Source organism: Carassius auratus, chromosome 16 (genome assembly GCF_003368295.1).
Source record: "Carassius auratus strain Wakin chromosome 16, ASM336829v1, whole genome shotgun sequence".
Taxonomy (NCBI): domain Eukaryota; kingdom Metazoa; phylum Chordata; class Actinopteri; order Cypriniformes; family Cyprinidae; genus Carassius; species Carassius auratus.
In genome coordinates this window covers 5,725,019-5,782,123 of record NC_039258.1, presented here as the reverse complement: position 1 = coordinate 5,782,123, position 57,105 = coordinate 5,725,019, and the positions used below count along the sequence as shown (strand labels likewise).

At 36.9% G+C, this 57,105-nt stretch overlaps 4 protein-coding genes across 10 annotated transcripts; 1 reads left to right on the top strand and 3 right to left on the bottom strand.

The window, feature by feature from the left end:
* Positions 1-8,513: 8,513 nt before the first annotated feature.
* On the bottom strand, positions 8,514-37,051 carry gramd1a (GRAM domain containing 1A). 6 transcript variants are annotated; one of them, XM_026283621.1, is made up of 22 exons: positions 36,901-37,051; positions 36,474-36,596; positions 31,818-32,806; positions 20,851-21,049; positions 19,962-19,982; positions 19,780-19,864; positions 19,555-19,658; positions 18,763-18,858; positions 18,550-18,630; positions 17,578-17,696; positions 16,728-16,989; positions 15,723-15,885; positions 15,430-15,573; positions 14,751-14,872; positions 13,316-13,458; positions 13,125-13,228; positions 12,819-13,049; positions 11,969-12,059; positions 11,492-11,503; positions 11,276-11,383; positions 11,078-11,198; positions 8,514-9,865 (listed from the first exon to the last, which is right to left on the bottom strand). In XM_026283621.1, the coding sequence occupies exons 3-22, from the start codon at positions 32,237-32,239 to the stop codon at positions 9,770-9,772; spliced, it is 2,724 nt and encodes a 907-aa protein (XP_026139406.1). In that variant the 5' UTR covers positions 32,240-32,806; positions 36,474-36,596; positions 36,901-37,051; the 3' UTR covers positions 8,514-9,769. The 6 variants fall into 6 exon arrangements, with proteins under 6 accessions (XP_026139406.1, XP_026139408.1, XP_026139407.1 ...); XM_026283623.1 differs by lacking the exon at positions 11,492-11,503 and having other exon boundaries at positions 36,901-37,049; XM_026283622.1 differs by lacking the exons at positions 36,474-36,596; positions 36,901-37,051 and adding an exon at positions 35,167-35,278.
* Positions 37,052-42,237: 5,186 nt separating this feature from the next.
* Positions 42,238-45,652, top strand: LOC113116761 (sodium channel subunit beta-1). The gene is given in 6 exon segments (XM_074559959.1): positions 42,238-42,483; positions 43,422-43,464; positions 44,877-45,043; positions 45,228-45,257; positions 45,259-45,485; positions 45,607-45,652. Coding segments are annotated over 6 exon segments (759 nt in total).
* Positions 45,653-47,118: 1,466 nt separating this feature from the next.
* pycard (PYD and CARD domain containing) lies at positions 47,119-49,491 on the bottom strand. Of its 2 annotated transcripts, none has more exons than XM_026283620.1 (3): positions 49,092-49,491; positions 47,763-47,831; positions 47,119-47,620 (listed from the first exon to the last, which is right to left on the bottom strand). In XM_026283620.1, the coding sequence occupies exons 1-3, from the start codon at positions 49,360-49,362 to the stop codon at positions 47,361-47,363; spliced, it is 600 nt and encodes a 199-aa protein (XP_026139405.1). In that variant the 5' UTR covers positions 49,363-49,491; the 3' UTR covers positions 47,119-47,360. The 2 variants fall into 2 exon arrangements, with proteins under 2 accessions (XP_026139405.1, XP_026139404.1); XM_026283619.1 differs by having other exon boundaries at positions 47,763-47,834; positions 49,092-49,482.
* Positions 49,492-50,395: 904 nt separating this feature from the next.
* Positions 50,396-52,819, bottom strand: LOC113115897 (caspase-1). Its single transcript, XM_026283617.1, has 7 exons — positions 52,462-52,819; positions 51,964-52,124; positions 51,649-51,825; positions 51,325-51,562; positions 51,074-51,190; positions 50,850-50,959; positions 50,396-50,735 (listed from the first exon to the last, which is right to left on the bottom strand). Exons 1-7 carry the CDS (start codon positions 52,730-52,732, stop codon positions 50,628-50,630), a joined length of 1,182 nt encoding a protein of 393 aa, XP_026139402.1. The 5' UTR covers positions 52,733-52,819; the 3' UTR covers positions 50,396-50,627.
* Positions 52,820-57,105: the final 4,286 nt, after the last annotated feature.

Below are 57,105 nucleotides of genomic sequence, written 5' to 3'. Positions count from 1 at the left end.
TAATATAATTTAATAAGTATGTCTTGCTGATCAATCTATAATGGAACTACTGGTCAGCTGTCAAGAAGATCAGCGCCACTGAGGATTAGCAGACAGACCTATTTGAACAGTTTAGAAAGGTGGGGGGACGGAAAGAAGATAGCTATTTATCATTTAACAGAGGTTAAAAACAGAGGCCCAGAGACAGGCAAACCAATGAGGAGCGAGTCTTTGTATTCTGACTGTCATTCAACACTGTCACGCTGGCTCAAGAAGCAGAGACGCAGGTTTTGTGCACGCATGGGTCTGGCACTGTGGAAAATTGAAATGCATGTGAGCAAAGGTGTGTCTGAATGTGCGTGTGTGGACGTTTGTTAGAGCTCAAAAAGAACAGGCTTTGTCTTTAGATCTGGTCGCCTGTAGAAATATCACTGCCATTTGCCATTTTATCCTGGACCAGTGAGGCTCCAACAGAATCACTCATTGTGGATTCATTGAACAGATTAGATTAAAGACTGGAGTGGATGGAGCTGAGAACATGTGGATTCAAGAAGACGACTGTTAGACCAAAGTGCCAAAAATACTGGCCAACTTGATATCACACATTTGGTGATGTGTCAAAGAGCCCTTGTTTCTATGAAAAGTCTCCACCCTGGAGCTCAGTGTTGGTCACAGATCTTTGCCATCTCCCATGAGGCCAGACGGTATATGTCACTGCTATACTGAGAATGCTGGGTGGCATGGAAACGTTTTCCTCTCCTGCTTGTTTTCAAGCCTGAATAAGCTCTCAAAAGGGTTTTTCTTCTCTATCTTTGTATGTCTCATTGCACCACAGTAGAGCAAACATTACCAAGGTCATAGGTTCAATTCCCAGGAAATGTTTGGACTTTCTTGAATGCAATACAAGCTGCTTTGAGTAAAACCATTCGCACATTTCCGTACAAAAATGAATGCAGTTAAAAGCGCCTAGTTCAACTCTTCAATGCATAATTCAATCCTGGGATTAAGCGGCCATTGTGAATTCTTCTCTGGAATAAAATGCATAATGTAATCTCTGTAAAAAGTGTTATATAATGACCCTGCCACTGCAGTGACATTGACATAAGTGTAGACAGGAATTTTTGTGACTTGTTGAGACTTGTTGCATCTATAAATGAAAATAGATTAATGACTCGAAAAAAGGATCACAGCTCACCGCTAACATTTTATTTCCCCTCAAAAAAACTAAACAAAAAACAAGCAAATACTGTGCTCTGCGATCACAGATAATTCTGACTATTTTAATGCACAATCAGTTTTCATGAGTGGAAATAAAACTTGCACGAAAACACTCTTTGAAAATGCCTTGAACTAAACAGCCAGTATGCATAATTCCAAAAAATGGGAACACATGCAAAAAAATAAATACAGTAGATTTTGACGCAGTAATGCCTGTCAGTTCTAAAAGAGGCATCATTATTAGAGTGCTTTATAATTTCAAGCAGTGGTGTCTGTGTTTCTGTCACTGAATGTTTTGTTCTTCCTGTAGCTTGGCTCTGCCGTGGGGTGTGTGTGGAAGTGGAATCCGACAGGGAGGCAGTGATGGGGAAAGGCTTCAAATTGGCCTGTATCTCTTGCAAGATGAGAGGGGAAGTACCAGCCTTTGCCACAGTGGACTGGTGGTTCATGGCCAAAGGCGAGAGTGAATTTGTACACGTGAGAATGTGACCAAAGACCAGGCTTTGCTGTTTGACTTCACATTACTGAAGTCAAGCTGCACATGATGCATTACCTAAATGAATGTGCAATTGCTTTTTCAAATCTTTCTTTTGTCCAAGAGTTAGAGTACCTGCAATCAATGCAGTTATTTTTTCCATGGTAAAGAAAACAAACATCTAAACCTTAAAGCAGATCTAAAACAGTATCATGCATTTGCTATGACTCTCTTTGTGGTCAGAAGTGAATTACTGTACAACATTTTCAAAACGAACATTCCCGAGCGGAATCTGCAGACATTTTACAAGGCAGGCAGATTAATCCCTTTGCCATTACAACTACCAGAAAAGTACAGTGCCAACACACAAGCATTTCCAATGACATGCCATAGTCATTTGTGAGAGGCAGCATTTTATATTACTTGAATTATATTTATGCGATAATGAATGAGAAACATTACATAGCGTGAGGTATTTATTATATATACTTTATAATATTTTGTGATATTTAATATTTATAATTCCATTAAAAATGTGAAATTACTGGCATATTAAAAGTATTACAAAGCTAATTTTATGTCCTGCAGTTCTCACAGTTTCTGCACATTTTAACCTTTTTCTATGGCCTCTACAGAATACTGGATAAGGATTTATAACATAATTTAATATATAATTAAATTTCATAAATTATAAATAAATGTACTCAATTATATGTACTAGTGTCCAACAGAAACTATATTATCACTTTTGATTGTTACACTCTTATACTCTGTAAAATTATTCATGCAGATAAAACCAATATTACTGGACAACATTTTACAAGGAAATACTATTTCAGTCTTTCTTCTTCAAAATTACATATATAATTAAATATTCCTTTCTGTTATTTTTGTAAATATTTGTGGAATTCTAAAACTGATTTTACTCATTTATAGTCCATGACATTACATTTACAGCTTCTCCATGACTATCAAAGGGATAGTTTATCCAAAATGAAAATTCTGTCATCATTTACACACCATTGTTCCAAACCTGTGTGAATTTCTTTATTCTGTTGAACACAAAAGAAGATATTTTGAAGAATGTTGGTAACCAAACAGTAGCCTTTGACTTTGATAGAATATTTGTTCCATACGGTTTGGTTACTAACATTCAAAATATCTTCAAAATATCTATCTTTCATAGAGGAAAGAAACTCATACAGGTTTGGAACAACTAAATGACGGCCCAATTTCCCATCTCTTTTGTAGACAGGGGACAGTGTAGAGCAAAATACAGACCTTGTGTCTTTACACCAGCTATTTTAAGAGACACAAAATACTGTAGAATTTAAAAATGGCTGTTTTGGGTGCTGAATAAGTGCTGTGTCCTTCACAGCACTCTCAAAAGCTAATAAGAGCTCTTCTTTCTTACAATTAGATCTACAGTTATGCAAATATGTCAGGCTACATAATGGATGACCGCTTCGATGACCGCCTGGCCTGGAACGGCAGTAAAAAAACCAATGATGTGCAGGACGGCTCAATTTTCATACTTAACGTCACCTTCAATGACACCGGCACCTATCGATGTTTCTTCGACCGCACCCTTGTCTTCCGCAAATACAAGTACCGCACCGACACTACCAAGTTTATCGACATCAATGTAGTAGACAAAGGTATGTTCATTAAAGGGATACTCCACCCCAAATTGAAAATTTTGTCATTAATCACTGGGTTGTTCCAAACACGTAAAAGCTTTGTTCGTCTTCAGAACACAATTTAAGATATTTTGGATGAAAACCAAGAGGCTTGTGACTGTCCCATAGACTGCCAAGTAAATTACACTGTCAAGGTCCAGAAAAGTATGAAAGACATCTTCAGAACATTCCATCTGCCTTCAGTGGTTCAACTGTAACATTATGAAGCGATGAGAATACTTTTTGTACGCGACGAAAACAAAATGAATGACTTTATTCAACAGTTTGTCTCCTCTCTGTCTCTCTACATCACTGTAGCACCAGTGTACACTTTTCTGTGTCAGCCGTGACACAAGGATACGTTTTCTTTGTGTGTTTACACTTTGATTTGAATGAAAACCTGGTGCTACGGTGATGTGGAGAGACACAAATGAGAGAAACTGTTGAATAAAGTCGTTCTTTTTGTTGTCTTCGCTTACAAAAAGTATTCTCATGTAATTTACTTGGCAGTCTATGGGACAGTCACATGCCTCCCGGTTTTCATCAAAAAGGTCTTAATTGTGTTCCGAAGACGAACAAAGCTTTTACGGGTTTGGAATGACATGGGAACGACATGACAACATTTTATTTTAGGGTAGAGTATCTCTTTAAAACAGACAGTGGGAATAAGGAGATTTACACGAGATGACACAAATGCGAACAGATACAATCAATGTAAGGAGGTGACAACATCATTAGCCTGACAATATCTATTATCTATTATCAATGTCTTATTAACTCATATCTTTTATCTCGTTCACAAAGTGTAAGAATTGACCAATATAATTCCACCCCCTTACTATTATCAACTGGAGTTCCACAGGGTTCAATTTTAGGTCCAATTCTTTTTAGTTTATACATTAATGAGTTACCATCTTTGTGTAAGAACTGTGACACTTTGATGTATGCAGACGACACAGTTATTTTGGCCTATGGAAAATCTGCAGAGGAAGTTGCCTCTAAACTAACTGAGGCCATGTCATCGATTTCAATCTGGCTTGAACAATCCTGTCTGCAATTGAATATATCTAAAACAGTTACTATGTTTTTTTCTAAAAACAATATAAATATAGAACCTGACATTTTTATATCTGGAGAAAGGTTACAGGTCGTCACAGAATATAAATATTTAGGATTATATATAGATTCAAATCTCAATTTCAAAACTCACATCAAAAAAGTTAGTAATAGGATTAAGTTCAGTCTAGCGAATTTCAGATTCATTAGAGATTTCATGTCAACAGAAGCTGCTAAATTATATTTCTTTTCCATGATTTTATCCCACATAACATATTGTTTAATAAGCTGGTCTAATACTCACTCTACAACAATAAAACCATTAGAAAGATTATACAAACAAGCATTAAAAATACTGGATAAAAAACCATATCACTACCACCACTGTAGTATTCTGAGTAAATATCAGTTACTTACCTGGGATAATCTAATTAAATTCAAAAACATTTGTTTAATCTATAAAATTAGATATGGCTTAGCACCTCCTCCACTATGTGATTTTATACATTTTAGATCCAGTGAGGTTAGGGTAACTAGAGGGGCAGTGAGGGAAGACTGCATCATACCCCGGAGAAAAACAGCTTTTGGTCAGGCTGTCTTCTCCGTAAGAGCAGTTCAGCAATGGAACACAGTGCCGGCAACCATTAGAGAGTCCTCGTCCTTCTTTTCATTCAAAAAGAATGCAAAAAAATGGCTTGTAGAGAGCCAAATTTGTGGGCACTAATGCTTTTATGTGTGTATTTAAATATTCTATAATTTTTATATGAATTGTACTTATTAACCATAATGTGTTGTATGCAATTTTATTTTTATTATTGTGTGTGATTTCGTACTTGTGATTATTTTTAAAGGTTGCCTTGTTTAAATCTGGCTGGGGGACTACCGATGAAAATTAGCACTTTTGAGCTAACTCGGGTACATTTACATTGTTTTAATGTTTATTAATGTACACTGTCCCCTTTCAAATAAAGAAATTACAAATTACAACGCTGTGTCCGTAAAGATAGCTGAGTAAACCCTGAATAGAAACGTCAAAAACAAGGACACTGTCATTGCCTTTACACGGCCCTGAAAGCAAAGTGTTGTCACAGCAGCAGGAGCATCAAGGCTTTCATCATCATTGGGGTCCTTGACTCACCAATGCTTATCTGTTTGAAAGCAAGGATGTTATTTCCTTTTTTTTTAATATATATATATATATATAGGGGATTGATATAACAACATTATTATACTTTTTTTGTAATTACTTAAACTGCTCCAAACATCCCAGTGTGTTGTATATGGAAAATAATAAAATAAACTAAACATTTATTTATAATAAAATAAACAAATAGTAAATTACAAATTATTAAAGAAAATTGTGTATAAAACCATGTAAATAGTCAACGGTGTTGTTATTGTTGATTAAAACGGAATGAATTTATAAAATTTTGTTTTTGATAATTAAAATAAAGTTGAACAAAAAAAAATTATATATATATATATATATATATATATATATATATATATATATATATATATATATATATATAATTGGAAACTTTTAAATGGAAACTTTTAACAAAATTAATTTAGTAAACTACCTGAATTAAGTACTAAAACAACAAAAACTAAAATATAACAAAGTAAAAACTGAAATATAAAAACTAATAATAATGACAACTAACATTTAAACAATTTAAAATGGAAACTGAAAATATACAAATAATAGCCAATTGAAAAATATATATATAAAAACTATATTAATATATAACTAAAACTGGTAGTACAAGGAGAACAGGTTCTAACTGAAGCCTGTTCACACAAATAAAAATTTAATTGTGACTTGTTTTTTTCTTATAAAAATTTTGTATCACAATTTGGACTTTATCTCCCAAGTACCTTTTCTATTTTTGAGTTTAAAACAGGCTTCAAAAGGTTCAAATCTTCAAATCAATTTTAGACTGAGTTTGATAGCCAGTCATTACAAAGTAAGCATTGATGTCTTATTTTGTGTTTTAGGGGGAAGCATGTGCAGAGTATTTTGGACAAACACTTTCAACTATTAATACAATGCATAATAAACAGCCAAATGATCACCTTGTAATTTTCTGTTGTTGATGCATTCAAAATCAGCTTCTGAGGAATCTGAGGAGTCACATGTCTGCTTTGATGCTTCTGCTGACAACATCTCATATTTGCTGACGGTGTTAAATCAATCAAAAGTAGTTTGATAAGGGATTTTGGTCTATATGATAGTGTGAAGTTTATAAAAGAGCCTAATATAGATTTCTGAACTGAATTTGATTTTTTTCCTCACTCACTTCAGCTACACGTGGAATGGCATCCATCTCTTCTGAGATCATAATGTACGTGTCCCTCATCGTGTTGCAGTCATGGCTGTTTGTGGAGATGGTCTACTGTTACAGGACGATCGCAGCAGCTGAAAAAACACAGAGAGCGAGCACGTGAGTTGCATGTCTTCAGTTGTTTGCAAACTTACTGGAGTGCATGGAGGTACACTCCATGGAACCTTTAAATTCCACAAAAGATTATTTCATGGAAAAAAGGTTCTTTAGTATCATTATTTTTAAAATAATGATACAAAAATTTCAATCTGGCCATCCAAGATGTAGCTGTAGAATCTGAGAATTGTAGCATTACATCACTTGCTCACCAATGGATCCTCTGCAATGAATGGGTGCCGTCAGAATGAGAGTCCAAACAGCTGATAAAAACATCACAATAATCCATCAGGCCATCCATAATGCATCTGTTATTATCTTGTGAAGTGGAAAGCAGGTTTCAATAAAAAATAAATAAAAAAAACATTCAAATTTCGCCTTTAGTTTTCACTGCTTTCTTCCTTCGAAACCATATTTCCCTTAATCCCAAACTGATCTCTATTTTTCTACAAGATGCTGTTCTCAAGACCTTCACCTTTCTTCATTAATTTTCTTTCCCTCCTTCCGTTCTCTATGGGCGGAATATTAAGCCATAACATCGGAGAACAAAGATAATTGTGCAGGTGTAGAGGTGACAGAATAACACAGGTGGGTTAGTTAAATGTAACGCTGATGGTCACGTCTGGAATTTTTGCATTCCAAGCCTGTTAAACAATCTGCCTTTTGTCTTATTTCAGGTCCAAAAAAAGTCTCAAGCCAAAAGCTTGAAGCTCCGTCACTCATGGCCTCCTCCGTCACCCTCACCAGCTCTCTGTGAAACCGCAGGACTGCTGTTTTGACGCTTGTGTACGACTGACAGAACCACCATTCTAAACCATCGGAAACACACAGTCACACATTACAGCAAAAGGAAATGTTTTGTTCAAGGTTAACAAATTAATGATGCATTCATTGGTTCAAGCATGAATCTGGAACACTGAACATGACTCGTACATACCTCTCTAATGACTCAGCTTTACATGCGATAAAAATAAGTCTACTGATCCAGAGGACATCACAAATATTGTTCAAAGAATTCTTTAAAAAACGATCATGGTTTCCACAAAAATATTAAGTAGCAAAAACTAGTAGTTTTCAACATTAAAAAAAATTAACACCAACAACAGATAATAAATGAGCATATAAAATCACAAACATACCAACTTCCCCACTGCTCAGGAAAAACAGAATTATCCAATCAGTAATAAAAACACAATCTTACAGTTTTGGCTTTTTTTTATTATACATTTGTGACCGTCGCAAGTCATCTTTACAATTGTGTCTATACAATACATGCCACCTTCACTCTCTCCCTTCCTGACCCGAATAAATAGCACACACTATCATCACTCAGAGCAAGGGCTTTGCACAGCAGCGCCCGCAGACAGACAGACAGACAGACACACTCTGATAACACACTCAGAGGAGCGAGAGATCACAAATACAGAGACAGAAATGAAATGGCTGGACAGGGGACATCAGTAACAGACAGTCCAAATGAAACTAAAGAAATAAAAGGATAAAAAAATCAGTAACAGACAGTCCAAATGAAACTAAAGAAATAAAAGGATAAAAAAAATCAGTAACAGACAGTCCAAATGAAAATAAAGAAACAAAAGGACAAAAAAAATCCAACTCATAGCACCTAGAACATGCACATCGTACTTCACATTAAAATCAATCCTTTTTTTTTTTTTTTTTTTTTTGAATTGTGACATTGGTTTTATTTCAATTCCATTACTGAGGATAATTAATAAATTATTTATACAGTATTTGATAGAATTTGTTTTATGGTTTTGCATTGCTTATTTTAATGTAAAAGAATTGTCTGCACAGGACAATAGACCACAGCCATAGACCAAAAATTATTGAATAAAAATTAAATAAAAATGATGAGGGGTGCTTAATTGTCATAAAAATACCACACTGCAAAAAAAAAAAAAAAGAAAAAGAAATAAAAGGCCTCCTGACCTTGAGTTCTGGTTGGTCCCAAACATCCAGCCTGAGGAACGACTGAGGTTCTGAGAAGATCTGTGTGCACATCAGCTGCTCAAGCTAATAGTGACCCTGAACAGTTCAAGTTTGATTCCAGTGAAACTCGACAAGTTTCTCGACACCTCAACTACACAAACCAGCTCCTTTCACTCCCAAGTCATAAATACACAGGGATTTAAAACAAAAATAACAACTAAAACATTAGGGAGAAAGAAGAAATGGTTAAAATTTGTAAAACATTCTTCACTCTGGTACTCTACCCTAAGTAAAAGTTTGACTCTTTACATTCTTTCTTATAGATTTTAATTGTCCATTACAATTTTTCCACATGATTATTGCTAAAATGGGAATTCATATTCATATCACTCGTTCCACCCATTTCTACACTGGTCCTTGTTTGAGCAGAAACACAATGACGTTAAACTTTAATTCAAGTCTATTAAATAAATACTGAAATGGTCTGACACACTTTAAACGAGTTTCAGTAACAGTTCTGAAATCAGTACAGAAACTTAAGAAAAAACGTACATTTCTCTCCCATGATGACATAAAAATAACATTCGTGAAATGACAGTCGGAGGTTCCCTCTTTAAATTCTTTAGCGGATCTTTCCTCTTTATTGAAAGGTCCATGATGAAATTCAGTACGGACCAAACGGCTCAAGATGCAGCACAGCTGTAAGTCACAGACGCTCCCGTACATGTGTTATTATTGCTTCAGACCCAGAGTTCACGGTTTTATGATTGATAAAAGAGTTGGATGTGTTTTCTACAGCTAGTATAAAGTCCTGTAGCTGCTGCTGAGACACAAGGGTGAGCTAGAAGATACTCACATCAATCCCAACATTAATGTCACTGAGTTGAACACCGTGTCCCTTCTGTGATTTGGCCCCTCGTGGACGGCTATGTAATGTCACGGTAGGGTGAAGGGGTTACCGTACGCTCTCACTGATCCGTCAGAGTTTCTGGTTCTGATTCAGACTCCTCCTGCACCTCAGGTGGGATCATTCCTCTGTGGAGCTTCTCCAGAGACTGTTTCATCTTCAAGAGAGAGGACACAACAACAACAAATCAAACTAGCCTTTTTCCTTTTTTTTTGCAGTTTTCAGGGAGAAAAACTGGCCTTCCGCTGAAATCCAGCTTGGCCAGACTAGAAAACCATCTTCAAAAAGTTTAGAAGTCCAGCAAATCAGCTCAGTGTGGTTTATGCTTTTTCAGCAGGACCTTGAGATTGTTTTTAGAAAATCCAATCAAAATGGAATATCTTTCTCTCTGTTACAAGCATAAAAACAATAATCAAAGTAGTAGAAGACGATTAAATTACATGAAATTCTGAAATAAAATAAAGCATATTATAATGTCTTACAAGAAATTGGATTTTTAGAGTTCATTAAGTAAATCAAATATATCTGCATTCTTCTTGAAATTAAAAAATAAAGTATTTAAGTGTTTATATATAAAATTTCAAAACAAAATGATGTATCTGTCATTAATTTTTTTCAAGTATATTAATTTACTAGGTTACAATTATGAATAATAATGAAAGAAAATTCAACTTTGTTGGGCAGAAGAGATTTCTGTCAAAGAATCCTCAATTGTTTTCATTGTGACTCAATTTACTGTTCCAAAAACAAAAGAATCCTTTTTTTTACCTCTGAAATGTCTTTTACTTCATGCAATATTAGCTCAAATCAATCACTGCTTAATATTGGGTTTCATTTGGAAATACACTAAAACTTTCACATGTTACTCTGGAATGCTTTATTCTGATTGGTCAATCACAGCATTTTCCAGGCTAATATTTGTATATCCGATTGAAAAACTGTGCTAGTTTGATGTTTCTAATCACTTCAATAAATATATCATAGTCACTTATTTACATATTTGTTAAAAAGGGGGATAAATGTAAAGCATGACCAAAAATGACAGACATAATCCCTTAGTAAATGCACCACAAAATTTATTTTGTGTTGACTTTAATGTGTAAAAGAGTACCTAATACTGAGAAACATCAAGTGTTGCTGGTCATCTGATCTATTCTGCTCATGTTTTCTAGTCGCATTGTTCTGATTCAATACAGAAGTATAGAAAAAGCATGCACTTCCAAATCAAAATGGACACAATTTCACAAAATGACTAAATATTGACAAACTTAGTGACAGACTAAGAAGTTATTACTTCTATCTTGTTTTCAGCAAATGCAGATTTTCGACTGCTTGATGGAGACATCTTAAGTTGAGCTCAGGAACACACCTGATCCAGAAGTGTGACAGAAGATTGTAGGATCTGCTGCCATTTGTTCATCTGGGCCTGGTGGAACTGCCTCTGGAGCTGCAGGACCTGCGCCCATTCTCCTGCTGTCTGCGGCAGAGGACTGCACAGAGAAACAGTCCAGAATCAGGAATCAGAATCAGAATCGTGTGTGTACAGCCACTCATTTTGACCATGTACCTGTCAGTTAAAGAGTACGAGTGCCAGGTCTCCAGTGTGTGCGCGGCCCGCTCAAGCGCCCAGAGTTTGTAGAAGAGCATCATGTTCAGAGCCACCAGAACGACCAGACTGGAGGAAGAACAGAGATTTCAATATAGCCTTCTATACTTGATGGTGCAATATCAATGGTGAACAAGTGTGTGCGCGTTTTTCTTGAAGCACAGACAGAAGCTCTACCTGACACAGATCCTACATGCAGGAGGAAGCGAGGAAATTAAGATGAGAGAGAGAGAGAGAGGATCAGCAAGGAGACATATTAGTACACGAAAGAAGGGAGAAACAGAAGAAGAGACACTCCTTACATGTTGGTGTTATTTTAAACGGGGTCTTAAGTATTGCACAGAAAATAGGAAGTATGTTAAAAGGGATAGTTAACTTACATTTATATTTGTTATGAGGACCAGTAAAAGATTAATTCACATTGACCTTATAACTAAACGTTATCAAAAGTGTTGTCCAATGAGGCACTCATTATGGTATGCTCTGCTCTTCAGAAATTGGAGATGAGTGTAACGTGCAGAAAAAGAAGCCACCACTCTATTGATGACTATCTGGCGGTCTCAATCAGCTTAGTTCATCTTGTTTGTGTTAATGCTGACATTACAAATGCACAAAGAGTATTATTTACAGACTGCCAAAGATGAAAACACTCACATGAAGCTCACAATGAGCAGGATGGTGGAGATGCTATTGTTGTTGTTGCCGGATCCGCGCCACCTCATCCCTAATTTCACATACTGAGCACCTGAAAAAAAAAACAGAAAAATGACTCATTAGCAGGCGTGTGATCAGATTAGGACAAAAAAATAAAGAAAACCTGAATTATATATTACATAAAATTATATTATTACTGAACACTTAAAAAACATGTTACTATTGCAATATGAATAGTGTAATGTTAAATTTGTTTTATTTCTTTATTTTATCAAAATGATTTAATAATATTAATAATAATAAATGGTATTATTTATTTTACAGGACAACAGTACAATTACAATAGTAAAACTCAAAGCAAAATATTTATTATTTAAAATTAATAATTTAAAAGGAAAACCTAAATTATTACTCAAAATTACTTTTACTTTCCTAAATTATATAATTATTAATTATAAAATATCAATAGAGACATACTATTACTATTAAATTATTTAATGATATTATTTTTACAAATCAAATATATATTATTATTGTGTACTGTACTGTAAAATAAAAATGAGCATTTAATAATAATATAATTTATTTTACAAAGCAACAGTAATTGAACTGCTTAAGCTAATGGCTGTCTTAATTTCTTGCTTTTTTATGTAATTCATGTTATTCACATGGGTCATACTTCAGTCAGAAATGACTGAAATCTGCATAAATATGGAAAAATCACATCCCTGATTAGTCCAGTCAAAGCAATTCCGCATTCCACCACTAGATGTCAACACATTCCACATGGTAGTTTAAAGCAGACATGATGAAATTCAGTTCTGGTGCTCCCCTGCATCAACTGACTCACCAGCTTCCCCCCTTTCACGCTCATCTCCAATTCCTCGGTCGCCCCGCTCCCCGCCTCCTCCTCCCGCTCCGTCCCGTTCTCTCTCCCGCTCTCCTGCTCGTCTGGGACAGTTGCGTTTGCGTCTGCGCAGGCCGGGCGGAGTCTTGGCGGAGTCCGCAGATGGCATGTCCCCAGGGCTCACAACAGAAACATCCGACTGCAACAGCGTTTCCAGCTTACACACCTCCATCTCTGACCAGGAACACGGGATCGTTTTTAGCACCAATGTCACAGTCAAGGTTTGCACTGAGACGAAAACCTACTCACCCATGTGTCTGTAATACTCTTCAATGCCGCTCCAAGTGTTCTTCTCTATAAGAGCTTTCACAAGACTCCACGGCTGCTTCCTGTAGCAGATATCAGACGAGACCCTGCAGACACACACACAATGGCTCCCTCAGCTGTGTTTGCCTTTGAAGCACAACAATACGTGAATAACAATGGGCAGGAAGTTGTACCTGAGGCGGCTCTTGTGCTTGTTGACAGAGGTGAGGCAGTATCTGTGTAATGTGTAGAAGTAGTCCTGGTAGGGAATGCCTGAGGTTATGACCTCCGAGTCCACCACGTAACACTCCCCCCGGGTGCTGCTCTTGTGGAGAGTCTGGACAGCATGATAAAAACACACAGTTCTGGGTTCACTACAAGCTTTGTTGACAGCATGTGCTACATTCTAACATTCATTTATAATTTATAAGAACAAATTGTTTACATTAATGCACTTACTAAGGAAGTTTCTAGCATTTGGGAATATGTTATTTGAGCTGTAAAGGTGGATAAACTGTCATTTTAGTGGTGGAACTGCTGTTCTAGGTGGAGGAACGTCTAGTTATACGTAAACCGTGTAAATTGGTTAGCATTAATTAATATTAACTAGTGCTGAATGTTTAAAAAAAAAAAAAAAATCGAAAGCACAATATGGCTTATTGTGATTATCAAATGACAAAGACTGCGATTTAATTTAAAAACAAGAAAAAGGAGAAGATTTTAGGGCTCTCTGCTGTTTTTCAGTATATTAAAAAAAATTGTGGTTTAATGTATGCAAAACAAGAAATTAAATCAGCCATTCTCCAGCTGTACTGTTACATTAAACAATAATAATTATTATTATAATATAATTTTTCTTAAATATATATATCTTTTAATGAAATAGTATGAAAATAGTAATTTCTTGTTTTGTATACTTACTAATAATAATAATAAGTTATTAAATATAATAATAATAATAATAACAATAATAATAATAATAATAAATCAACAAAATTTTATAGTCGAATTGATATACAATAAAACTTTTGGATGAACTGTGCAGCTCTCCTAACATGAACAGAAAACATGTCACTTAAAAGAAATTATACAATTGTATTAAAAAAGTAGTGATATTTCTTATTTTGTTTTATTAATTAATAAATTATATAATTACTATATCTAGTCATACTGATATATAATTAATTTTTGAACACATTGTGAAGTTCTACAAACAAACACAGCAAACCTGGATCTCTTTAAAAATGTCATTTTAAACTGCAAGTATACGTATGCATAATATATATGAAGGATCAGGGATAACATTTTACTTACAAATAGTTCTTTTTAAATGTGAATCATTTATTATGTGTTATCAGAGAGGACAGCTCACCTAAAAATGAAAATTGTCACCATTTACTCACAGCACATCATTCCAAACCTATATAACTAACTTACTACAGTGAGACACAAAAACTGTTTATGTATTATTATTTAGTTAAATAAAAAATGGACAGGTTTAGAACAACATGATGGTGAGTAAACAATGACAAAATTCTAATTTTTCTGTGAAATAACACTTTAATAAGAATGAAGGTGATTGAGGAACAGCTCAGATAAAAAGAAAGCAAAAGATTGGTGTGGACCCACCTGTGTTTCCACCACAGGAGCAGTTTTTGGGCCCAGTGGGTTGTTGATGGCGATGGTGTAACTCAAAACTCTACTGCTGTTCCCACTGCTGCTGTCCTGCTGCCACTCGTGCACAGAGAGATCTGAACCAGTCGCACGAGAGAGAGAGAGAGAGCAGAAAGAGGAAAAGAACAGTTAGAGGAGGATGGGGATGATTACAGTCAGAGCACTTGCAGGGGCACGGGGAAGGGGGCAATTATCCATGCAAAAAAACAAAGACAAAGAGCTCAGCACTAGAAAAAAAACACTTCTCAAACTGTGCCATCCAGGCTACCATTGCTTTATCTACCATGAATATCTTCAACATTATTTGCTGTACAAAGCAGATAAAGTTACCAAGGAAAAAAAGAATGAGGCTATGGCATTTTATGCTAAAGAACACAGCGAAACCAAATAGTCAAGTTCTCATTATCTGCCCAAAGGCCGCCTATAGGACACACAGCATGTGAGAGCAAAAGGGAGGGGAAAGAGGACACGTTAGATCTGAAAGCTAAAGGAAATAACAACACAGCAGAAACCAGCCATGCATAGAACAGTCGGCAACACAGGACTCCGGTCCACTAGGGGCAGTATTTTAAGTATGCTGAAGGGAACCAGAAGAAAATGTAAAATTCAACAATGTAGGAGTAGCTAAACTGACCAGTGAAGTGACGCTGTGAGAAGAGGTGCTGTATGAAGTGAGTGTCTGAGAACAGAAGGTCGTGGAGCTTGTCCACGCTCATGCGAACCACTGTGTTGATATGCAGCCGGCCTCTGAGATCCGTACAGAAGGACTCCACCTCACCTGTGGAGATTAAACACAACTCCTTATCAAGGATATAGCTATTTGACACATATTTACCTTCTCTAAAGGTTTCAAATCTTTCAGTTTTAATCTGAGAAAGTAAGGTTGCAGTTTGTTGTGAGAAACAAGGAGGATATACAAGCCCTTACTCTCTTCCTGAGTGTCAGAGGAGTTGCTGGGGTCAGTTGGGAGCTCTTCATCATTGGTGATATCCAGTGACGAGAGGTTTCCCAGGCTGTGTGGGACAGTGGGAAGAGACTGAAGTGACTGATTGACCGATTCTGACTGGCTGTCCCCGTCTTCTTCCATAATCTATAAAAATAATAAACACTCTTAAACCAGTGTTATCATCCAAGTGTCTAAATTGTTTTCATTAATTGAAATATAGCTGAAAAATGTATATAAATGAAATAAAAAAATAATAATAATACCTTTGAAATGTTGCTATAGCATGACTTTTTTTTGAAAATTGTTTCAAGTTGAATTACTAAAATTACTAAAGCTGAAAAATTCAAGCTAAGTATAAATATTTGAAAACTATTAACTAATACACAAATAAAAACTAAATCGCATAAAATTATTACTAGAACTTAAACTAGCATGAAAATTAAAATATAAAGTAAATTAAAAGCTATTCACATATTAAAACAAATAAAATGCTATTATAAAATATCAATAAATACTATAGTAGTACATAAAAAAAAAAAAAACACCTTAAAGTCATAGACTTACAAATGATACATCACAATAAAAAGTACATAATGCCATTTAAAACTTGTAAAAGCCTAAAATACATGACCAGAAGTGGAAATATATGCTCTGATAATGTTTTAATTTGATTATGATTATTTACTAAATCAGGATTATTATATAAAGACATTCACTAATAAATTATTAAGATATTAATCATTAGTAATCAGATTGATGAACTGACTTAAAATAATAATTTTCAGTGCAATCATCTATATGACTTGCAAGCAAGTATTACTCATGCAGAGTACACATGCAGCATATTTCTAAAATATTTTATATCAGACAATAACCCAATGAGTCCCAGTTTATCATGGGTTTTGCACCCTTTTTGAAATCTTCCATTGTAATGTTCTTTGAGCATAACGAGTCTGGTAGGTATTTCACAGTTAGTTGCTGCTTACGGTTGAGGACGGGGCAGCTCCAGTGTTTGTAGAGGGTGGCAATGAGCTTTGGGAGCTGGGTGGACTGGGCTCAGGTTCGATGCTGGCCCGGGTAGATGGCACCTCCACAGGCAGGCAGGAAGTGGAAGAGAAGCATGGAGGTGAAGATCCTAAAGCGCAGGGAAGAACGGAGGCAGATGAGGGTGGAGAGGAGGCCATCGGAGCCACTGGCACTGAACCCAGATCCAGCAGGTCAGTGACGGAGACCGGCTCATCGCCTGGCCTACAAGACACAAACAGATAGATGTAAGTGTCAGGGTTGTCATAGTCTAATGCAGTAAGCAAAGAAACTTCTATAAGCCTTTATAAATAAATAAAAATATTAAAATTATATATTATGGCCATTTTGACCTAAAAATTTAAATAAAATAGATGGATAGAGGTACACATTCAGCTTTCGCAACATTTGTTGTTTCCTTGTGTACTAACACAAACTGAATAAAATATAGATCTGTCTGTCCTTTTGGTAAATTTTATAAATATGTAAATTCTAGTAATGTAAATAATGTGGACATTTTTAACCAAAAGCTAAAAATAAAAAAAAACAACACCTTCTGTCTGTCCTGGTGTTCTAAGGTAAATTTAAATAAAACTTATAAGTAAGTTGAAATACTTGAAATGTAATGCTTATAATATGGCCTTCTTGAACTAAAAATAAAATGAATATAGATAGATGGAAAGTACAGGGTACAATGTATATACACCTTCTGTGAAAACAGATACAGGTGCACAGTAACTTTCTGTCTGTCCTTGTGTTCTAAGGTACTTTTTTTTAAATCTCATAAACAGATTCCTCTCAGTGTGGACTCACAGCAGGCCGTTCATATGTTCAGCAGTAGGGGAGACGTAGTCATCATCTTCACTAGTGAGCCCCAGCTCAGTGCCGTAACACTGGTGAACGATGTGCCAAAGCTCTTTTGGAGACAGAGTCTGTGAAGGAGAAACAAAAGAAACAGAAACCTCAGTGCGGGGCACTTCCAGACTAAAGCCTGCTTTAACCCCACCTCTGTGAGGCAGCAGAGGTAATGACACAGTATTAAAAACTTTAAAGTAGAATTTTATGACATCAATCAGTTTGTTAAAGCTATTAGTTATTAGTGTAATAAGGTAAAAAAAAGCATAACAGAAAATTGATTGAAATAGTACAATGTTAAAAAAAAAAAGTTTTAATTTTAACTGTAAAACACTAACAATTCGACAGTAAAAAATGGCTAACAGTAAGTCTCTTATTCTAATGTATATATGGTGAAAAAACAATAAATAAATAAAAAATTACAATGTTTAACTGTAAAATGTGTTTCGATTTTTGCTGTATTTTTAGATAATTATTCTGGCAACCACACCTGCCAGTTTTTTTCTATAAAAACGACAAGATTTTTTTATTAGTTATTTGTATTTGTATTTTTATTGCAGATGGACAATATTCCCACTGACTCTATTTAGCGTTTTAACCAAGGTCACTGCAATGCAAAATGAAACTATATTTTTTATTAAAACCACAAGAAAAAAATGTAGCAAACGTAGCAGCTTTATATTAGAGTTCAGTTCTAACAGACAGGCTTACAGAAGATGGTGTATCTGTGCATTGCAATGCATCTGTAGTCACCACCTGCATCTTGCCAAGTGCTAATTATCATGGACAATCGCCAAGCAATCTTGTTCGCCTGCCAGATTAATTTGTCTACACACCAACAAATACACAATACTGATTCTGACAGGAGACTTCAGATGGTTGTGTCTTTTATAAAGATATAAAGTGCACTGTCAATAGTGCGATTCTCACCTTATCCATCAGTGCATTCTGCCATAGTCTGAAGATCATCATGAAGCTGCGATCCCTCGCCCCAAATGATGTAAAGAAGTGCTGACGAATGCAAGACCGGATTTTAATCCAAGGCAGAGTATTTATTGTCTTAGGAGGTTCAAAATGCAGCTAACAAAAGAAATCCATTAATGGTAATTTTAGCAAGCATATCCGATGTCTGCAGTGCGGTACCTTCTCGTGTTCAGTGCTAATTTGGATGGCGTTGGGGATGAGCTTGGCCGTCTTCTCCTTGGTCAGACTGGTCACATCTTTCAGCAGTATGGTTATCTGGTGATATATAGAGATTTATAAATAATGGGCTAAACCAAATGTTGCACAAGTAAACAAATTAATATCTTAGATCTATCATAACAATGTTTTTGGTCAATAATAAATTAATACTTTTATTCAGCAATGGGTGTATTAAACTGATAAAAAGAGACATATTTTAAATCATTTGTTCCAATTTCTATTTCAAAAACATTCTGTTTTTTTTTTAAATCTTTTAATCAAAGAATCCTTTTTTTTTTTTTTTTAAAGTAATGTTTTCAAAATTGATGATAATTAAAAACATTTCTTATACAGCCAATCGGCATATTAGAATGCTTTTTGAGTAATGGCTGCTGAAAATTCACAGAAATAAATTATATTTTAAAATAGAAGTAATAACATCAAACTGTAATCATATTTCACTATATTCCTGTTTTTACTGTATTTTTAGAACAAATAAATGCCTTCGTGAGCTTAAGAGACTTTCAAAAACAAAAACTTTACAGCTCACAAACCTTTTAAAAAATAGCATGTAATGTATGCTACACTTATTTAATTATTATTAACGCAATTATTAAAAAATTATTCAATTACATGCACCTACAGTATACTAATACACCTACTAACAGATTAGGAAATTCATTGTTGATTATTGTCAATACTGATCATTATTGATGAGTTGTTGCAGCAAAACTCAATGTTTTCAGTAATTACCGTAGTCTCCCATCGAAAGATATTACTATAGAAGCAGAGCCAGTTCTCCGACAGGTAGAGGCGTCCCTGGAGCAGAATGTCTCTCTGCAGTGCACATGAGTAGTCTAGATAAAAAACAACATATAATAAACACAACCAGAAGCCATGTGATCATCACATGGTGCTGAACTTAAAATAAGATCACTCATTATTCATTGGCTTTACTCATGAAGTAGTGACGCTCACCCACTATGAGACGCTCTGTATCAGGAAGCTTTTTAAAGAGTTTACGAAAGTCTTCATTCCTCTGTTTGTATGTTGGGCTGAGAACCTGTACATCAGAGAGAGATGTGAGTGGAATAAAACTGCACTGTAGTCAAAAGCTAAAACGCTGAGGTGTGAACTTCCCAAGACCCCAGGATACTTACATTATACCAGCTCTGCATTTTCTGAAACGAAGAAGAGAACACACAATGAATGTACTACATAAACATGTCAACTACTTACTTTCTTAACACACATTCTTGGCCTTATTAAGCATAATTCATCAGTGCATTTTATTCCATTAATTAAATAACTAATAGATGTTTTAACCAGCAGATGCTGCCTGATTTCAGGACTTTGACTACAAACTTGCAGTATATGTACTGCAGATTTCATGCCCAATCAATGCCTGACGTACACTACTGGTCAAAACTCAGATGTTGAGTTTTTTTGTCTTTCTGAGAAAAGTATCTTATGCTCACCAAGGCTGCATTTAATGGTTTAAAATAGAGAACATAATTATTATATTGTTAAATATTATTACAATTCATTAAAAAAAACTAATAAATAATTTATAAAATAACATTTCTATTGAAACACATTATAAAGCTGAAATTTGAGCAAAACAAAAACTCCTGTCTTCAATGTCACATGATCCTTCAAAAAACATTCTAATATTGCTTCTAAAGAAACATTTCCATTATAACCAATGCTGGAAACAGTCGTGCTGCTTAATATTTCTTAATATTCAGCTTTCCCCATCACAGGAATAAATAATAAATGTAATTATATATTTACCGTAAATAGAAATGTTTCTTTAATTATAATACTATTTCCCAATATTGCACCATGTTATCTTTCAGAAAAATTTCTTAAGAAATGTTTGCAACACTAGCATTCCTCCTGCCTTATTCCTTCAGAATACAGCAATACAGTGCTCAGTATGTGGGTGGAAGAGCAAGCGCTCGTCATATCAGACATCGAGATGATGTCCAGACATCTGGATGTGTGACGACCATCAACCAATCTCCCCAGCCTGAGAACACGGCTTACCTTGGCATTGCGGGTGAAGTGTCGGGCCGAGAGCGGGTAGGAGGAGGTGGATGAGGAAGGAGTAGGAAGCAAGGGGCTCTCTGAACCCCCAGCGCTTCTGTCCCCGCCTGTCTCCCCTTCGCTGGCTCTGCCTCCCAGCACACGGCGGCGCAGGTAGGGCGAGCTACCGGGAGTACTGCGTGGAGAATTACTGGCTGTACTGCAGGCGGAGGAGAAGTAAGGTCAGAGAAGAGACACAGACAGACAATCATCTGGTATTTCAGGACCGTGTTCCAACCGCCCTAAAAGGGCAACTGGATCATGCACAAGGAAACGACAGAAAGGACCAGGTTTATCCACTATTTACCAAACAGCATGTATTGATTACAACTAACTGATTCTGGTTTACAACATACAGTATGCAAGTTAAGGAGCAAGATATTTGAAACCACAATCAAGCTGATATACTGAAGAATTTCAGCTAGCACACCTAAAAAAAACCCTGAAATAACGTTCTGGATGGGTCCTATAGTTTAAGTTCAGGTCGAAGCCCAATGATACAGAACATATTTATATGAATAACAATAGTTCCCATAGTATCATTCCATTCCTGTTTCAGTCAAAAAGGTGACAACACAGATAGAGGCTTCTGTACACAAACACAAAGCCTTTTCTGTTCCCCAACATTTGATCAGTCTGATGAGACGTTTAAATGCCAGACATATGAGACCTGTTTAGTCAAAGGAAGTGCTAATAGTGGCTTTAAGGCATGTGAAATCAATCCTTAATACCAGTTGTTCTTACTATGGTTGGATGATACAGCAAAAACAGATAAATATATATCTAAACACTTTGTATGAAATGACTCAAAGAGATAGTTTTTTCCATGTCGTCATGTGGATTCACAATGTTTAAGATCAAATAATCAAGTTATATTTTACAGGAAATGACCAATAAATACCAGGAAAAATAATGATTAATCAATAATTTCCATTCACATGCATCAATATAACAATATGCACTAATAAACAGCAATGGTAACCTACAGATATCTTACAAAAACAGGCCTATATGAAAACTGGTTTCGTCTTTAAAAGAAAGCCTCAAAACAAGAAATGATCACAAAACAAATGATTTTAACATTTAGGGAATATGATCGTGGTCAAATAAGCATTCAATTGTAAAGAATATATTGCACATCTTTAATAAATCACCCAGTACCATTTGCTACTACACAATAGAGACTGCAAACCATCAAAGGCTACAACATTAATGGAAATCAACTAATGTCAGGATTACATTTGAAATACCTAAAAAAAAAAGTATTCTTATTTGATTTATCACAAGTTTTCCTGTATGTAATGCATTCGGGTGGATGAGATCAGTCAGTTTGAACTGAACGTTCAGTGCAAGAAAGGTCTGAAACTATCCTGCAAAACACCATACAAATACGTAATAGACAGTCACACTTCAGGACATCGATTAGACACGCCTGCTGCAAGATGAGAACATGAAGAGTCAGAGAAGACAATGGTGTAACAACAGACCCCTACTAAAAAAAGCACTGCAGCAGTTTGCAAGGAGGTAACCAAATATCCAAATTAGGGAGAAACCGAATGTAACATTTTTAAATCACAAATTGAAAAAATTGTTCAAGATAGAATATTGTGTCACAGAAATGTATAGCAAAAGATAACTCTTGACAGATAAATAATCCAGTTTAATTTAACTTCTCTTCATCAAATCTTGTATAAGGTCTTATTGATTACTGTACTTTATCTTTAACAACTTTGGCCTCTGCCTGTTCATAACTGCTTGGATCCCAGTCTCACGTTGTTTTGGTAACGAATGGAATGGGGGGGGGGGGGTATCAGAGTCTCCAAGGTAACACAGCAGGATCATCAAAACACATTTCTCACTTTTTGCTCTAGTGGCTTCAAATATGAAATCTAAGCAACCAAAAGTAATGAGCAGGTATAAATTATTTTATATGTCAGCAAAACCAGTCACACAGATCCTAACAAAAGCGAAAGAGCAGTAAAACAGCATGCAATCCCAAAAATATCCTAACAACAGCCAGAATACATGCCATTTTGGCATTCTATACTAAGGTTTAAGAGTAACATTTTTTTAACAGCAAGACTCATTTTAAAGCAATTTACTGATGGAAAACCCAATTTAAGTGAACTTGTTCTTTCGTTCTGATGAACCGATTCAAAAAAACGATTCAGTTATTCTATTGCGTCATGAAGAACATCGCAAATGTTCTTTATTGACAGCCACTTTGTTTCTTACGCTTGTTGATAAAATTGTCATTTAATCAAATAATAAATCAGATTGATTAAATTTCATCAGAGAACATTACATTTGTTAATAAAGCATTGTTGGTACATTATTTTAATCCTCGTCGCTTTACTCCATCAACTCACTCATCGATTCTCGACACATCACGAATCGGACAAGTGTTCTCAGCTCAATGAAACGGAGTTGTTGACTCGAGGACCGCTAGAAACTAAACAGGTGAACGAATCGTTCGGTCCGACTTGAACCGGTTCGATCGATTCATTCAAAAGATTCGAATCGGAGATCGCTACAGCAAATGTCAACAGAATGAACGGGCGATCTAATACTGAAGCCAAAAAATACTAATGCCGCGAGCTTCAGCTGCTGATATCTTCACAGCGTAAACCAATGCAAATGTGGGAAAAGTGCATGGATTTTTGTCATTTTAAATTAAATAAAGGCGTAACGAAGATGGGATTTGCATGCAGAACTAGCAAAATGTAAAACTACAGCACGCGCCAATCAGATCCTCAATGCTGAACGTGCATTTGTGCACACCGGGATAGACCACACACACATAATGTCGATGTCATCAGTGCGGTTTAGGGATCCAATCGCAGTTGCATGCGTGTTAATACCTTAACAACCTACTACTGCACTGTGATGCAACGATTTATGATAAAAATGAACGGTTGAACAACATTAGCATACGCTTTGCAGAAACAACATTATACATGCATTGCATAAAAAAACTAACGCATTTGCTACTTACTCGAACATGTCATTGGGTGTTTTCTCAGTTCAATGCGTGATGCCCACGTTTATTTTAAAGTAGCCTCTCAATATGGCACTGCGCCGACACAACAGACGTTACATTCAGATTAACTAGCCGAATGCATTAGAGACGCTGCGCCCTCTGTTTATCCGCAGCCCGTTCTAGTCCAAAAGAACGCGATCGTTCAACATCCCCATCCCAAAAGAGGTACCGGACCCCTTGTAAAACGCAACGACCACAGCGGTATCCACCATGCGAGCTCCGGCTATCCTGAAGCAACCTAAACACTGGGTAAGAGAGGGAGGGGGAGGAGAAAAGAGGATGTACTGCGTGGAGGAGGCAATCAACAACGTTTGAGGCAGTGGCCCTCTCTTTACCACCACACACCAGGGCCAGACCACAGGGGATTATGCTTGGAGTTGACGTGAAAGCACTCGAGTCAGTAAAACTTGACTGAAATGCTTTGCTGATGGACTGGACGCCTGGAGCTGGTAAGAACACAAAGTTGTTCAAATTAAGGGAATCAATCAAAAACTGGAAATCTGGCTTCCCAGTCCCAATTTGCATAGAGACTTTACAGTGCATAATAATCCTCAGAGGTCCGGCCATCTCCATAATCTGTTTTCCTTTGAGAGGCTGCCATAATCTCAGTAAGAAGGTTGACCAGAGGTCCAAGACATATAGATACACAAATATAGATTTCAAAATCATACACAGCCATTTTGGCAATAATTAAAAGTAAATAAATAAATACATGTAAAGGTAGCAATTTTAGGTAGTATCTTTATTAATAATTAAAAGGGGGATTTAGGCAATGATATTAGGCAGTCAGATTGAAAACACAATAACATATTTTATGAAAAATAAATTGTCTCTTTCAATCATCTGAAATGTGCTACAACGTAAGCAGTGTATTTCACTACAAAACAAGCAGACAGCTGATATGAAGCTGATATAATTATTATTATTTTTTATTCATATTTAAGAAATTTGAATATCGGTCGACCACTAATTGAATTTTCACCTAATTTTCCAGCTATTCTCAAATTATTCATTTGAAGCAGCTCAAAGATTCAGTCTCTCTAAACCCCTCCTTTCCGTGAGCCTGCTCTGCTCTGATTGGTCAGATGGCTTAGTCTGTTGTGATTGGTCTATGGAGTACAGCAGTGTAGGAAATTTTACACCTTCAATAGTCCTGTATTTTGAATGCTCTATAGAAAATATAAACATCTATTATTTATCAAACGTACAGGTTACGTAGAACATAGGTGCTGATTATGAAAAATGACAATATCTTTATTGTGCACTTTCAGTTTTACAACTTTGCAGATCGTTTACATTCACATACAGCTACATTACACACTGCATGAAAGGCATACTGGAAATGGCATAATACGGGCACTTTAATATGGTACATTACAGACACAAGTCAATTATGTACGACAAGTGTTTAGTAAACCTCAGGAAATGGGGCGATCAATGTCACTCTACCTTTTACTTCTGAGTTTTTAGTGGCATTGATCAAACACAGAAAATGCTCTTCCTGTGCAATAATCCACTAGGATAGAGGTTTTGAAGCTCAAAGCAAATCAATCTATTTCTGCAATCACATGTATCTGTAGGGAGCAGAGCTTAAAATGTGTGTGATCTGAGAAATGCAGCACTAATCAAGTCACCTAAAAGGATCTCAAGTTTATATATGGACATATGGCACAAGAGACCACATGTACATCATGGTCAAAAAGGCCAAAGCAGCCCAAAGAGGCTTAGACAACTGAAATCTTCAGACTTAGAAGCAACTGATGTAAACAGGGTGAAGTTGAACTACAGGCAAAGGCCTAAACAGGCAATTATAATGTTCTCTTTTCATGCTACATTAGGTGTTAGATAAAATTAAATAATTATAATTCAGTTAATGTTATTCACAATACAAATCACAATGCAAATTCCTGACATGCAAGTTTGCACAGCATCTGTTGCATTGATTTTGGACAGATAAACAACCTACAGATGCTGCTAAACAAACAAGTCCTATTCTACAGTCAGCAAAAACAATTAATGCAAGTCAGCAATAAACAGGCTTTACGTCTTGAACTTTAGATTACACAGATCTGTCTACAAATAAAGGAAGGATGGATTCATCAGATTCATACCGTAATACTCATTCATGCATGTCTGAACTATTTCAAGGATGATAAGTCATCACCATAAAAATGCATTTTGTTTATTTTCGGACTAACAAAGATGGTGTTCAGAGCTGCTACCTAATTGCATGGTTTGAGGTAGTAAGCTTATAAACAATGAAGCACTTGCTAAACAACTTCCAGAACCTTGTTAAACGTCAGAATAAGCTCCAATTCAGTGCTAGTCTTCGAAATGGCTGAGCAACAAAACAGAAAGAACTAGGTCAATGAAACCGGTTGGTTGATGAGAAGGACAAGGGCACAGCTGTTCATGTAGCGTGCATAAAACACCTTTTGCTCTCTAAGCTCGTCTTTTCACTGGCTGACAGTCTTCACTGCAGCATCAAACCAGTGGCTTCTGATTGGGCAGAAGTGACATCACCAGAAAAGGCAGAACACTCCCACTGGGTAATAGTGATGTCATGTGTGTGAGAGTCAGCCAGCTCAGATACAGCCCCGCCTCCATCTCTCCACTGCCAAGAGCGCTCATCCTCTGTGGTCTCTCTTCTGTCACTCTATCATCTTTCCTGTTACCCAATGAAAAGGACTCTGTAAACCTCACCTAATTATAGTGTTTCAGGACTCTCCGTTTAATTTGGTCCCTGTAAATATTTCTGGACATATTCACTGTAATTATAACAAGCAATAAAGCACAGTGTTTATATGCATGTATGGAACTATTACAGGCCATATTTCTAATGTAGACTGGATGATTTCAGTTTACTAGGGAACACTTGCATTTTCATTTGCATTGAAAGAATGCTCTTGATCATGTTAAAGGGATAGTTCATCCAAATAGCAAAATGATCTCATAAATAACTTACCCTCATGTTGTTCCAAACCCGTAAGACCTCCGTTTATCTTTGGAACGCAGTTTAAAGGGGGGGTAAAATGCTATTTCATGCATACTGAGTTTTTTACACTGTTAAAGAGTTGGATTCCCATGCTAAACATGGACAAAGTTTCAAAAATTAACTTTGTACGTTTGAAGGAGTATTTCTGTTCCAAAAATACTCCTTCCGGTTTGTCACAAGTTTCGGAAAGTTTTTTTTAAGTATGGCTCTGTGTGACGTTAGATGGAGCGGAATTTCCTTATATGGGTCCTAAGGGCACGTCTGCCGGAAGAGCGCGCGCTCCCGTATAGCAGAGCAATGAGAGCACAGACATTCACTGATCAGAGCGAGAGCGTCGCGAAATGTCACAAAAGGAGTGTGTTTTTGGTTGCCAGGGCAAGACAACCCTGCACAGATTACCAAAGAAAAAACAGCATTAAGGGACCAGTGGATGAAGTTTATTAGAGCATCAACGGAGTTGTGCAAGTGTTTGTGTTTGTTCCCTGCATTTCGAAGATGCTTGTTTTACAAACAAGGCCCAGTTTGACGACGGATTTGCGTATCGTTTATTTCTTAAGGATGATGCAATCCCAACGAAAAAGTGTCAGGATCGTGTGTTGGAACCGCAGGCGGTGAGGAAAACTGCTTCAAATATCTCTGCCTCCCTTTTAGTGCGTCCGCCTCCCATCGGAGACCCGGGTTCGAGCCCCGCTCAGAGCAAGTCGTTGCTGCTGCTGCTCTCGTTCAGTTTCAGCCTCGGGATCTGATTCTGGATCATAAATAAATGGCTGAATCTGACTGTTAGCCATGGTTTGATTTGGATGATGGTTTTTTCCTCAAGGTAATGTCAGCTTCCAAACGCTCTCAACGCAAAAGCCTTACTGGCGCTCGTGATTCTTTAGCTCCGCCCACACGTCAACGCCTCCAGTCAGTCGTGTTTTTCCGGGAAAAATCGGTACAGACTATCTTTCTCTTATGAATATAATAAAACTAAAGACTTTTTGGAGTTATGAAGGATGCAGTACTACTCTATAGGTACTCAAGATTAACAGGATATTGAGTGAAAACGAGCATTTCACCCCCCCTTTAAGATATTTTAGATTTAGTCCGAGAGCTCTCAGTCCCTCCATTGAAGCTGTGTGTACGGTATACTGTCCATGTCCAGAAAGGTAAGAAAAACATCATCAAAGTAGTCCATGTGACATCAGAGGGTCGGTTAGAATTTTTTGAAGCATCGAAAATACATTTTGGTCCAAAAATAGCAAAAACGACGAATTTATTCAGCATTGTCTTCTCTTCCGTGTCTGTTGTGAGAGAGAGTTCAAAACAAAGCAGTTTGTGATATCCGGTTCACGAACGAATCATTCGATGTAAGGGATCTTTTTGAACCAGTTCACCAAATCAAACTGAATCTTTTTAAACGGTTCGTGTCTCCAATACGCATTAATCCACAAATGACTTAAGCTGTTAACTTGTTTAATGTGGCTGACACTCCCTCGGAGTTCAAACAAACCAATATCCCGGAGTAATGCATTCACTCAAACAGTTCACTGACTGAACTGCTGTGAAGAGAGAACTGAAGATGAACACCGAGCCGAGCCAGATAACGAACAATAGATTGACTCGTTCACGAGTCAAGAACCGGTTGAATCGTTTTTCGGATCACCAGTACTTCTTTCAGACATTTCGACTCAATAAACCGGTTGAAGAAAACGATGTTTCTAACTGATCCTCTGATGTCACATGGACTACTTTGATGATGTTTTTCTTACCTTTCTGGACATGGACAGTATACCGTACACACAGCTTCAATGGAGGGACTGAGAGCTCTCGGACTAAATCTAAAATATCTTAAACTGTGTTCCGAAGATACATGGAGGTCTTACGGGTTTGGAACAACATGAGGGTAAGTTATTAACCCCTTACCAGTCACCCCCCATTTTTTGGCATGGAGACAGAAATGATATACCCCAAATAAAAAGGTTTATAGATAATAGATACATAATCAAAATTTTTTCACAAAGCTGACACTTCAAAGTTTACTGTTCAGGAATCAGATTTACTCAGACTGTTATGATAATATAAATATATAAGCTCAAACATAAAAACAAAAATAAAAATATTAAAAACATATTTTAAATGTATTTAGAAATACAGTGTAGCTAAAGCCACAAGTCTTTCAAAACTTCATTAGAAATTTCATAATCGCATCTGTAAAACTGAATTTTATGAAATACTTTCTAAGGCCATGTCATGTGTGTTTTTAGAGAAGGCTAATCTGATTGATTTATGGCACTTCTCATCTCTGTAAGATCTCACATGTAAACACTCCGGTGTGCTCTGTATGTGTGTTGCCTTTGAAAATTCACAGATTCATGGTTCTATTGTTCTCACCAAACGAGTCTTTCACACCCCCGCCAGGTATGACACATTATCCGCATTATTCTTTTATCCTTATTCTTTTGTTTTTATTCCACCTTTATCAGCCTTTTTTGTGGTATTTCAATGTTAACAAAGCAACAAAGCAGCAATCTCACTTCAGTCTCAGTATGCATTTACCCCTTATTTATCAAAATCTTACTATAAAAATACAACAAAACATTTTCTTACGACCTTACGTGAATTATTGTGACCGAAATGCATTAAGAAGAAATGCACCTGCTATTAGTAGCATTAGAGCTATCATTAGCATCAAACTACATCAGACAATTTATTAAATTATTAATACACTTTTACTCAAAACTCACTTTGAACCCCGATGAATTAAGTTCTTAGCAATGCAAATTGCAAGTCAAATTTGTTTTTTAAGAAAATTTTCACAATATCTTCATGGAACATGATCTTTACTAAAAGGGTTAGTTCACCCAAAAATGTAAATTAGCCTGTGATTTACTCACCCTTGAGGCATCATAGGTGTACATGACTTTCTTCTTTCAGACGAATCCAATTGGAGTTATTAAAAATTGTCCTGGCTATTCCAAGCATTATCAATGCAGTGGGTGGGTGCTTCTGTTACACAGTCCAAAACACAAATGTGCATCAATAAAACGTCCCTCACACAGCTCTTGGGCGTGAATAAAGGCCTTCTTTAGTGAATCCTTGTATTTTTGTAAGAAAAATATCCATATTTCAAACCTAATAAACACTTTTCACTATCTATCATAAGCAGAAGCCCTGTATCGAAATCCTATTTTCTTTCAAATCCTCAGTTTGTACGTCTAATTCGTAACTAGTGGTCGAAAGCAAACACTGTAACCAACAGGGCTTTCCTTATTCTGGGAAGTTTGTGTGCATTGGGAATCATATTTTTCAAATAAAGCCAGGTCAACACTCATTTTACATACAGCACACAGAGAAAATGACATGAATATGACAGTGGGGAAATTCATAAAGCAGCATAACTTGAACTCACGACTTTAAAGTTTAAAGCATTTAATTCAACCAGACCGACCGTCACACAGAGACCATGCAAACATGCTGGATACAACTGCACACTTCACAAGATCTCACAGCTGGTTAGACTAAGTTTGCAAGGTTTGTGAAAATAAATGTTCAACAGTCATTCAAATATTTGTTTAAATTATATAAATGCATATTTGCTTAATGCTGAAGGCAAACGAGAACGTATTATAATGTTTGCCTTTCAATTTCTAATAATAATAGCTAATAATTATAATACTTTTTGTATACATTAATTCCTTTGTTTAACAGTTCTATCTGATTATTAGACAGACTTATGTCGGTTTTACACAGAACTGTTAACAATGTTAACAATGACAGTAAACGAGAGAGAGTGTGCCAAATATTGGTCGACCACTTGTCGAAAAGTGGTCACTTTTAAACCCGTTCATCACTAATTATGCAATGCCGATGTCCCCTGCCGGAACAGCTTCAGAGTACCACAGTTAGATGAATATGAATAATTTCCAATAATTTTCGAGCCGTGTGAGGCACATTTTCTTATGGATACCCACACTTTATTAGACATCTTTTGGACAACACCCACTGCAATGATAGAGCTTAGAAGAGCCAGGACAATTTTTAATATAACTACGATTGGATTCATCTGAAGGAAAAAAGTAATATACACCTAGGATGCCTCAAGGGTGAGTAAATCACAGGCTAATTAAAAATTTTCGTTGAACTCACCCTTTAATATCTTAATGATTTTTGACAAAAGAAAAATCTATAATTTGGACCCATACAATTTATTGTTGGCTATTGCTACACATGTCCGGGCTACTTATGACTTACAGTTTTGTGGTCCAAGGTCACACATATGTATGTGTGTGTGTGTGTGTGTGTGTGTGTGTGTGTGTGTGTTCAAGTATACATCTACAAGTCTCAGAATATATATACAAGTATATATTTTTAAACACTTAATTATATTACGGTATAATAATTCATACTTAAAGAATAACTTGTTTACTCGCACTGTGTGTGTTTTACTGTAACCATGTTTCTTGCCATCTAAATAAATTCAACTAAGAAACAAGTCAAACCTATTTCCTGTGGTAAATAACCAATACTGTTGATAGAGCTTAACTGCACTTCACTCTGAACACATTCTCAATTTGACTCTGAGGGGAAGTGAAAAAAATAAAAAAATCAAGCAACAAAATTCTTTTTTTAAATAAATAAAAAAATACAAATAAATACACACGACATGCCAATGAAGAAAAATAAGACAATAACTTTATCTATGGGAAATATGATGCTAACAAGCATAGGTCTTAAAACCAAAAACACCTCATGCCTAACCAGAGTTTCTCCACCTCTACATGTTGCATCTGCACCTGCAGGAATATACCTCTGAGCATCTAGCATGGATGCTCTTTAAAACAAATTAAATAAAAATAACACAGCACAAGGAAGTGCTGCAGACTGCACAAGCAAGAGGGGGAACACACTGACCTGCTGCTGTCACAATCCGAGTCCTTGCTGAGAAGGCTACGGATAGACCAGCGAGAGAGCCTGTTTAACGAGGAGCTCCGTGACCATGAGCGGGATGGGGGTAGGAGAAGCACAGGGGGGGTGCTCTGCTCTTCCTCTTCAACATTAGAAACCATCGGGGGTGATGGAGATGCATGTGATGGGCTTTTGCTCCTCTCTTCTTGTTTCCCTTGCCCTTTATCCCAACGCTTCTTTGATTTGTCCTCTTCAGGCCCTTTGGCCCTTCTCTTCTCCTGGTTTCGGCTGCGAGAGTGGTACCGATGTGGCCGTGGGCTTGGGGAACAGGACCACGACTCCGTATCGGATGACGGTGGGAGAACATTCAGGATTGGAATGGAAATGGGCTCAGCTATGGTGATTTCAGGAGGTGGTGTCACGGCCATTCTTCTACAGACTTTCACATATTATCTAAACTTTCTGCATCAGGATTGTCTACGGCTGACAAGTTTCATCATGCACAATCATTCGTTGAGAAATGCCAGATATTTCCTACTCTCTAGTCTTCTACATGTAGTCTGGAAATTCCACTAGAGCCCAGAATAAATGTTCCATTATGGCAATACAATCTGATGACATTTGGAAAAATCTGCATTCATTACAACTCACTGTTCTGAAGACGTCAGCAGTTCAGGTTCCTTCACAGCTGTACAGTGTATATACGGCATAGACTCCTGCAGCAGGAACTCAAAAATGGGATGGAGCCATCACTGAAATACAATTTACATAAAAGTGTGCAGCCATCTCTTATTCAGGTAATTTTTAGAGGAAAGAAAAACCCAGCATTTGAGCGGCTGAATTTGCTTGCAAATGTCAAATCCATCTTCTTCCTGTTTTCTGTTGCTTCTAAAGGCGTCCTTCAAAAAAATGCCTCTGCCCCCTTTTCTTGCATGCAGTTTTGCAATCCACCTCGTCATTGCGATTCACACATCAGGTATGATAAAATCATGCTGCTGAGGAGGGGAAAAACTCTATTTGTTTTTAACTTATTCAAGCCACAGAAAAACTTTTTTTACTTGAGCTCCTTTATATTCTAACCAAAACATATTTTTACAGATCAGTTGTAATATTATGGTTTTTCAGGGACAGCATATGGTATTGCCATAATTTAACACTAATTTTAACAGTCAGTCACAGTTTTATTTGAACAAAAAGGTCCAGATGTGGAAGAGATTAAATGATTTAAAACTAAATTCATGCAAGAATTTAGGAAACGTAAATTACAACTTATATTGTAAATCAGGGGTCGGTCCTGGAGCGCTGCATCCCTGCAGGGTTTTGCTTTAATCTTAATTAAAACTCACCTGCCTGTAGCTTTCTAGTTACCCTTCAGATCTTGATCAGGGTTGAAGCAAAACTCTGCAGGGCTGCAGCTCTCCAGGAATGACGTTCACCAGCCCTGCTGCTGTATATGAACACTAACATTCAAAAGTTTGAGGTCATTAAGATTTTTGGATGTTTTTGAAAGAAGTTTATTATGCTCACCTAGGCTGCATTATTGCTTTGTCAAAAATATTATATAATTTACATTTATCATTATTAACTCAAAAACATTACAGTTGAAGCTGTTGAGCTGCTTCTTATGTTTGAAAAAAACTCTGATTCTTTGATGAACAAAGTTCAAAAGAACATAATTTATTCAAAATATAAATGTCAATCACAATGACAATGTTGAAGCTACGAGAATACTTTTTGTGCACAAAAGAACAAAACAAAACTTTATTCAACAATTCGTCTCCATGGCATCACGCAAACACCATTTTGGAGAGTATCGACTGAACGTAAACATCATATGCTGTGTCAGCTGGGCCACACGGTGGAGATGAATTTTTGAATAAAGTATTTTTTTCTCATAGCTTCGTAAAATTACGTTTGAACCCCTGATGTCATATTATTTTACTGATGTCCTTGCAACATTTCTGGACCTTGATCGTGTAAGGACACGGGCTGTCTATGGGAGCGTCAGAGTCAGAGAACTCACAAGAAGCATTAAAATTATCTTTATTTGTGTTCTGTAGATGATAGAAGGTCTAACAGGTTTGGAACGACATGAGGGTGAGCAAGTAATGACAATTTTCATTTTTGGGTGAACTAACTCTTTAAAGAAATATTATTATTGTAATTATTATTTTATTCTTTCTTACCCCAAACTTTCAGTGGTCATAGGGTTGCACCCATAATACATTTCCACATAATTATAAAAACGTTTATAAGAAACAATGTAAAAGAAAACAACATTGCTACTAAATGAAAAGTCTTGTTGGATGATATCCTCCCATATTCTTATGGTATTACTCCTCTAAATGAGATCATGAAAGCATATTCAGAGCAACACAAACAAAATCATACAACAACAACCTGCGCTTAAGTAATGTTTAAAGCTCTTATCAATGTATGGGTGGAGTAACCGTTGCATGATTACAGTAAAATTAAATACCCAGTGAATTTTGAAACGCTGCTTTATTTTTTTATGTATAACTGGATTTTATCGCTACACTTCCTCCAAAGGGATTTTTTTTTTAAACAATGGAAAGGCACATGTAAATAGAAAAACTATTTTCTTTTCTCACCTGACTATCAGCTTTGCATGTTTTGCCTTGTAACATTTGTGCACATTGTGTAGTGTTTACTGTGGTTAAAGAAGATAAGGGTCCCACAACTAAGCACAGTTTTTTCCTGTCAGTGTTACCACAAGTTAGTGAGCCATGCTGAGACAAATCAACCACCACAACACTCAAGCTCCACCTTCTAAGATGCCTTCCTGAACTCAAATACATTACCATAAGAATCAAGCAAAAGAAAGAACCACTTTCAAAAATACAAATGAAAGAGCATGACCCAAAACTGTACTAACACACTCTTTATCACACCAAGGCATAGACAAACAGAGCAAAATCAGCAGTCTTCAATCCTGACCTTTTAAACTGTTGAGAAATTGTGCAGAACTTCCTGATTTGTTTGGCATAAATTACTGTGAAAACCTCCTGAACTGTATTCTCATTAGGCTTCAGAACAAGACTGGTAGCCATTTATCAAATGCAGGGACAGGATCTTCCACTTTATTTACTTTCCTGTTTGAACAAGCTAAATCATGTCTTGGTTTTGTTTGAGCAAATCAAACTAGGGCTATTAACACTTTGACTTACAATAAGTATATAAAAAAAAAAAAGTGTGGTAAATAAAAACTTCTTATGATCAAGTCATACTTCAGTTGAATGAAGGACATCAATGACGGATAATTTATGAATTAAAAAAAAAAGTCTAATTTAATATTAAGAAAAAAGAAAAACAATAAAATAATAGTAATTCCTACCTGGCGTTGGATGAATTTACCCCATTGTTTTTTTCCTGTTCGGCCTCATACACCAGACGGGCGACAGTACGAGGAGTGATGCTAAAATCCACTTTCTCGCAGGAACACATCAGCACCACAAATTTAGCCGGCAAGCTAACCAAAAAAAAGTAGCTTTCGTCGCCAGTTTTCAAATGTAGCCACTGTTTTCCAATTATTTGTTAATGTATGACTATTTCCAGTCTACATACGCAGAAAAATGCGTAAATGTCAAATCACACTTTAGTAAATAAACCATGTCAGACGTTAGCAGTGCTAACGAACAGGTCAGCTGTTAGTTACTGTATTCAGACAGTTGAGGTGAATACTAGAAGCTAGTTGGCTAGCATGCTAATGATACCGGTGGGAGAGAAAACGGTCCCCTGTTTACTTTTTCCCATCCATGATATTGCCTTTCCACCGTTCAGAGATCCTAGTCACTGGACTAGCACTAGTCATAGTTTGTTCTTTATAAATATACCTCATTAAATTATGTAGCTATTATATTATAAGTGTGCGTTTCCTACGTTTAAATGCTACGCGAAGTGATAGTAAGATAGAGCTCCGTTTCCAATGCGACGGTCAAAAAGTTGACAAGGTAGATTCAAACTCCAAAACAAATACAGTGACACTTCGATGAATAAGTAATTGAGGACTGAACACACATGAGGAAAAAAACAAATACGAACACCGCTTATATTAAAACGCAGCTCAAAGCGCAGAAAAAATAATAATAATGGAAATTATAAGGAATTATTTACACCCCCGCCAGGTTTACTGTATGGTACAGTCGAGCGAGAATCCATCAAAAGCCACTTCAGCGTTAGCACACAACAAATGACTTGTGTTTGTGTCGTCTGTACACAAAAATTAATCTTAAACTCCAATAAAGTGCTTAAAGATACAGAAATAAATAAATAGTGCATATATAGAATATCTAATGAGTTCATATTACCAAGCAATAATAAAGCATGACAAGTCATCAAAAATCCAATAAATATGTATAGGCTTAAATTATTATACCCTAGACTGTTAGACATTCCTATCCTATAAATTCATTTAATCCTCAAATTTATTTCTAAATCATTACATTTCCCAAGTCTAGATTTATTTGATTACTGCGTCCTCTTCAGGACATTAAGAGTAGCGCATTTAACCTAAACCCAAAATAGAGGAGGAATACTTTAATAATATGGGAGTCCAACAATGACAGTTTAAAACATTTAGATAGGTTAATAATAGAAATCCTAAAAGTGTGAAGTGTGCGTAGGTATTGGATACCTACTTACCTTGAATGCGTGTTTCAAAGCTTTTAATAACCATTATTCTATCCAGCAATGTGAGATGTGTTAGGAATTGATAATTTCTTGCCTGTTTCTCTCCAAGAATAGGGTCACCTTGCTTTCAGTGGCCTAAAGAAAAAACACAGACACTTTATATGACTATAAGGTTTACTGAGGCTACTTCTTGACCATTCCTCTCAGTCTTTCCTGATTATAATTCTAAATTGTATAAAAGCAAAAGATTCTTCTAAAATGCATACTTGGACCTTTTCTAAGATTTACAGCAAACCACCGCGCTGAAAGTTACATATTAACCATCATGTATGTTATCATTAGCATTAGACTATAGATTATTTACTATAGACTATGCTATGTAACCGACCATATACAGACCATTTAGTTTATTACAAAATATGAAGCAACCTTGACTCACCACTTAATTCGATTCTGACAGGGTTCAGCAGATGTTCTCTCTCCAGTGCCAGTGACTCGTATGATTTCATGAGTTGTGTTACTGTACGTCTGCTGGCTCTGAATGGGCATCTGGAAACTTGAGCGGTGCTAAATATAAAGTTCACCAGCTTTGTGGTCTGACGTTTGGGGGACCAGAACAACAACCTTCACTCCGAGTTTATCAGCTACTCAGTAAACCCCTGACGCAATCTGACATGACGTCAGTGTAAACACTTTACCTTAACACACGTAGGCTACATGATCTGAAGGACAATTGTTTGGGGGAAAAAAAATCCTAAATTTTTTTTTGCCTATATATTAAGTATTTGATGTGTTCTTTTTTTTTTTCTTTTTTTTTATCTGTTAGTAATTAAGATCTTTTGCTAACCTTGCTCTTCAATAAAATGTCCTTGTGCTCAAGACTAAGTAAACTGACACTGAATGCCAGTGCCTTGAAAAGAAAACAGAGAAGCTGAGTGATAAACCATAGCAAAATAAAGCTGTTTCACCACTTAAACACATTTTAGCAAATAAACTTCAAAGTGGTGCACATTTCAAAACTTCCACAATTGCAAAATAATACTTTGGTTTAGACATTTTGACTTTTATTTAATAAGACTTCATCTTCAGTGATGTCACACATTGTTAAGTTTTGGCAAATATGCACAATATGTATTATACTGTACAAACAAAATCATTATCAACATAATCAAATACTGCAGCTTGTATATTTGTGCAGGTGTCCTCTATAGAACAGACTTTAACACCTTTGAAAAGGCACCTGCCATTTAAATTTACTCTACGCTCATTTGTCAGTAAAATTCTGTGGAAATTCAAGCAGAACTATTTTGCATGTCAACTCTCTTTTGTGTTCTGTATATTGCATAATTATAAAAAAAACTATTCACATTTTTACTGAACACAAGCTGATGTAAGTATTTACTAAAACATACTACTACAACTAGTAAATTTGTAATGTATCGTGTTCATTCCTTAAATCAAACTAAAAATATACAGATGACTTCTGAGAAATTTGACATTAGAAAAGCAGGCCTGTGCTCATTTTATATGGCAAGCCATTTCAACTACCGGTAAATCCTTAAGATGAAATAATGGTTACAATAGTAGACCTTCTTGTTTTTAAATCAATACTAAATTATGTATCTATTTTTTATTTTATTATTATTATTATTTTACCTGTAACTATTCAGTAGATAGTCGGCTACTACAGAATATTTAGTACTATTTTCTAGGGCTTACTGTTCCAGTAGTTAAAAAGCATTCTTAACTTGACCAGACTATAAAGCAGTCTTTCTGAGTAATTCTGGGCACATCACATTTATGTGATCATTTGGGACAATGTACGCTTCCACAAAACAAACCAAATCAGAGAGTGGTTCACCACCAACAGTAACCACTTTTTAAACCTCTTTCTGCCACCGTACTCCCCTTTCCTGAACACTATAGAGGAGTTCTTCTCATTGTGGAGATGGAAGGTTTATGACAGACAACCATACACTAGAGAGAACCTCCTAAGGGCAATGGAGCTGGCCTGTATTGACATCCCAGTGGAGGCCTTCCAAGGATGGATTTGCCATTCCAGGGCGTTTTTCCCGTGGTGCCTGGCAAGAGACAATATAGCCTGCGATGTGGATGAGGTGATGTGGCCCGATGCAGCTCAGCGACATGATGCCGCACAGTGATTGTGGTGTGTGTGTGTGTGTGTGTGGTGTGAATAAAGTAAATAAAAAAACTTCACAACCTGATCATGTTTTCAAGAGTACTGTTGTGTGCAATAGATTCTGTTTTTGCATTGAGTTGGGTTACAGTCGTGTACATGCAGAATTTACTATAGATTTATACTCTTCATATGAAACTCACAAATCTAAATGCCTAATCCTCTGCAGAGATCTAAGAACATCCATTACTGTAAAGTTTCTAAAAATATGCATTGGCAGTTATGAAACAAAGAACCTTCTCGTTGTTGTCTGACCAGCTAGTTGTGCCTCAGGCTTGTTACATCCGGCCCAGCCCTCTAGCTGCTACCGTAGGCGCACACCAGGCTCAACATCCCTGGTGAGTCGGTACAGTCAGCAGTTGCTAAAGCCGAACCCTGGGCGGCGGTTAACTAACCCGGAAAACTCAGCTTGTCTGAGCTTGGGCGCGTGGAGCCCTTGGTGGAGGAAACTCCACCTAAATGGGTCTTTGGACCTTCTACTGCAACCAGGACCATCTCCAGTCGTCTTGACTATGTCTTGCCACTGGGTACAGATGTGGCTGGTCGAGAGAGTGAGGTGGAATGCTGCGCAAATCACCCTCACTTAAATCCAAGTTCTCTGCGCAAGTCATGGCATTTTTCTTACCATCGTCATTATCCAAGTCCTGTGGCTATGGGTGAGCGACGAAGCAGCAGGAACGGATATGCTGGAAGCTGTAGCCGCAAACCTACACGCAGGCGGCTCAGGATATTGGTCGTTCCCTCACTGGACCGAAGCAGCAGTGAAGTCCGTCAGCATCCTGAGTGACTGAGCAGCCCTATTCAGGATCACACTGCTCACCTCCGTGGTGAGGAAAGGGTTAGAAAAGGTACCCTAAACATTGTCTGCTTCAAAACATCCTGGCCAGCCTACCGCAGCTGGCGGGATCCCGTACTTGCGGTCGAAAAACAGAAAGAAAAACAAATAAAACGAAAAATACTAAAGTGACAAAAAAGACTAAAGAATACTCACTGTTGACGCCTGGAATGTGCGCACCTTGATGGACACATCTGGATCAAAAATACCTGAGAGAGGCACCGCCCTCATGGGCAGAGAGCTAGCCAGATATAATGTGGATGTTGCTGCACTTAGTGAGACCCGACTGGGCGATATTGGACAAGTGACTGAAGTGTGTGCAGGTTACACATTCTTCTGGAGCAGATGAGGCCAGGAGGAGAGACGTGATGCTGGTGTTGGTTTTGCAGTAAAAAAATCACCTGGTCAACCAACTGGCTAGCCAACCCAAGGGGATAAACGACCGTTTAATGACCTTACAGCTCCACCTATTTGGTAAAAAGGCGGCCACCATCATCAGTGCCTATGCCCCTACCATGTCCAACTCTGACGAGATCAAAACCAAGTTTTATAATGACTTGGAAGTCAGTATTGCTGCTACAGCCAGCTCGGATAAACTTCTGATACTGGGTGATTTCAACGCCAGAGTTGGAAGTGACCATCAATCATGGAATGGAGTCATAGGTGCACATGGTATTGGAAAATGTAACAGGAACGGTCTTCTACTGCTGCAAACATGCTCTGAATTTGACCTACTCATCACCAACACGATATTCAAACTACCAAAGCGTAAGAAAACTTCATGGATGCATCCTTGTTCACACCACTGGCACTTGATTGACTATGTCATCGTGAGGAGGAGCGACAGGCACGATGTCAGGGTGACCAAGACTATGTGTGGTGCTGAATGTTGGACTGACATTCGTCTCATTATCTACAAACTTAACATCCAAATTAAGCCTAGCAGACACCCACAAGGACAAAGACGTGTCAAGCATCTTAACATCACTCGCCTACAACAGGAACACACCAGGCTGGCATTTGTTGAGGCTTTAGACCATCACCTGGAGTCTCTAAGCTTCAAGCATACTGACGTTGAGGCAGACTGGACTGCTCTCAAGACCGTGCTGCATTCTACAGTCCTTGAATCACTTGGTGTTCCATTATGTACACATCAAGACTGGTTTGATGAGAACGATGCAGAAATCAGAGCACTCCTTGACGAAAAACATCACCTGCATAAAGCATATCGCAGGATTGTTCAGCAGAGACTCAGAGTCATGCAAGATGCCTGGCAGTGCGCAAAAGCTGTGGAGATTCAATCCTACACTGACAGTAACAACACCAACACCAAACACTACAGCACGGTCCTCAATCAGCCATCATGCATAAATAAGGAGGCAATTGCGAGATTGCCTCAAGTTGAAATAAAGCAGTCCTTGGCTGTTCTACCATCCATTGAGGAAATCAGCAAAGCCAGAACACTTCTCTCATCAGGCAAAACTCCAGGGTCCGATGCCATTCCAGCAGAAATCCTCAAGGCTGGAGGGCCTTGCTTAGTCGAGAAACTGACCGACCTCTTCCAGGCTATGTGGAAATTAGAAGCCGTTCCCAAGGAATTCAAGGATACTACTATAATCAATCTATATAAAAGGAAAGGCAAACGGCAGGACTGCGACAACCATGGAGGCTTCTCCATACTATCATTCGCTGGCAAAATCTTGGCAAGAATTCTTCTGAACTGCCCAATTGTCCATCTAGACCAGAGTCTGCTACCTGAGAGTCAGTGTGGTTTCAGAAAAGACCTCGGAACCACTGAGATGGTATTTACTGCTCGGCAGTTACAGGAGAAATGCCAAGAACAAAATGTTGATCTATATATGGCTTTCGTTAATCAAACAAAAGCATTTGACACAGTCAGCCAGGAGGGCCTATGGAAAATCATGGCTTAGTATGGGTGTCCACACAAGTTCATTGACATTGTGCGCAATCTCCATGATGGCATGATGGCATGATGGCCAGCGTCAGAGACCAGCAAGAACTCTCTGATCCGTTCCCAATCACAAACGGTGTGAAGCAAGGCTGCGTTTTAGCACCACTGCTCTTCAGCATGGTTTTCTCTGCCATGCTGCAAGACTCATTCCAGAATTACAACACTGGGATTAACTTCATCTACCGTTTTGATGGTGGGCTATTCAATCTGCGCAGGATGCAAGCCAAAACTAGAGTGGAGGAAAGTCACTGTTCGAGAACTTTTGTTTGCTGATGACTGTGCTCTGGTTGCTGGCTCAAATAAAGATCTACAGGACAGTATGGACCACCTCTCCTCAGCTTGCAACAACTTCAGCCTAACAATCAGCACAAAGAAGACTGAAGTCCTATACCAACCTGCTCCTGGGAAACCCTACACTGAGCCAACCATCTTTGTGAATGGGCAAAAGCTTTCAAGCCGTTGACAAGTTTACTTACCTTGGTAGTACACTGTCTTGTGCTGTGCACATACATGATGAAGTTAACATCATGATTGTCAAGGCCAGCGCAGCCTTTGGACGTCAACTCTTCTGTATGGGTGCGAAGCCTGGACAGTCTACCAGCGCCATGCCAAAAAATTGAATCATATCCACCTGAGCTGTCTGAGGAAACTGTTGAGGATCAAGTGGCAAGACGGAATCCCTGACACTGAAGTCCTCAGCAAGGCAAATATCCCCAGCATCTACACCATGCTTGCTAAGGAACAGCTTATATGGACTGGCCATGTGACCAGAATGCCCTACGTGAGACTTCCAAAACAAGTCTTTTTTGGCGAGCTGAAAAATGGCAAGCGAGCACAAGGTGGCCGCAAAAAGCGCTACAAGGACACCTTTAAAGCTTCCTTGAAGAGCTTTGGACTCGACCTGAAAAGCTGGGAATCCCTAGCACAGGACCGACCTGCCTGGAAAGGAAAAGTGCAGGACAGTGCAGTCCTCTGTGAGAGCAGGACAAGCTCCTGTGCTATCTTGAGCAGCAGCAGCGCAAATCTACCAAGGATGGACATGTGGCTGTTCCTCAGAGCTCTACATCCTCCCTGACCTGTCCAGTGTGCCACAGGGAATTGCGGGCTCGGATTGGCCTCTTCAGTTATCTGCGCACTCATCAAAACCCAACAAAATGACAAAACGTGCCATGGTCATCATCAACTGTGATGGACGAACAAGAAAAGAAAGAAGAAAATAGTGTTTACATTTTTGAAAGCTTCCAGCTGCTCTTTTGATGTGAAAGTTTTGAAGTGAGAAGGTGTGGTTGTGTTTATGTAGCTTTAGAAAAGGGTGTTGTGTTTAGACATTGTGGAACATGGAGGAAACATTGAAATGTGTTTTACCATTTGAGAAAAACTGTAATAAAGTTAGCCTACTATCAGTGTTGGAATATCGATTATCAAGGAATTGAATAGACTGGAATTGAAGGAATTACATAAAGGCTACTATTGGATTATTTCTAGTACAATAACTAAAATGTATATAATCGGGAATAGTTAAGGGAATACATGTTAAAAGGCATGCCACGTGATTATTAGACGATATTACAGCAACTGGATGCCGCTCCTCTGAATCTGACTTCTCAAATTGCGTGTTGAGTTGCAAGCACAAGGATTTACAAAGTCTATACTTAGCTCTCCTAAACGTCAAACTCTGCGGCAAGACACGATCTGTTTAAGTGACGTGATATTATTTTAAAACTTTTAACGCATTCCTTTAAATCAGTGAACGCTGGAGGATTGTGCTTAAATGTATGCTTTTAGGAAAATCAATTGAAGATCGCAAATGCAGTGTTTTGGTTTTAAAAAAAGAACTGACACTGATATGGCCCAGTAATATTTATGAAACGGTGATAAGAGAAACTAAAAGATATTTCGAGGAAGCGTTTTAATTTTTTTTTAGATTTTTTTTATGCATCGGTGTGAACTGTGTAGGGAATTATTTCACTTTTGACTCTCTGCATCTTTTATATTCAAGGTAAGTTATAACACGCCAATGGGAAATTATTTAAGAAGATAAAATGATTTCGAGGACATTATAGTAAAATTATCAAGTGTAACATTAACATTCAGTCATCAGAAGATTCGTATTTGTCATTTTATAAGCTGCATCAATAACATCTCAAGTACCGGTAATATGAAGCAATTTCTACATTTATTAAGGGCAAAAGATATAGGTGATTATACTGGTCCCCAGTGTTGGGGGTAACGAGTTACAAAGTAACGGATTACAGTAACTATATTACTTTTTTATATTACTAACGAAGTAAAGTAACGCATTACCCTAATAATATTGGTAACTACACTACTTTAGACTATAGGAACGCGCTTTCCTGCGTTACACAAGCCATGTTTGCCTGTGTGTAAAGTTTTGGGCGGGTTTCCCGATAATAATTGATCTTAGCGCTCACTCGTTTTCTACGAGTAATTTTACGATCGTTCGTTATTGTTTCACTCGCGTTTCCCAACAATCACGAAGCTGTGCTTTAATGGCTGCTTTGAGGAGTCGCTGTCCGTTTGTCAAGTGCTGAAATGTCACCTGGCTTGTAATTGTAGTACACGGTGTTTATTGACGTTAACCTAATGCTGCGTTCCAGACATACAACTTGAATATAATAACTATTATACAATACTATATTATAGTGTATAATATTATACTTTACATAATAATATAAAATGTACTTTTTATACAGTAGAGAGAGTGAGAGAGAGAGAGAGAGAGAGACTTTATTTCTGGGTCTAATACATACATAGCTGGTTTTCATGCACTTGAGCAAGTCATTGACATATTTGCATGCATAAAACAACTTAATTTATTCAATTATTTCTTAAAGTAGCCTAATGAAAAGATTTCCCACTCCAGAACTGCACTGAGAGTCGTGCTGCGTTTACTTCATGAGCATTTGACCGTTTTATATGAGTAAAACTAGCGTCACATCACATACACGCAACTGTAAAGGTATTCACGTTAACACGTCAAAATAAGAGTCCGGTTAAATTGATTAATTGATTAATACAATTAAATTTAACAATTAAAAGAGAAAAAAATAAACAGAAAAAAATGGAATCCAGAAAAATTTAAATGGAAAAAACTGAATTTGGGAAAAAATAAAATGGATTTTATAGGGCCCTAAAAAGGTAAAGTAAAGTAATAAGTAGTGAAGTTACTTTTCAAATGCAGTAACTAGTAAAGTAATCTCATTACAATTTACAGAAGTAAATAAGAAGAAGTTTTGAGTAACTACCCGAATACTGTTGGTCCCCAAACTACAGTTACAAAAAGGGACCCACTGCCATACCAGTTCATTACTTAATGCAACTGAATTATAATAATCTCTCATCTTTTTCTTTCTTGTTAAACATTTTGTACATCCATGTGTCTAATTGTAGTGCCACATGGCCAAACTGGATGTTCTGAAGTAGACTCCATGTCAGAAGCTGTGGCCGGCAAAGGCTTTCTGTTGGGTTGCAGTTCTTGCAAAAGAAGAGAGGAAGTGCCTGGTTGTGCTGTTGTTGATTGGCACTACAAAGCAGCTGGGTCTGAGGAGTTTATCCATGTTAGTGGAGTGATTCTTTGGATCCGAAAGCATGTTGTTTGGTCAGCTTGATGCATATATATATTTATATTGATATATATATTGATATATATATTGATGCATATATATTTCACGCTTGTAATTGTTGAAAAGGTTGTTTTAAAGACTGATTTCATTCAAGTATTAATATCTCTATCCCTCTCAGATTTTTCAGTATTAATACAATAACCCCACCCATTCTTCATGAAGACTTTGAGGGAAGATTAGAGTGGAAAGGAACTATGGGTACAAAGGATGTGCAAACTGGTTCCATATTTATTCACAATGTCACATATAATGACACTGGGACTTACCTCTGTACCTTCCACCGTACACTGTACCTTCCTCTGAATGAGGAACATGTGGAAATCTACGCTGAGAACGAAGCTCGGGAGGCCAGAAAAGCTGCACGCTCTCAAAGCAAGTAAGGCTCACTTTCTTTGGACACATCTCACTTTTGTGTAGTTTGATTCACACAACATACTAAACGTTACTTTATACCTTTTTGATTCAACATGTCCTGTTTTCATCTTTTGTTTCTACAGGCACGTTGAGTGTAAAGACCCTTGTGATGGCATTTATTTGGAATAACTACAGTTTTGGTTAGTAGGCTTATTATTTTTAGTGAATAGAGCCTAGGATTACTTAATTATTTGATGCATGGTCTTATACGAATAATTCATAAAAAAAAATTAAATTTGCTGAAAATGGACTCTCAGGCTATCAAAGATAAATAGATTAATTTGTTTATTAATTAAAAAAGATTTGGAGGAATTTTGCATTGCATCACTTGTTTACCAATGGATCCTCTGCAGTTATTGGGGGCCGTCAGATTGTGATAAAAACATCCTAATAGTACACAAGACTCCAGTCCATCAACTAACATCTTGTTAAGTGAAATCTGTATGTAAAAAAAAAAACAAGTACATCATTAAGACTTTAAACCAGTGATCCTAAAATCTGGCTTGTGAGATGCACTTTCCTGCAGAGTTTACCTCTAACCCTAATCAAACACACCTGAGTTGTCTACAGGGTCCCTAGAAAATCACAGGTACTTTTGTTTGATTAGGGGTGGGAGCTAAACTCATTTAGATCTTGTGAGATAGATTTGAGGATCACTGCTTTAAACTGTTGCTTCTGGTCAAAATACGAGTCCATAATAACAGTATAATAAAAGTCCATTCCCTGTTGCACACTCACATCAAAACACACCAAATCCTTTGGACCGTTTCCTTTGTAAATGGTGCTGAGTCTTTGCATATTTCTCTCCTGATTCAGATGAGACAGATTTTTTTACTGGAGGAAGAAATATTATGGATGGAAGACTTGCATTTTAGAAAGCAGCACCGGTTTAAAGGTGAAAATTTCCTAATGATGTATTAAACATCAAGGCATGTTGATTATTGTGATTGATTTATGTATTTATTTTTTCAGCTGTATGGGCTCTCATTCCAAAGGCAACCATACACTCCAGAGTATCCATTGGTGAGCTAAATTTCTCCAAATCTGATTTAATGAATAAACAAATTCATCTACATCCTTGATGACTAGAGGGGAGTCAATTTTCATTTTTGGATAAGAAGGATAGCCAGTATAAACCTCTATTTCTAGTGAATTAAACTCACTAATTAATTAATTAATTACTCACCCTCATGTTGTTCCAAACCTGTAGAACCTTCATTCATCTTCAGAACACAAGTTAAGATATTTTTGAAATTACGGTTGATCCACTGATGTCACATTGGCTATTTTAACAATGTCCTTGCTACGTTTCTGAGTCTGGGAACCTCTCAGTTACATTGCTGTCTATGCAAGGTCAGAAAGCTCTCAAATTAAGTTGTGTTCTGAGGTGTTACAGGTTTGGAACAACATGAGGGTAAGTAATTACAGAATTTACATTTTTTGGGGGAACTATCCCTTTAACTGGGAACTACATCAGTTTGGAGAAACTAAAATGGTTTACAGTAAAAAAAAAAAAAAAAAAAAAAAAACTTCTGGTTTCTTGATTTGCTTGTTTATTGACTGGTGATTAAAAAGATAAGTTGACAAAGACCAGATTTTCAAGATATTTGAAGTGTTTATTATCTTCAGTTGGCAAGCAAGATTTTGGATGCACCTGATTTGGTCACAGTTTGTCCTTTTGGAAGAAAAAAGGTAGGGGAAACAACATTCAAATGATGGCGAGTTAAAATGTTTAAACAACATTTGTTTCCTGTTATTAAAAAAAGGAAATTTCTTGCTTTTGTCATGTATCCTGTAAACCAATTAAACAAGCAATTAGAAACTCTTAAATGGCTTTTCACTGACTCTCCAGGTCTTCCATCAAGCAAGGCTCAATTTCTTTGAGAGCACTGTATAAGGCATCTTTCCCTTTAGTGCCTGCAGATTTAATCGGGCCCATTAATAAATTTCTCATCTTCTTTTGTGAGGTTTTCTCAGCTTGGATGGTTTCGTTATCCTCTTCTGTGATGATTTTCATCTGAAGAAGTTCATCTAGGATGCAGTCTACATTATGCACTCTGCTTATCAGCTTCGTCCGATTCTTATCAATGAAGTGCTCTATGAAAGAGATTGAAACAAGCATGTGGTTTGATTGTGAGGATAATAAGTACTAATGTATTGTGATCTTTTTAAATGAAGGCTCTACCAAACAGTGAAATGATTTGAAACTATGCTGTTTAAAACAGTTACATTTACTCACCAGTAGATGGAGCGCTTGGGCCTGTGGCTGGTAAAGAAACCTTTGGCGCTGTTGGAGAAACGTGTGTAGCTGCTGAAAAAAAAATATGAAGTTGATGATTCCCTTACAGTAAATCCACAGGTTGCACATTCAAACACGTGCACAGAAAACTATATATAGTTATCTTAAAGCCAGAGCCATGAAAAACAGAGTTGCGACAAGCTTTGATGTCGCCGGCGTCTCTACGAGGTCACGTGATTCATAGAGCTCCAAACACACCTGCGTTAACAATACATTGATAGGATAGACGACAGCTTTATTATACTGGTATTATTTGCAGCAATTTTTGATTAACATTACAGCATATTATGCATTGATTATTACGTCGATGACATTTATAGTATTATTTTATTTTGTAGAGTGATGGAGAGGTAACATTTAGCTAATACAGTTTTCTTAACCGTTAGGAATTGCATACTTATAATGTGACCATACAGCTTAACTTCTTTTTTTTCTTTTCTTTATTTTCAGTTAAATAAATGCTGTATATTTTAGTTTAATAATATTTATTTCATATTCTGGGTAGGTATTTTTGTACTAAATACTATTTGTGCAATAATTATGATACATTAATGACTTTAAATATATATATATATATATATATATATATATTACAATTAGTATTGTATTTAAGGTTGAAATACAAAAGGAAAAAAATAGAGAACATTTTAAATTCCAATGCAAAGATGCAAAGAGGCAAACTAGAGATTTGTATTTATTATTATTTGTAATGCCATGATTTTACCACTAGGTCTGTATGGCTCTTTACTAAATGTATCTAGAATATTGCAGGTCACACTTGCTTTTTTTTTTTATTCTTCATTTGAATACATATTTAGACAAAATTAAACACTAGAAATTAAAATAGTTAATAACTTAGGCCTACATCCTTTGTAAATGATACTTGCATAATTACACAACATGAATGCAAGCAAATAATGAATTTAAACCAATTTTAAATGTTGTTGAAAGAAGAATTCGACTGGATTCAGCCAAAATAATTTCGATCTACTTTCATTTTAGTATATACACAGGGATTGATATTGAATCGAGATTGAAATACCCATCCTAAATAAAAATAAAAATAAAAAACTCACTCCAAGCTACAAGTTGGCAACTGTGCAGAAAGTGAAACTATTTGTAATCATTAAAACGTATCAATCTTTTTAAATGCAAAAAATAACCCAGCTAAAAACCATTCCCAAGAGCGACAGAAAACCTTTAACTATTTAATTTTGTATTTGAATTACTTAAGAATAACTCGTTTAGTCATTTAAATAGTTTCCTTACATTTTCCTGTGATAGTGATGAGCTCCTCTGCTTGTTCATTACAACCAATAGCCTGCAAAATCTCGATTGTTACAGGAACAGCACCAGACTCCGTAAAAGTGGTCACCATCAAACCGGCGAGATCTATAGAATCTTCAACCTTTTCGACTGCAGCTCTTCGAATGCGCGGCTCTGTCTTCCGGTCGCACAATTTGCTTTTAAACTTTCTTTGATCTCCCGCCCCAAGATCATCAAAAATATCTTGCAGGTGATCCTTAATAGATTTCGCCATAGTTCTCTAAAAGTGTCGTGCCTCTTCGACAAGGATGTACTGAGGATGTAGCTCTTGCCAACCCCAGCTCCTATGAGTGCAGTTAGGCCTAGGCGTGTCTTTAGACTTTGCTCTAAACATTTTCCGCCCTATATAGACCACTTCCTTGTAAATAGTGTACAAGAAAGTCTAGGGTAATTTGGTGTTATCTGCTTCTGTATAAAGAATTAGATACACAACCCATGTTTTTTTTTGTTTTGTTCTGGAGGTATGTTTTAACTAGTTTATTAATTCAGTGCATGCACTACTTGCATGCTGTTTTCTTTATATAATGTATAGCTACTATGTTTTATTGAATTTTGTGACTTCACTAGTATAGAAATTATCTTTATGCTTGCAGTCAATGTTAATTTAAATTATGTCATCAATAGCACTCCTGACTCATCTTGTAATTCTAGGCTACCTCAGAGAAAGTCATGATAATTTGTAAGAACACAGAAGACACCTGCATCTTTCCGACAGTTCTAATGATCCTAAAAAAAAAACCTAATAAATGAACAAACAAACCCAGAGATATGATGTAATGAAACAATGAAAATAAAATGCACATAGATATCCTTCTAGATTATTCTTGTACAGCTCTATGGTGCTCACGTGATCTCCTGAAATAGTTGCTGGTTTCACACACTGTTATTTGGAAAAATGAGGCAGTGTTACTTCCTAAATCCTGAGTCAGTCAAACACTTCACAGAGCACAATTTTTATTTTTTGCAAGATGGTGGCTTGTAAGAAAACTGGTTGTAGGTTTTCAAGGTACCGTAATATCTAATAAAAATGTGTTCTTTCGAAAGTGCACCTGTACTCTCATTAATATTATTATCCAATGCATATACTTCTTTACAGCTGTATAGCTGTTAAAAAAAAAAAAAAAAAACCTTAAGCCACTACCCCTTATGTCAATCAAAACGTTATATTCAAATTTTTATAGGGCGTGTTGTAATTTACGCCAGTGGCATTTTATGATCTGATTTTATATAACACACAGCAGAGGAAATATGTTTGGACAAGACAGGAATTTTATGTATCAGAAGAGGGGGGGTTTTTGGCAGAGGAAATACATCCAAACCATCAATTAATTTGAAAACAATCACTAAAAATTACAATATCTTTTTTTTTCTCCTCAAATAACATTTTTCAAACTGTTCAGGCTACATTAGAGCTTCAAAGGCAAATGAGGATTTATTAAATTCATAGATGAGGAGCCAAAAACATGTGCAGCTTGAACATCAGAGTCCGGGAAACAGGTAGAATAATTTTGGCAGCGACGCTCTGTCTTTACATGCCATTTGCCTGTAGGACCCCATCATATCTGTGCTTTCAAAGCGCTGAAGAACCTAAAGAGAACATAAGTGACATGAAACCAGTCCTAAAGTTTATGCGAAATACTTCTGATATTTTGAAAGAAACATAAGTCACACAGATTGCTCTTGCAGCAGGGTCCGATTTACCTTTCTGAACAATTCCTCAATGTGCTCCTCATGGGCATGTTTCATCAACACATCCACTAGGTTCTGGACATAAAATGTTCCGTTCTCAACATGCCTGTAAGATTTGGTGTCTGCACAGAAATTTCAACAGTGGTATTAGGTGCTTTTAATCTTTTAAACAATAATGAAACTGAAATTGTAATTGCTACTTTGGAAAATGCACAGACAAATACAGAATATTTTACCTGGGGTGCAGGACATCAAAGAAATGAAGTCTTTCTCTTTGTGCACAAAGTCATCGCCCTCTATTTTCACTGGCTCCTCAGGCTCGCCGTCACTGGCCCACAAGCGTCCGGTCTCCCCTGAGTACATATTTGGATAAGAATGTGTCAGACTTCTTCAGCAGGACTTTTTACAATCTACAATCACATATGAGGTGTAGTTTTTATGTTTTGAGAGCTCAAATAGAAAAAACAATTAACTATTTTATTTGTACCTCCCCTGCAGGCTTGGATAAGAATAACCTTTGGTTTATCTCGCAGACCTGGACAATTCTCACTGTTCAGACAGCGGTAGATATTATCAACCGGGAAGGTATCAGAGGGATTGGATGATGAATAATGGACACCCAATACTGCATCCCTTTTGCCGTGGGACATTATAACCACAAAGGTGCTGTCTGAATGTGCATGCTCTTCACGTCGAGCAAAATCCTTGACTGCTTTCTCCATGTCCTGCCAATCAAATAAACTCAATTAAAACAATCAAGACAAGGTTTTCAATAAAAAGCTGTGTGCATCATCTGAAAACTTTTCTCCACCTTTGCAGAGAGGTTTTTGTGCTTGACAACTTGATAATCCAGCTCCTTTAACAGCCATTCCATGTTATTTTCATCCGTGTCTGCCCCTCTTCTTGTCATAGCCTTCTCGTCAAAGTCTATGTTGTTGATTAGCAGGGCGAGGCGCTTTCTTACCTTCTTTTCTTTTACTTGGTAAATCTAAGAAAAACAACCAAGAGACGTTAATGCAGAAACCAGTTCAATAGCAGAGCAACTGTCATTAATACATTAGAAAGACTATTATATATTTTGATATGAACAAAAATGGTGAATGCTTGAAATTTGACGAATACTTGCCTCCTGTCCTTTTTCTTTTATAATTTTGTTTTTAAATTCTTGGCTGCATGAAACAAGATGCAGTTGTTTATGCCAATCATCTGCCAGAGCGAGCTCAACCTTCGGTAGCTGCCCTGCTGCATGGTCTACAACATCCGGACGTGACTGAACCACAGGTGGACCTAGAAAACAGAAAACAGGTCATGAGCAAACCAGTAATCCCGTTTTGACACGGGATTACTAATAGTACGTTTTACTAATAGCCTAAATAAAATAAAAATGTTGCATTACTATATCCATATTATATATGCAAGATTGCAATCAAATGACTTTAATCAAGTGGTTTGGGCATCTCTGCAGTAGGTTACACATGCAGAACAATGACTGACGTGCTGTTAAAGAGGAGTTGTGTTTTAATTAAATGCTATAACATAGCTAAATTATGAAACGATCAGCAACAGACAGTCTTCCTTCTACATTCAGTTTCGTATTTTTCATCTTTTCCTGTAGTTTACTCACTTTGCACTGCGTTCTCTTTGAGCTCCGCTGCTTGTTCATTACAGCCAACAGCCTCTAAAATCTCAATTGCTACAGGAACTGCACGAGTCGATGTAAAAGTGCGCACCATTAAATCGGCGAGGTCTATAGCGTCGCAAACTTTTTCGACTTGAGCTTTTCGGATGCCCTCTCCTTTCTTTCGATCGCACAGTTTGTTTTTAAACTTCTTTAACTCATCCATCCCTAGATCATTAAAAGCATCCTCCAGATGATCCTTAGGGCTCTTCGCCATGATTGCTCAGACGTTTCGTTCGGATCCAGTGGCTGTTTTCAGGATTTCACATAGGCTTATAGATGCATACGCCCCGTGATCTCAGATGTGTCGCGCGCATGTTTGCTTCCTTCTTCCTGAGCCCATATTTATCAAGCTTCTCAAAGTGCCATTTTAGTCTTAAGTGCTGACAATTTATTAAATTTACTGCTATTTTCAAACTTATACAAGCAAGAATCAAATTTCTTAAAGCTAAGAATCACTCTTACTCTCCCAGTTATTTTAAGACAGCTCGAGATGGTTTTAGGTGCTGCCAGTAGGAGCTTGTGATGGTGTTGTTGAGGAGACAGACACGAGCGCAAATCTTTCAGGAGAGGAAGAGAGAGTTAGCCTACTTATGAGCATAGGATATTTACATTACCAAAGAATATCATAACTGACTTCAGTCTAGAGTGATTATTATATGCTCTTTAAAAACACTCCCGTTATAACCAACTAAGCCATGCTGTATCTTGAAATCATAATCCGTATCCGACACAGACACCGGAGCTGATCACGGCTAGCCTACCGAAAAAGACAATGAATGAGTAGATATATTGTTTTTTTTTTGTTTTGTTTTTTTTTAAGTTTTTGCACACATACATTTTAAGTAAAATTTAAGCATTCTACTTAGGCTACAGTTTTTTTTCGATTGCTAAACGACAGTGGGCACAACTGGAGCTACATGTGCAAAACTCTAACTACAGTCTGCACTATACCAACAGACACCTGAGCTAAACAGTTCACATCACCTGCAAAACTCATTCCAAGCAACACAACTCTTAACACATGGCTCTAAACAGGTTCAGAGCAGCCAAACACTACACACAACCCTCACTGAGATAACACACACTGTCACTCAAAACACACCGAGAGGAAAAGCACTAGCACAAACACCAATACAGAAATACTAACTTTTCATCTTTCCAGTTTAAACTATTTCAGTGACTTCATACAGTCGTATTTTCTTTAAAGAAAAGACTGACATTCTTTCACATTATTTACATTTTTAGAACATAATTCTTTAAGGCAAATGAAAATTAGCAGTTTGCTTCAATAGTCTGCAGTAATTTACAGAATTACAGTAATGAGGGAAAAAAGGTAGAAACTAAAAGTACATACTGTAATTCGAACAAATAATTGAGGGGCTAATTCTGAAATTGCAATCAGCAGTGTTTGAAATCTCTTCTGTTTTGAATTTGTGGTGGTTCACAGTTTTGACAGCAGTGTGTTAGCATTTGAACAAAGTGCTGTAAATCCACAGTGTTGTGCAGGTTGTGGTTAAAGTCATGGGATAAGTGTGTAGAGTTTTGAAAACTGTGTTCAAGCAATGAAAAACGAACTAGAGTTTGGTCCACATGGACTGCTGCTGTTTTGCACATGTGACTCCAGTTGTGCTCACTGTCGTTTAGCAATTGTAAAAAACTGTAACTAAGTAAGCCTAAATTTAGCAAGTGAATTGAGTAAATTTAACATGGCCAGTTAAGAGTTCGATGAGTATATCAATCTAGCTACTTTGTTTAATGCGCAATCCTCAAGTACATAACCTACAATTTGGGGTGAATTGTCCTAAAGTGGGACACTGCCTAATGTGGGGTGTTTATAGCTCCCCCATAAATACATCAATGCCAGTGAAACTCTGGGTTACAAAATGGTATTAGTTGTGGATTTAATGTTTTGGTTACACATCGCAATATATCACAGAAATCTTAAATGCAAAAAATGTCCCACATTAGGGCAATTCACCCTATATAATTTACTCAAATAACATAGCACTGGAAACCAACCACGCTATTAAAGTATTTGGTTCATTTGCATATTTGTAAGTAAGCAAGTAGACAGCTTGTTATCTTTTGAAGAGAATTATTGGGTGTTTCTCTTAATATGCTTTCTTTAGCGATCTTGTGTCTTTGTGTTCTCGCTTTACGTTATAACCGTCGAAGTTCAGTTCTCAAGAATACAAGTACAGAAGACGAAATGAAAGTTCCCGGATGTGTTCTTGATAGCGGAGATTGATCAAGTGCAGACTTGAGAGATTCGAGACGTTAGAAATCCCAGAAGACAATGCGGCAGGTATACGGAAGAATCTAAACTATAAACACGTTTTTGGCGGTGTTTCTGCTGTTATTATACGGTCGGTTAGGCAAGAATGCAACACATCTCAATATTCATAAGGGTGCGTTCTGTGTTCATTCTTCCAAAGAAGCTTAATAAAAAAGACCGGTCTCCAAGAGTAAACATCCGTTTTTGGCGTTTTTGAAATTGAGAAACCTATCCATTCAATTTAATTATTACCCAAAATGAACACAGAGACCTCAATATTTGGTACACCATATATAATGACGGTAACAAATAACGGATAGTGTTTGAGTAAATACAACGAAAACAGTGAAAATTTGAACCTTTTTAATTATTCATGCCCCACTGCATGATGGGGAAAAACGGGATCATAACTGATATTTACTTAAAGAATCCTTGTAAACATACAGCGTGCACTGCATGGCATAGCAGAATGCCAGCAAAGAGTGCTGCATTCATAACTGGAGTAGGTGTAAGGCTAGGGAAGGTTATGACATGCAGGGCAATAGTTATTTAGCTCTGGGATTGAGACCTATACGTGTACCGAGTTTCATATGAATATGTGCAAGTGTAAAATATACAGTCATGTATATTCCCATTTCTACCATCAGGGCAATAATTAAGGGGTTCCAATCAACATAAAATGTTACGAAGCTGCCTGGAAAAGGATTTGTCTTTATCGTCTTAATTCACCGTGAGGAGGAGAGTTTGAGTGGCCAAAGGATCACAGCTGGAGAATTGCAGAAAATAGTTGAGTCTGGGGGTCAGAAAACGTATAAAAATAAAAATTTCAAACAGCACCTACATCAACACATGTTGTTTGGGATGGTTAGCTCATCCAAAAACAATCCCCAGCATTTTCAGTTATCAGAAACAACAGGACTGGCTTCTATGGTCAGATGAAACAAAAAAATGAGCTTTTTAGCAGCAAACACTCAAGACGGGTTTGGTGCACAAAGGGATAAAAAGTACCCCATGTGTTCAATGAAATATACTGCTGTATTTTTAATGTTGTGGGCCTATATTTCTGCTGGAGGTCCTGGACATCTTGTTTAGATACATGGCATCTTTGATTCTATTAAATACCAACAGATTAAAATTAAAATAAAAAAGTGAATGACTCTGTTGGGCATCTTAGAATGGGCCATGTTTGGAGGTTTCAAAAAGCATTGAATAAAACGGTGCTGTTAATTGTGGCCAATGTATATTAGAAAAAAACATTTATTTCATAATGATATTTATGCCAATTTAAAATTTTTATTATCCAATGAAAGGTTAGATTTTTGTGCACTTTTTAAATAAAAGATCAGAAGGATTAACAATGCAGATACATTTTCACAGCTTTCTTTTTTTTTTATATTTACTAAGGGTATCGATATTTTTGGCCATGACTGTAAATTAAGTTTTCTGATAGAGACCCTGTGCCATGTCCAGATCCCAGCCTCTGTGGCATCCTAATGGCAGCAGAATCCAATGTGTGTGCAAATTTTCCAGAGTTTTTGAGCACTTTTTGAGCCCCCAAAAAGCCCTGGATAAAAAAAATAAATAAAAAAAAAATGGTGGGCCCAGGCCATCAATGCAAATGCCACCCTGGTGGCATCAAGAAAACTGTGCCCAGTGAGCAAATGCTTTTACAGTAACCCTTTGGCAGTCTGGTTTTAAGGGATTCAACAATGAAAGGGTTAATCCAAACAATCAAGAATGTTTTTCTGTGAAAAGTTAGTTCATGTTAATAAATGCATTTACTAAGGTTAATAAATAAAACCTTATTATAAAGTGTTACCAAAACCTTTATTGAGTTACACTGCTTGCATAATTATTAGGCAATTTGATACTCGGATCATTTTTTTTTTCAAGCACATTTTACCAATTCCAAACCACATCAATCATAATAACTTTTAAAAACTATTATTAAATTTGTATTTAAAGCTAAGTTAGCTTGTCTTTTTTATATATCATCGTGTCTAGTATTTATAGCAACTGCAACGGAGTTATTGAGCGTAAGGGTTTTGAGTACAGGCTAAACGTTTATGCTGAAAGTTTCAGTTAGTCTTTAAATGTAACGTTAACACTTTTTATTTGTTTTAGGTGTTCATGGAGTTCTAATTAATGTTACAGGATTGTGTGCAAGAACCTCAAGCATCAAATCATTGACCGATATAGTCAGAGATATTTCAGTCTAGGAGAGAGAGAGATGGGCAGCTGTTGACAGCTTTCACAAGAAATCAAGGTAGGTCCATATCCACTTGCATTGCATACTTTTCACCAGCTTGAGT

Coding starts and splice junctions, on each gene's coding strand:
- gramd1a (XM_026283621.1), bottom strand. CDS start 32,239: ATGGCCGTGACACCACCTCCTGAAATCACCATAGCTGAGCCCATTTCC. Junction 19,983..20,850: donor ACTTCACCCGCAATGCCAAG/GTAAGCCGTGTT, acceptor TCTTCGTTTCAG/AAAATGCAGAGCTGGTATAA. Junction 19,865..19,961: donor AAATGCAGAGCTGGTATAAT/GTAAGTATCCTG, acceptor TCTGATGTACAG/GTTCTCAGCCCAACATACAA.
- pycard (XM_026283619.1), bottom strand. CDS start 49,362: ATGGCGAAATCTATTAAGGATCACCTGCAAGATATTTTTGATGATCTT. Junction 47,835..49,091: donor CATCACTATCACAGGAAAAT/GTAAGGAAACTA, acceptor TTTTTTTTTCAG/CAGCTACACACGTTTCTCCA. Junction 47,621..47,762: donor CCCAAGCGCTCCATCTACTG/GTGAGTAAATGT, acceptor TCTCTTTCATAG/AGCACTTCATTGATAAGAAT.
- LOC113115897 (XM_026283617.1), bottom strand. CDS start 52,732: ATGGCGAAGAGCCCTAAGGATCATCTGGAGGATGCTTTTAATGATCTA. Junction 51,563..51,648: donor ACAAAAACCTCTCTGCAAAG/GTGGAGAAAAGT, acceptor TTTGATTGGCAG/GACATGGAGAAAGCAGTCAA. Junction 50,736..50,849: donor TTGAGGAATTGTTCAGAAAG/GTAAATCGGACC, acceptor TGTTCTCTTTAG/GTTCTTCAGCGCTTTGAAAG.